Genomic DNA, 72,089 nt, shown 5'->3' with positions numbered 1-72,089 from the left:
AGAGAGGCACAAGAGACCATTTTGAAATGTCTTGTCTAAATACATAAATTGAAATAATATGTCTTCCTTAATTGTAATATATGATTTTAAAGGTGATTTGCTTTTAAAAGTAATGGGTTATTAAATGTAATGGGTCATCTTTACCCTATTTAATCCTAAGTTTTCTAACAGTATATGAAGTGAAGAATGACACCGATAAAGAGTTGTCTATCCCTAAATTTTCTATGCATACTTTCCAGTCTATTTCAGTCTAGTCTTCTTATCAGTTTACTATGAAAGAATTATGTTAAATTATGTTTATATCGAAAAAACTACTCCCTGTTTTCTTATGCATTTCTTCGTTGATTACGTAGCGATAAGCATTGGTAATTTATCGAAAAATTTTATTTTAATAGCGTTGGATTACTAGTTGGCATGGGGTTTTAGAAAAATCCAAATATGATGTTTAATGGCAATATAATGATTGGTAATTCAAACTCTTTGACATTAGGTCAAGTTGGAAGTATCTTTCGACCAATCAATACAATTTCTTGATATTGAGTCTGATTTGCTGTGCTTTTTCATCTAATGTGATGTAAATGTTAAATGACAATAAAGAGACAAATCGCAGATTGATGCTTTAAATTCAGTCTCAAAAGATATTTTCACTTGCCTATATATATATATATATATATATATATATATATATATATATATATATATATATATATATATATATATATATACATATATACATATATATATATATATATATATATATATATATATATATATACATATATACATATATATATATATATATATATATATATATATATATATATATATATATATATATATATATATATAAGAATTAATTTCACGACATAATAAGTGCAGTATTTTATATAAAATAGCTCTAAGATGGCTTTTTTGATTGTACATTTGATCATTTTAGCTTAACACTACAAATAATTTTAAAAATAAGCACATCACACGATTTGAATTTTTGTTTTTTTCAGTAGATTGTATTCAAAGGAGTATCCACAGCTTTCTATTTCCACTGAAATTATTTGTAGATTTGTTCAAATTAAATTGAATTGACCTCTTGTCTTTTAAGAAAATATTATAAAAATACATTTATTAAATTATACCTGGCTTCCTGAAATCATAATTTGATTATTGATAATATTATATGATAATTTTTATTAACTAATAGAATTCAGAAGAATTTTGTTTAATAAACCTATGCCCTGCTCAAAGAACCATCACGAAAATCAATGAATTAATCACCCTACTTTCCAGGTTTCGCCTCTTTTGATTTCTAGCAGCTCATCGGCAGCTATAAAAGCATATTTCGCAATTATTCTCAGGGTAAGTCGAGAATACTGAAACTAAAGATATTTAATAATAAAATGGCTTTTGAGATACACTTTAAATCATACTGTTTTTCTTATCGAGATACTATCTATATCTAAAATAACTACTAGAAAACATTGATTCATACATACTGCCAAGAAAAATATTGTAACAAAAATAGAATTAAGTATATATTTTGAAACATGGAACAAAGAGCATGAATATAGCATGTAATGGAAGTAGCAAATTGAATTTTAATTATAATATTTGTTTTTGAAGAACCTTATAAAAATAGAGATGATTAAACCTATATTTGCAGACTACAAGGATACGTCAAATATTACTATTTAGAACAAGATAAGTTCAAGAAACTTTAAATTAAGTAACAACATACAATTTAGACAAATTATACATACCCGTCAATTAGTTGTTTAATGAATATAAATTGATACGTATATTTTTAAGAAAAAAAAAACTAAGGCTGTATTAGGCCAATTGAACGTCGCTAATGACAAATAAATTGGACATAATTCGATATTTACCGCGCATGATTGCCACTTAAAGAAACGCTACTTTGTAATTTCAACGAAAAAAAAACACACATTTTCTGCTTATTTATATTTTATTATCGACTGCAGTAGAAATTCGCTATAATTGTTATGTGAATATTTTTAAACGTTCAGTAATATTAATATTACCACAAATACGTCTACATTTTTTATAAAAAATGAGGCATGTATTATGAAATATTATTATTAATCTGTAATAATTAGATAACGTTTGTTCCCATATTAATGTTTTTTATAAACGCCATTATTATGCTTAAATTCAACACTAAAATCAATGGTAATTATTCTTGAACCGATTACTAAAAAGGAGAAGATTTTATGTTCGACTGTATGTATATATTTTCAATGTATGTTCGCCGATTTCTCTATCAATTATGGACCGATTTTCAAAATTCTTTTTTTATTCGGAAGGGTGCACTTCCGAGGGGGCCCCATTGGAACTAAGTCAGAATCTGAATCTGAAAGGTGGCAAATCGAGGGAAAACCTCAAATTTCAAAGGCACGTATAAAGTTTTCACATATTTTGTTATCTAAAATAATCAGATATTTGAGTATAATGTTATTGCTGAACTGATGTGGCGAAAAATCGAAAGTACTTCAGTGTAAAAACCATACAGTTTGCTTTTTAAGCACTAATCATAGGGTATGACAAGTGGTAGAAATACTATAGGTAACTGATTGTTAGGTGTAACGGTAAAAATCTTAAGTTCACATGTGGAGATCGCGGGTTCGATTCCCAAGTGGTGTACCAACTCTTTGTTTCTATTTGGTGGGAAAACTTGTTAAATCGCCTAGACTAGATCGCCTGAAGCGTTCCGTATTTTCAATAATTGTCTCTTTATTCGTATATTTCCTCATGCGGGCTGCACTTTTACTTGGGCTATCCATTGTAATACTAAACAGAATAACTGCGTAATTTATTCAGTAAATATGTAATACTAAAAAGAGAAAAATAAAATATTTTTAACAAAAAAATCGAATCGACTTCAAAAAATAAATAAGGAACTCATTAGAAATGTTAAAATAATCGAACTATTTTTTTTTAACATACAAAAAAATATTTTACAATATGATGTACTTAATAATCGTTGTTATAACTAAATTAAAATAAACGAAAAACACGTATTTTATATTATATTCTACTATATACACATAATTTAGCTAAACACCTACTTATCTATATATCTGTTTCTAATATTATTTTAACTACAACCAACCGAAACCTACTGAACTACCAACTTTGAAGTCGGTGCCGAGCCCAAACAATAAAAATATAATAATGTAATTTTGTGACATATACACAAAATTACGAACAAAACAAATCTAATTTGTTGCTAAGTATAAAAATATATCTAAATATTTTCGGGGTAATAAATACAGAAGAATATTCTCTCTTGTAGGTACGAAAGTCTATTCAAACAGCAAACGTTTGTTACTGTTGCATTCTCTCAAGTATAAATTGTAGAAAAAAGGGTTCGATTACAGAGCTATAAAGCTCATCCAGTTTCTCAAGTCCGCACAAAAGTATGTGAACACACTCCAACTGAAAGTGTTTCTCCACTTCTGTTTGTCCTTTGAGCAAAACCATTCATCGAGATATTTTATAACTTCCTCGAAATCCTGGAGAAGTGTTCCTCTGTAGGCACGTGTTCTATTGGTGCAAAAAGTTGATAGACGGGCAGGGAATAATTAGGAGAGTACGGAAGATGCGATAATATCTCCCTTCCAAGTGCTTTCACTCTTCCTTCGCTTTCTTCGCGGGGTTTTCTTTATGGGAGCGTGGGTTATCCTCCTGTCACATGAAAATCATTTTACACGGGCATATACTGGATCTTTTTCAAACAATACATGATTCAAATAGATCATTCATGGTCGGTATCTATTATTATTAAGTGTACACCTCCATACACTGGTCCCATCAAACACAGAGCATTGTCTTGCAGCCCAGACTATTTGGCCTTGGAGTCGATCAGCCGGCTTCGTCAGGTAACCGTCACTATTCAAAGCAGAAATGACTTTCGCCCATACCTTTTAAGCATCATTTCACAGGCGATTTTTCTATTTTCCATTTGTCATTCAATTGATGTGGCACCTATCTACCCATCTTTTAGATTTTCCCCATTGCTCGGAATGGATCCGTAGTCGTTTGTTGTGCAACATTTAAGGCTTCTACCAATAGTTTTGAGATTGGGTCTTCATCCATTAACTCTTGCAGTTTCAGATCTTCAAACTTTTTCGGTCTACTAGAACATTATTTACCCTGCACATCAAAATCACCACTTTTGAATTATCGAAACCACGACCCACATATTCTTAGGACAATCACAAATTTTAAACAATCACAAACATAAATTTACGACCATTCCCCAGCAGGATTCGAACCCGCGGCTATCGCAACAGTAGGAGGACTGTCCTCTCGCCTTTACCACTGCGCCACCAAGCCGGCTGAATTTTATTTAATACAATTATTTCAGAAATTAAATTGTTTTCTATTTTGATTTTATTAGTCAATTAAACGGGACGTCAGGGAAGTCACGTGTCAAACTTTATCAAAGAGCCAATCGAATGTCTACACTGGAAACTTAAACTTTTTTCTATACAGATGCCTATAATGAAGGTTGAAATTGACCAATCAAATTACTTGAATGGTCTATTTAACCCCATTTAGATGTTGTCTCTCTATTTTTCTATGAATATAATATGTATAGCTTTGAAGCTTGATGTCAGTAGAATAATATGACATAAGTGTCAAATTATGACATTGCATACTTAAACCTAGAGAAAAAACGGGTAATGACTTTCCGGTATACCTGGTATGAACCATCCTTTATTTGAAAGATGATAAAAACTATTTGCCAAAACAAGCTACGAATCTTTTTCAATATTTAATACTTCAGAATATTTATGTGAAAGTAACATATTCAGCCATTGAAGAAATGTTAATCAATAAACAATTTAATAATACACATACCCAAGAAAGGGTGTTGCACGTACAAAAAATTATACAGTTAAAGTACCTCGATTCATATTCGCCATGCTATACAAAAGAACATAATTAGCTTTGACTATATATAGTAACTACCATAAACATCGACGAATATCGAAAACTACATTAAGTGCCTTCACAATCGATCATTATTCATTAATTTTTTCTCGGACAAACATCCCAGCCCATAACATGTGACCATTGGAGAGAAGGAAACGCGCTTCGAACAAAAAAAAACCGAATCTAATTATTTTTATTAAATCATCGGTCGAGTAAAAGTCGATCTCGTCGCTTGATAATGAGACTATTAGTCATAACTATAAATATAATTTGTAGCCAGCTCGATCGATCGGAGTTTATTTCTATTTTAAAGCATGTCGTTATAGATAATTGGAGTGAAAGAATAGCTGAGGTATAAAAACAACGACCGACTGCAATTCAATGTTATGGATTTCTGTTTTCTCTGATTGATGACGTGCTCTCTCTAATGCACGTTGTTTTCTGTCGGTGTTGGAGATTAAAAAATCATATTAAATTTGCATATAATACATACAATAAAATTTAACTAAATAAGAGAAATACATTGACTTGATATTCAAATCCCCAAGCTAAATATTCCGTATAATCTATATATTAATCGGATTAGTGAAAAAGTTTGCCTTTTTGAAGAAAACTGGGGCACCTGGAGGCGTGAAATTAGGTGAAAGCTTATATCGAGGAATAATTTGTAGGCCTAATATTTTTGTGTAATAAGGGCATGAAATAAAGATTATATTAAATAAAACAATAATAAAAAAATGCCGGCTTGGTTGGCGCAGTTGTAAAGGCGATAGGACGGTCCACCTACTGTTGCGATAGTCGCGCGTTCGAATCCTGCTGTAGCATGGTCGTAGATTTATGTTTGTGATTGTCCTAGGCAAGACTGCAAATTCGACAAAAAATGATCCCAGTCACGCCAGTAACCAGGCTGAGGTTGGTTACTCGCCAGTCTGTAGGCTTAATGTCGAGGACCGTGATTCGGATCCCAAGTTAAACTGTAGGTCCAGTCCAGATATTCAACTAGTTGGTAAAAAGAAAGTTTAAAAACATAGAAAAAAAACTAAACGTGTTAATAAATAGAAGCAGAGATCAAAATAAATGATATAACAAGTCTTACTCAATAAATAGCAAAGTAAATAATGAAAATAAGCGTGTGAGATCTTGATATCGAGGTGCTCGGCTGATAATTCTGCACACATAATAAAAACGTACCTGAACAACCACTTTTTAATGACAAGGGCGATTTAAAATATAATTGAAAGTTTTACTTAGATGGATAATTCTATTTTCAGGTAATTTTGAAAATAATGATACTGACAGTTAAAATAATACGAGCTATAATAGTATCAATAAATAAATGTATCGACAAATACTGGTAATGCTGGTATTGTTAATCTCTATAAAGAAAGTTGACAATGGTAGGCATTTATCATTTTAAGATAAATCCACCATATTAGTCAATAAATAATGGACAATCATTATAAAACAAACAATAATGACAACTGATAGAGTTAGTAGAAGTCGCTAGGGTAAAGCTAAAATGTTCAATATATAAATAAGCAAATATGTAAATGTTTGAATTAATAAATAAGCAACCCTGTTGCTATTGTGCACTCACTTCTTCCAACTCCGGCTATGATGAACGTGCAATGCCTACAAGGGAAAAACCCGAAGGCAAACACGCTAGATATGCTGTCTCCAAGAGCCGACAATAACCAGGTTCGGTGGCGTTTATATATGATTCAGAAAGTCAATAAACCACACATAATGGATGTCGATAGTTAACAAAAAACATAAAATGGATAATAAATATAATAGCGAGAATTGATAGCAATGATAAACTGTACTTGGATGAAGTATGACATGTGCACATGATACAAAGGGAACGTAATGCACGACGTACCAGCTTATACTCGTAATAACACCAAAAATAATGGACGTGTAATGAAATCGAGAAAGCAGAAGCATGAGACGCTGCCATTAGCGTTAGTAGTACTCGCTAGGGTAAAGCTAAATATTTAAATAAGTAAATATGTAAATTAATAAATAAACAACTCTATTTCTATTGTGCACTGAGTTCTCTTAACTCCGGCTATGATGAACGTGTAATGCGTACACGAGAAAAAGTCAAAGGCAAATACGTTAGATACGCTGTCTCCAAGAGCAAGATTTATGATTTTCTTGAATGGTACTTGTCTCTGTCTGTGTTTTAGGGGAAAAAATATCGAGAAAATATAAACAAATAAAATTCGCTTTTTCCGATGCCCAAATCAAACAACCAGGTATAGCTGTCAGATCGGTGATACGCCAGCTTGGTTGGCGTAGTGGTAAAGGCGACAGGACGGCTCTCCTGCTGTTGCGACAGTCGCGGGTTGGATTTGATTAATTGCCATTGATGCAAGGACAAGAGTGCAAGATTCGACGATCCCAATCACGCCAGTAATCAGACTGGGCAATACCGGATGTCTTCTAGGATGATTTCTAAGTTGGTCACTCGACTGTCGGTGGGCTTAATGCTGAGGACCGTGATTCGGCGTTCACGTTAAACAGTAGGTCCAGTCCAGGTAAACCCTCGTTGGTAAAAAAGAGACCTTAAAATATAACAAAAAAAAAGATCGGTGAAACACAACATGTAAACAAACTAATGGGCCAGTCGCGGGCTCTAAGAGTTTGGCTCGCTGACAAAATGTGCCAGGATCGAACCTCGCTGGGGCTAGACTAGACTAAGTTAATAAAATTAGAAAGTTTATCTTTTACAATTAGAAACGATATTAAAACGGAAAATGACTAGTTAAAATATTAAATGACGTTATTTAGTTTTAGGCACTGTTTTGTAAATTTGGTGTTACGGTTATTCTTGCATTGTTGGAATTATTAGAGTTCTGGCAAGTTTGAACAAAAAAAAAACAATTTAGAATAGTAGGGTCACGTAAACTTATACTTTACATTTCTTACAGAGGAAACATATTAATGTGCACATTTTATCGTAAGGTATACGAGCTGTGAAAGAAATGCCCGACATATAGGAACATTTCATCCCAACATAGGTTAACAAAATTTGGGAATAACAAGAATCGTCTATTTTCCTAGCTTACACTTTATTTAGCTTTTGCTTTAATCTGATGTCTTGCGAAGAAAAGGAGAAAAAGAAGAATTGTTCTTGATTAAAGCTTACTATTATTAATTAATATTGGTCTGGAGTCATAGTGTATCATTATACTAGAGGTAATTCTAAAGATTGTTGAGATATTTCTGTAAAATTTAGTGGTATTAACTTCTGATTTAAGTCAGGTTTTAACTATTAGTAAATAAATTTCTTAACAAAGCGTTAACCGAATAATGAAGGTAATACAAATACGTTGATTTGTGTATCAAGAGTTAAAATGAATATTGCATAGAATATTAACAGTTTATGTAGAAATAAGTTAGCTATTAGGTGGTGAGTTGTTAGTTCCCACGTGGGATATAAGACAAAGTAAAAAGCAACGAGATCGAAGAGTGAAATAAATAAACAAAAAGCAATGAAATTTTATTTTAAAATATAGGTAAAGAAATTATTTTAACGTGTATATATAACTATATATTTGAATTTAGAAATAGGGATAATATATAAGGTCTATGATGATAAAATATACTATAAACTAAATAAACTGTAAAATATGCAGGAGTTAAAATGAAACTTCATAGTTTGCATAGAACACTTCGGACATATAGATGCAATTGTCATTCATTAATAGTACATTTCTAAACATTTTAAGCATTGAAATGTATATTAAGGTGTTTAATGATTAATGCATTAAGATATATGACTATAGGACATTTTATTGTTTGACCGTTGTATAAATTATTTTGATTATTTACTTTATAGATCCGAGTTTTGGAAAATCAATGGTTAAATTAATGATTATAGGTACATTCGTTTAATACATTTCTAAATTTAAAAAAATAAATTACCTACTTAGTTATTATTTTAATATACATGCTAAAGCCAAATGTCTAATACAAAATTGATTTATTCATATATTCTCTGTTTCAATATATAAACATGTATTACTTCATATATTACTCCATATTTTTGTTTATGCTATAAAGGTAAAGAAAAATCCTGTATACTTATTTTTTGATGCTCTGATGTTGTTGTAGGTTTGAAAATAATGATACCTTACTTATAATAATACTATGTTATATTTTTCAGTGGCGTAGTAATTTACACTTATTAATAATTTACTGATTCTTGAAAGTTAATGGAAATTAGATGTGCTATTTAGAAATGCTATTTAAAAAATGTTAGTGAGTGTTACTTCTTAAAATAATTTGCATATATTTTAATATGTTTTAATACAGAGACATTTATTATTTTAAATAATGTTATATATCAAATACATTTTCAATCTTATATTGAAAATACTGTTAAAACAAATTTATAAACATATTATTTTTAAACTAGATCTTTTACTCTTTTATGGCAGAAACATGATTAATTCAATATATTGTGGTCGAGTTTTGGCCAGAGTTCGATAACTACTAACTATGTATAAAAACTACTAGAAGATGCTTGCTAAGTAATGATATATTTTGTTGTAATCATCTACATTTACATTTTGCTCTATCACGAGAAACAAACATTTCCGTCCCAGTTTCCAACTCGGGAACCTCATCCATAGACACCATTAAAGTTAGCCCGAAACAGGATGGCGAAAACATAAAGCATCACGTTAATTTCCTCGAACAGCGCTCCCACTTAAACTTGTTTTAATTAATTTAATTTTTCTTGGACACAATCTAGCATAAATTGTGAGCAAACAGCTTATTTAACAGGCGCGGACCCTCTCCCTGGGGCTCCTCAAATTGCCTTAGTTAAGGCCGCTGCCTGGAAATATAACGTTCCCTTTAATTAATAACAAATAGTATATCTCGAAACACGTTAATTTCCATATAAATGAGCCAACTTTCATTCAGAACGTCTAATGGAAGTTTAGATCGTCCCCTCCGTGGACATCCTGCTATCAAATTTTCATGCTGCTCTTTATATGATATTATGATGTTTTTACGGTTTATGTGGCGCATGATTCATGTAATAAACTATTTCTTAGGATGAGTATCCTGTTTTCTTGTATCATTATTTATGACCACTTTATAAAAACAATCATCGACATTCTTTGTTTCAAATTAACAATTTTTTTTTGATAACATCTTTATTATATATGCTTAGTACAATCTTAATTATAAACTAATTTATTACTGCGTTTCATTTATACTTGGATTAATTCACATGCGAGACTAGTTCGAGATAAATACATCAATATGTATCCCACAATTATAAAATTATAATAACTTAAGCTATAGTTTCCACTAAAGGCATATACTTTATATAAGTTTATATGGTTTAGTTCACTTCAATCTTCTAATATCCTGCGTATTGTCCACTAGTTATATTGCTTCCACGTTAGTATAATTTAGTAATCTTCTTAAGAACAAATCTTACATAACTTCGCAAATCCATTTGATTTCCAGGTTAACGTGCAGTTCGTTGGTTACGTAGCGATAGGCATTGGTAAATTAATCGAATTTTGACATTATTGATTTTATTTTGACAGCGTGACTTGTTTTTGACTTGTATTCTTAGTGTAACTCCATATTTGCACCCCATAGGTCCAAATTGGCTTTATGATTGCCTTATAAATCGATCTGTTTGATTTTAGATCAAGTTGAGACTATCTTCGGACTAACCAGTATAGTTGTTTTATTTTGGTTCTAATGTGTTTTGCTTTTTGTCTAACATGATGTTTCCAATTTAATCTACCGTCAAGATGGATTCCAAGGTATTTAGCTGATTCTGCTTGAGGAATCGGGCATGCATTGAGTGATATAATTAAGTTTTTATTATTTCGCTTTAATGCAAAATTAACGTGGTCATATTTTGAGCTATTAAGTTGAATTTTCCAATATTTCGTCCATTTGTAGATTTTGATGACTGCCACTTATACTTTTTCTACTGCCCTATTCAGAGATATGTCGTATGCCATAATAATTGTGTCGTCAGCAAAGGTCCCAAGTGGTGTTTCTTTTGTTGCTGGGATATCAGCAATGTAGAGCAGATGCAGGAGAGGTTTTAAGACGCTACCTTGTGGAACTCCAGCCGAAATAGTTTTAAATGTCGAGAATCCCATTTGGTGCGAGACTTTCCGAAAAGATATGACTCCAACAATTTGTTCATCTTACAGATTAATCCCTAATGCTAAACCAGATCAAAAGCTTATGAGACATCCAGGAATATCACAGGGCAGTATTTCTTTTCCTGGAACCTTGCATTTTCAGGAATCTTTGGTTTTGAAGAATGAAAGTTCCTAGCGTTGGTACATAAATTTTAAATGTAAAAATATCAAGAATTTTTTAACTATTTTTAATGTTCTACTATTTGCATGCATATATTGCTAGTTTCAATGTATACAGGTTCATTCATTTTTCATTTTCTAATTTTTCATTTAAATGCGAATCTGAAGATTCATTATAAAAAAACTAAAAAATGGCCTACTAAATCGCAAAACATCTAACTGCAAATAAGGGTCATTCATTTATTATGCAAGATGAATTAAGAGTCGACCATATTTTATAAGGGTGCGGGAATGGGTTGATAGTTGGATAGTTCTTACATAAGTTCAGAAAATGAGGAAAATTAAGATTATATTTTAAAATAAACCCAAAATTGATTATTAGCTAAATCCACAATAGGCATCTGGGACAATTATTGCCATCAGAACCGTATCTTTGAAACTTAATCTTCTGACCTTAAACTCCTCTTCTGACTATACACGTTTCTTCAACAGTTTTCCTCAAAATCTCACTTTCGGCTTATTTATTATTTAAAGCGCATAAAACAGAAATGAAAATAATGAGAAAAGAAGTTATGATAAAGTATTGGACAATAAACTGTTCATTTTGATCATGGAAAATAATGGAGAGTTGGAATGAAAAAGAGGCGAAAAAATATAATGTCTAAAAAAAGACCCTAAAGATGCAGGCTTTCTGATGAAGAAAATTATTTGAACATAGTGACTGTCAAAAAGTACATTGTTTGTAATGAGCTCATACCTCAGTATTCGTGGTGTTCTAGATGGGCTTATGAGCCTCTTTCGGTTGTCGAGTATGAAGAAACTGTTAATAATAATTATTAATAAAAAATAACATAATTTAGGAATATAGTAAGATTTTAAATATGTAATATTTTATCACATACATTATATATAATAATTAAGAGTAGTCATTTTGTATTGAACAGAATTTCAAAAATATTAAATATTATTTTAATACTTCCCCAAAATAAATTACTTATAAATATAATTAATTACCTTAAAATTAAGCTCAGCCCTTAATATAGCATAGTGGATATGAATAGCATATTATATTACATTTAAAACCACAATATAACTAATGGATATACCAATAAAGGCCGTTATCCATTTCGCTTGTCATTTGTCATTTGTCAGTGTATCATCTCCAATTTGAGGGTAGCTGTTTTCGTTTATTTTCCAGGAAAATAACGACACATCAAAGAAAAGCGAATGAGGTAAAAGGGCCTCGGGTCATTCCCGGTTCCCTGCTCCCCCTTCCGAAACTAATCCTGCCGAATCTATCATCATTAAAATGAATAAGACGCGGACAATGATAAGAGCAGGGAAGAGAAGCGATTTAGGAGGAGTGGATGTACTGTAGGCTGTAATGTGTTAATGGAAACCTGTGTTTTACGGAGGACTACTTGAACGTTAGATGATTGTGTGTGTTTAATTCTTGAACTGTGATGATTTGTATTTAGAATTGTTTTGGATTTAAACATGAGCTGGAGCAGGGTAAGATAATAAAGCACGAACATTTTAAATGATTTTTTTTATAGTTTGTTCAATAGATTCGTTTTAATATTTTCGATATTATTACGTTAGGTATTTAGTTGTACAGCCAAAGAGTGAACAAAATTAGCAAATATTTTAAATTCTGATTTTAGAATCCAGGAGAAATATTTTATTTTCGTTACGCTCAACCAAAGATGCATCTGCTGTATTACAGGCAATCAATACATTTGAAGCTTTTGAAGTATTCTAATATTCCTCAAGCAATTGGAAATGGTTTCCTGTGTCACTTCCAACAATGCATCTGGACAATTTCTGTGGCTATCCAGAACTACTTTTTAAAAACCTTAGCAAAAAAAATAATAATTCCCGCGAATGCGATTTACTCCGTGAAAATACAGAAATACTCAACATACTGAAAACATTTTCTGTTCACACTTCGACTAAATGCCAGTCAGTGAGGCTTCAACATGAAGTCAGTTACAAATGTACCTGATGCGATTTAATACACAGTAGCACCATTTGTTGAAAATTTCATTAATTTTATCATCACATAATTTACTTTAAAAAAATTTAATTAACAAAGGAAAAACCTAGATTACTTTTCATGGCTTAATATTTGACATCAATATATAGTCTATCCGAAAACGTCGCAATGTTGCTGTTTTAACTCTGAGTTTTAGCTCAGTTTCACTTTGGTATACATAAAATTCCAATATAAATAAAATAATTAAACAAAAGTACTCTTATCAAATATAATTTATTTTATCATTATAGTAAATATAATGCATGTATTATCTAAGGACTTAAAATTACAATTAAGTACGCAGTCATAATAGATTGTAGGTTAGGCTTGTGTTTGGTTATATTTACGTTTTAACTCTTTTCCATATGACCTATGAGCTAGAGTTCTAGGTACCCCTGGAGGCCTAATAAAACTAATTAACAATTGCATGTGCAAGTAATATATTTTACTTTCATTAGACAACATATTTACCTTTTACACTTAGTTCAAGTAAAAACATTTTAATACCACTGCATTTCCCCTCCGTTTGTTGTATTATTACCTGTATATATTTTTCTTGATAAAACTAGGTTTAATCACTGCAATATCCTTAATGCATTGGATGACTAGTTGATTTGAATTCTTAGTGCATTCCCATATTTGCATCCCATAAGTCCAAATTGGCTTTATGATTATCTGATAAAACAATTTCGTTGATTTTAGATCAACTGAAAGTGTCTTCCTATTAACCAGTATAGTTATTTTATTTTGGTTCTAATGTATTTTGCTTTTGTCTAACATGATGTTTCCAATTTAATCTACCATCAAGACGGATGCCGAGGTATTTAGCTGATTTTGCTTGAGGAATCAAGCATCCGTTGAGTGATATAATTAAGTTTTTATTATTTCGCGTCAATGCAAAATTAACATGAACAGGTTTGGAGATATTAAATTGAATTTGATATCACTGCATTTCCCGTTTATTTGTTCTGTTAATACATATATATATCTTTCTCGATAAAACTAGAATTAATCGCTGCATTCTCTTTAATGCATTTGCCATATCTGAAAAACGGTTACTATTCTTTCTCTTCTGACACATTTTAATCAAACGCTCATGGATATTCTGAACAATTACACACATATTTGTGCACATATATATTTTACATTCTACAATAATATTTGCGACTGTTATCCTATATTAATTATATACTCACTTTTACTTGTTACCACTCTCATCACCCTGTCTTAGAAATTTGCAGTTATTGAATCATATCGTATTTAGAAAGTTTCGTTCAAGTAAATAACTAAGTTGTTAATTTCCAATGCATCTAACATGTATTCACAATTCCATCATTAATTTTTTTATTATTTGTTCAATGTGTCTGAAGGTGTTATCAACCATTCCTGTTTCCAGCATGAAGTATGATATATCTGCAATGAATTATTAATAAATGTTATGATTGATAAAAACTAATCAATTGTTATGCGAAAGTGTCATAACACTATTTTTATTAACATCATGCCATGAGTTATACCACTGTGTATATCGGTCCTATTTTGAAATGTCCTTGTCTCATCTAAGTACATAGATTTTAAAAGTAATATCCGGAAATTCCATTAGGCCTCTTCGATACTTTTCAGACTAACAGTTTCCTTCGAAATAATTGTATTAAATTATGTTTGTATTGAAAAACTACTTACTGTTTTTATATATTTCATATATTTCTAATAGAGCTGACATAAAGCTGATCTTTTAAGATTATATTTTTCGTTTTTTGGGATATATCATTATTATTTAATATTTAACACTAACAATGCTTACCTCCCTAACGAATTTTACTGGCAAGAAGGGCTTCCATTATCTCGTTCCTGTTCAAAGTAACCGACTGGAGACGCAATCTATTCTGTGTGGCTTCGGAATTTTCAATCAGAGTAATAATAAGCAGCGAATTGAAATTTATCAAAACAAACAAAGTATTAAAATAACGTTTTCCGGTGTATAACCTCTTTTCTCTATTGTTTTAAAGAATTTTGCAAACGTTTGACAACCGGACGACTTTGGAAGGCTAATTCGGTTACACGTTCGTACTTATCAGACAGCATTATGTCTCCTTTTAAGTAAAAGAAAATGAAAAGGAAAATATTGTCTGATTCTAAAACGAATTTATAAATTGCGACAGTCAGTACCTTAAACATTTTTATGACGTATATACGAAATAACTTTGGTTAGACTATACTTATTGGAATACCTGATATAATGTAGCGTTATGTAAATAGATTTATTGTAACACAGTTCACAGTTCTTGTACTTTAAAATGATAAAATGAACTTTAAAACATTTGGGAGCTCTCCTAATGCGCATACATTCTTTTGCCATTAAACATAATGCATTTTCCATTTATTAAAACTGGTTCTCGCTTACGCCAATTACACCGAAAAGGAAAACAAGGAAAACGCATTGAAAAATTAAAAAAAGTAATTATCTTATAGACAATGTAACCACGTGTCAAAGAATTATATGCAAATTACGGCTACATTTGCATGGTATTATGGTAAAGCTGCTTTTCGTTTTTTTATTTCTCTATCAATTACATATTCATATAATTAGCCAACCGCACACAATGTAGTTTTATAATCGGTAATTATATATTTATTTTAAATATTTACATTGTATAATGTTAAATGCGAATTGTTTTACAACATACATAACATTTTCGTTTTTTTTTAAATTGTCGTTTGAAATTTTATTGTTCAATATTATTGGTCTTTGTTACAGCATCACTTAGGTATATAATTATAAAGAAATACTGGTGTGTGATGTTGGTATGCGAAGATGATTTTTATATTTCGGGATTTCGGGATTCTGTTAAGGTAATGTTACTATCCCATAATTAATGGTTCTATAAGATGAAACATTAAAAACATCTATAATCTCCGCTAAACAAATATTGGCTGCTTGCATGTATTTTGATCAGCTATATATAATAGTTAAAAGGGTATTATCAATATTACCTATTAGATAACTTGACCTAACAGTTAAATTAGACTATTTTTCATTTTTTATTATTGAGTTATTCAATGTTTTCAAAAATGTTGTTGCTTAATTTCAAAAAAATCTGTTTCCGAAACCCACCAAACACTTTTAGAAACTTACCAACCATATAAATTGACTGTATTGTCTCGAACTGTTTTAACATGACGCTTTCATTGCTCGCCTGTTAAAAAAGATCAGTTATAAAAAGTATCGTAAGGCTATACGTATTTTTGCAACAAGAAGCAGCAATAGCGAGTACCAGGCACAAAGTCATCCTCCGGCATTGCAATGTCGGTCATACGTTGCGGGAGTCGTGAAAGATAGACTGTTAGAGCTAGAATGGAGAGTTCTGCCAGACCCAGCGTAACAGGTGAATTGAAAAGTCCCAGACCTGACACATAGATGGCTAGAATTAAATCCATATGCCTTTTAGTTAGCCCTAACACTCAAAAGATACGTGTATAAATTTGACAGCTGTTAGATCATTAGTTTGTGAATTATAGCATTTTGAGTAAAGCAACTTTTGTTATTAGGGAAAAAAATGGATAAAGCCTTTGAAGGGAAAAAATACAGTTGAAGCAAAAACTTGGCTTCATGCCGAGTTTCCTAACAGTGCCCCAGGAAAATCAACCATCAAGAATTGGTGTGCTAAGTGTAGACGTGGTGAAATAAGCACCGAAGACGGTGAACGCAGTGGGCGCCCAAAAGAGGTTGTTACCAATGAAAACATTTTAAAAATCCACAAAATGATTTTGAATGACTGTAATTTGAAATTGATGACTATTTGGGTATGAGAAAGCTCTGTGCAAAGTGGGTGCCGCGCGAACTCACTTTTGACCAAAAACAACGACGAGTTGATGATTCGGAGCAGTGTTTGAAAATTATCAAGCATAATAAACCCGGTTTTTTGCATGGATGTGTCCCAAATCTCGAAAAAGGAAAGACCATCAACAGCGACTATTACATAGCGTTATCGAACCTTTTGAAGGACGAAATCGTCGAAAAACGGCCGCATATTAAGGAAAATATAGTGCTGCTTCACCAAAACAATGCACCATGTTAAAAATCCATGAAATGGGTTTTGAATTGCTTCGTCATCCATCATATTCCAGGACTCCAGACGTGGCCCCCAGTGGCTATTTCCTGTTCTCGGATCTCATAAGAATGCTCACTGGGAAGAAATTTTCGTCGAATGAAGGGGTGATTGACGAAACTGAGGCCTATTTTGTAGCAAGGGACAAATCGTACTACAAAAATGGCATCAGAAAGTTGGAGGGTCACTATAATCAGTGTATCAGTGTAGGGGAAGGGAATTATGTTGATTAAAAAAAATCTAATTTTGCTAAAAATTGTGTTTTACTATGGTAGGCCGGAGACTTTTCAATTGACCTGTTACTTACTAGACGCAACATCTTCTTATTTGATATGGCGCACGATCTTGAAATACTGAATAAGTACTAAAAGTTATCGAGGATTGCGTCGTTGTCAAACCAACATGGTTATTCCGAAAAAGTAATTACCATATTGCTTAAAAAATAGGAAATAGTTGTAGAATATGGTTAAATAGATTATTATTACTATATACTCTATAAATTATTCTTTATAAATTACTTTTGAAAATAGCAATTTTTATTGATTATTCTATATCATTTTCCAAGTGTATCTTTGGTTTTATATCACTTTTAACAATAAAATAAAACGTCATCAGGGATTATTAGTTAAGGATGATTTTACTCCTGGCCGCATATATATATATATATATATATATATATATATATATATATATATATATATATATATATATATATATATATATATATATATATATATATATATAAATATATATATATATATATATACGATCTGTGTGTAATTGTTCATAATATACATTGGTTGGAATCTATGAGGAGATACTAAGTCTTTTGTAGATTATATGGCAAATGCATTAGGGTGATTTCTGTATTAAATTAGAAGATTTGGAGGAAATCGTTAGAATTTGCAAGAAAAACGTACAGGGGTAGTAACATAAGCAGAAATATATTCATATCAATATGACTCGACAAATAAATTTGAACACAGCAACGAACGAAACAAGAACCAAAACATTAAAAGGTAAATGCCCTCCGTTGAAAATAATATACATTATTTGGATATAAAATTGTTAATCAAATAGATTGAGCCTCCATTACATAAAACGCGTCTACAACTCTACCACATAAGTGGCGTGGAAAATAGTTTAGTATAAATATAAATAATCCCAACCTACAAAATATTGTGGCTGTATAATTAACTGTAGTTTAAGCTCTTGGGTAATATATACATTAGATGTACTGTAATGTTTTATTAACAGGATAGATGGATATATATATATATATATATATATATATATATATATATATATATATATATATATAAACCACGTGTCCACCCTCCAATCTCACATATAATTAAATAATGTACCAATGGTTAACCAAGTTTTTTATGTAACGTTAGTGAACATTGACATTCAGTAAATAAATATTTTTTGTTAAATTAAAAAAAAATATCTGAAAATGTTTGACCGTTTTTCTTGTTCTTCTTTAAAAAGAAGAATTATCAATTCAACAGGAAATGCCGCCACGACAGCTTCTTCATTAAAACTTAATTTACATCAGTCACTTTATGACCACAATCGTAAAATATTGTAACATATTAAGACCGTTTAAACTGGTGGAACTTTTTCATGTATTCTTACATTTATTTCAGGTTATTATGATGATATATGTCGATTATAAGTTAATGTAAGTATTTAAATGAATGATGCATGAAATATTGTTTATTATAAAAAGTATTTTTAATAATAATAGATAATTAATTTATTTATAAGCTAACTCGACTGGCTGATTGGAGATTCCCAAAAAACGAATTCATTGAGACCGTGTTTGGGACAGAAAACAAACAAGATTCTATTGAAAACTGCTATTTTATCAAATGTGAAGATGTTACTTCAACAATCTTAGTCACACAACTTAGATTTCCTTGAACAGTTTTGGTATGGCTAACCCTCTAAGTCAGAAACTGAATTAAATTATCTATTTAATTTTACGCAGTTAATACATCGATATTGGATAAATTACTACTTAGCTAAAATTATAGTATCAACAATCACCAAAATATTTTATTTATAAAATATAAGGAGAAAATATTGAAATCTGATATGATAATTTGAAAACGAATAAAAGCGAATTATGTGAGTGTTTAGTGTGTTTGTATTTATCTTGAAACTACTAGGTCGTCGTAAGATTCTCATTTTTAAGACGTCAGAGTTACCACAGAATTGATGTTTGTGTCAGTTTCAGCTGATCAAAATAATGCAGAAGATACAATACTGGACCCGGTACATTACCTCCTGCCTATATATAGCTTGTAGTTAATTGTGTTCATATAGTTGTTTAAAATTTTCGTTCACCATCATCTAAGAAATGCTATTGATGAAGCTTTTTCTTATTTAGTAACTATATGATGCGACGACGTTCATTCGTATAATCTACATCTATCTTGAGAAAATGATTGTACGTCTTGAACAATAGTAAGATTAAAAAATAAAATAAAAATGTATGAATTGATAATCTGTATCTTGTAGTAGTAACGTCGCTTCTAATGAGTGATAAATTTGCCCATGCAACTACAAATGTTTAAGGTACTGTCAGTTATTTCTGATACAAATTGGAAGAAAACTTTTATGGTATAATACCTTGAATGTTGCCATTAAACTCTACTATACAATATACGATGCGTCGAACCAGGTTATTTGAAAACAAGCGGAATGCAGTTATGATATACTAATACGACTATTATCATATTCTGTCTCTCGTTGGTTAACATTATGATTACTGGAGTCCTTAATAATAAAAGGAAATAATGTTTTCGTACACTAATTTTGTAAGTAAATAATAATATATAATAATAAAAAATGTGAAATACATTGCAAGGTATGTATATATATATATATATATATATATATATATATATATATATATATATATATATATATATATATATATATATATATATATATATATATATATATATATGTATAATTTTAATAATTTTATTATTTTTTATCCCTCTCGATAATTTAGATTTGAGATTTTATTTTGTGTTTACTTATAAGAGCTCTAACTTTATTTTAAATATTTCTAAAAATAATTCTAAAAATATGTATTTTCGATATAATTAAGAAAAATTAAATTTTTGCTTTCGTAAAACTATCTAATATTTACATGTATATTCAATGTAATCAAAGATAAGATAAATTATTAATATAATAATTTTCATTATTAAATAATTCAATCAGTTCTGTTTCTGTGTTTTTTGTATTGTTCAGTGAACAATGCCAACAAAACACAAAGGGGCCAATTAGAGCCGTGATACAAATAAATCTAGAAGCATGTGAAATAGAAGAGCCCAAAGAATCGAAGAACAAGTTCAGGAAGAAAATACTGGAGCGCGTGTGAGAATGGCGTAATTGCGTCAAGAACAAAACAAAGACGGACTAAGAAAAAATATTGTTCACGTTGTAGCATTAAGAGATTAATATTATGAAATGAATTAATTATATAAATAATTATTACTTAAAATAAATTATAATGAATTAAAAAAATTAATGTTTGGTGTTTTGTTATTTTTATATTCCCTCATCGTTCACAGCGCTCTACGCCTTTTTCACTGATATACCACATCCTTACACACTTCCAATAAGTTAGTTTTTTTTCTACACCAGAGAGTCTCTAGAAATTATTTACATGGCAAAAACAACGTTTGCCGGGTCAGCTAGTATATGTATATATATTTAGATTATTGATGGAGTAGAATTGGCATTTTAAAATTATTTTATACCAAGAAGAGAAATATCAAATTATAAAGAATCAGTCGATTTAAATTAAAAAGTTGTTTACGTCCTTTCATTATGTTTAGCAGAATTTTCTCTAATTTAAATAAAATTATCAAGTTGTTTCGGTAGATAATCTCATTACCGGAGGAAAAAAAACAAAAACAAAATAAACGAAGCAATTATTATGAGGCACACAAATCGAAGGTGACGACACCGAATTTCAATTAATACCCAGTATACATATAATTAGCCAGTTACAAAGGCAACAAATTAAAACGAGAAAGCTGATTTTACGGCACGATGATTCGCGAACGTCGCTTAGCGTTCAGACGGCATTATTATCGTACCACACTACAATATCATATAGTGCGGTTTCAGTGCGATCCGAACGCGGTGACATGCATCATTTATCAAGCAAAACATTAGCTTGATTTGGCGTTGCGAATCGGTCAAATTAAACAAAATCGAGTGCGGATTCGTCGGAACACTGACATCTTTTTAGGTCAGTTGTCGTGAAACTGTTGACGAAGTTTCAATGACAAACATTTTTCACACGCAGCAAACCCGAAATATCAGACAAACCAACAGATTAAAAAATACAATCAGAGTTTCTTTGAAAAATATGTAAGTGAACTAAACCCTGAAGCAGACATATAGTCTATCCAAAGCTGCTGTGAGCATACGTCATCAATATGTTTAATGTACTGCCTACCGCAATTTGTAAATTCGTTTCAGAATCGGACAATTTTTTCCTTCGCATTTTATTCTAGTTAAAAAGACAATGCTGTGTGATTCGTTCAAACACGTAAACTACGAAAGTCTTTCAGTTGACAAACGTATGCAAAATTCTTCAAAGTCGTTGCTTACTATTACTCTGTTTAAAAATCCCGATGCCAGACGGAACAGATCGCCTCTTTAATCAGTTACTTCGAACAGGAACTAAATAATGGAGGTTCCCTATTGCCATAAAATTCGTTAGATCACGATCACTGAAATATCTCAAAAAATTAAAAACATCATCTTGGATACATCGAAAAGGAGCCGTCCTCATACGAAGCGGGTGACGAATCAAGATCAGCTTGATGTTAGCACTATCAGAGAACAAATATATGACATGTATGAAAACAGTGAGTAGTTTTTTCAATATAAACATAATTTAATAGAATTATTTCAAAGGAAAGTGTGAGCCTGAAAAGTATCGAAAATGTGTAATGGAACTTCCAGACATTGTTTTAAAAGGTTACAATTTTTAAAAGTATATATTAAAATTTAAAAAATACAATTATATACTCAACGGTCACTCATAGCAAGATGAAATAAAAGTGTTAAGACAACTAAAGTTGATGGAAAAAGTTAAACGTTATACGGAATAACAATTCATTAGGTTTAGTCATAAAATGTATTAATAATTCATTGCAGATATAATGTGCTTCATGCTGGATACAGGAAAGGTTAATAGCACCTTCGGTTTGGTTGACTTCGATCAAACATATTGAAGAAGAAACTGAGAAATGGTGGAATCTTGAACAAGCGTTCGGTAGATTAGAAATGAACAGCTTGGTTATTCACTTGAGTGAAATTTTCAGAATATGGGATTATGATTCAATGCTGAACATATTTATAAGACAAGGTGATGAGAGTGGAAACAACTAAAGAAACGAATATGAGTATATATGAGTATTTGGTTAAAATGTGTAATTAAAGAAAAAATAATAACTGTTTTTCAGATATGAAAAAGATATTAGGGAGAATTCACTGATTAATTTTATCAAGAAAGGTGTATACATGTAGTAGCAGAAGAAATAAATCATACAGTGAAATCAAAGTGACTTGACAATTTAACACACCATTGAAGTAAACAGGAACTAAATGTAGAAAGGTAAATATGACCTTTAATGAAAGTAAAATACATTACCTGGATTTGTTAATTAGGTAAATTGGGTTTCCAGGGGATACCCCTACATAAAAAACGCGCCTTGAACTCTATCTTATAGGTGGGGTGTAATTTAATAACTTAATAACATTTTTGTTTCATTATTTTGTTTAATTTAGAATATAATTTTGTTATTTATCAAAGTCAAATTGAACTAAAACTCAGAGTTGATTCAGCAACATTGCAAAGTTCTGACGTCATAAAATTAGATGACGTATATTCATACCAACTTTAGGTAGACTATAGACTATTCGCTATGGAAAGCAACTAGGAGATTTAGAGACCAATCATTATAATACGGCCTATTAACAATGATTGAAATGAATGGGTTCGACGCATCGATGAAAAAGTAGCGAAAAGCTTCATAATAGATTGAAATCGAATAATATAGAATCGACAATAAATATAAATCCTGTTTATCAGCCCGATGTAGCTATAAATCTGATTTCTCCTAAGGAAATTCCCACAAAAATTAACAACACTCTCAATCTTAAAATGCTCCTGGAAATTGATGATATTTTACCTGGGCCACTGAAAGGGCTGCGTCGATAAGCAATAGTCATGTTGACATATATATTCAATACCTGTTTGAGATTAAACCATGTTCCGGCATGTTTTAAGGTTGCTCGAATAATTATACTTAAAAAACGTGACAAACTGGCCGAACAAAACGAAACGTCTATAATTCCAAATCAGTCACGCAGCAAAAGATCCAGATCAAAACTTAGGCGCTTCTGTTTCAACGACGGAGCGAGTTCTAGTGGTCCTGTCAAATCGAACACACTATCTTCGCACTCAATGGTTTGTATAGGCTGCTATTTCTGTTTCTCTGCAGATTCTTACAATTGCATATTCATTGATTCTTGATATGCAGGAATCAAAAGTTCAATTTTGTGCCAAATCAGGGCTATACGGAGGATGATCCATCGATTCAACCTCTTGGCCAGTCAAACAGTTGGTTGGTTCAGCCGATGTGTGGGACATTTAAGAATTATATGCTTTCCAACCTCTTGGAAATATGCTCATGTAATTAAAATATATATTTCCAATAGCCTAGAGACCAATTACTTTGCTAAGTTACCTAAATAATACCAGCATATTCTCCAGAAAACTTGAAATGAACAGTCTAATTAGCAGTTTGGTTTTAGATCCAAATGTTGTGCCCCGAGCAGCTAGACTAGCGACTGGACACCAAAAGTGGACATTTTATAAATTCATTCCAGCTGAACGAACATTGAAAATGTATATATTATTATTTGTAAATTACTTTTTAGAGTGGCCAAATTTTAAGTTAATTTATTTTAAATATTGAAATGTTTGTGCTTGATGGTATCAAACAAATGTTTTCGCTATAAAACTTGTAAATTACCAATTGCTTTCTCAATATTACTCAAACCAGATATATATTTCTGATAAATCTTTCATTTGCAATGTTATCGTCCTATAAATCTGCTACCTGTGATCTCTAAACTTTTCGAAAAGCTATACATTAAGAGACTCAAAATAATCGCAGAGGAGAAAAATATTATTCCCGACCATCAATTTGGTTTCCGTAATAAACACCGAACAACAGAACAAATATATTGATTGGTCAGCCAATTTAACGAAAACTTAAATGATAAAAAATACTGCTCCGCTGCATTTCGATATTTCTCAGGCCTTCGACAAGGTGTGGCATACTGGACTGCATGTTGCATTGAAAAAACTTTTGTCCCGCACGCACTTTCAACTGCTGAAATCATACCTCACCGACAGACATTTTATTGTTAATATGAAGGGTGACATAGACAGGGTGACGAATACACTGACCAACACCCAATATATACGGTTGTTCCGCAGGGCAGTGTTCTTGGTCTACTATTATATTTATTGTATACAGCTGACCTACCGACCTCAAAAAACATTACTGTTGCAACATATGCTGACGATACAGCGGTTTTGTCATCACACAAGGATCCAAGATAAACCACAAGAAACATCCAACTTCAACTTAACAAAGTCGAATTGTGGTTGAAAATGTGGCGTATCAAAGCAAATGAGACAAAATCTACTCATATTCCCCTTTTGTAGAAGAGCATATCCCTCAGTAAAATTGAATAATCATGAACTTCCGCAAGCAGATAACGTTAAATATCTGGGAATGAATTTTGATCGACGTTTGACATGGAAGAATCATATAATGACAAACGTAAACAGCTTTGGATTAAACTAAACCAAATGTATTAGCTGATAGGGTGTAAATCCAAATTATCATTAGATAACAAGGTTTTGCTGTATAAGTCTATACTTAGGCCCATTTGGATCTATGTTATTAAACTGTGGGGCTAGTAGTACCCCTACAAATCGAACATAGATATCCTTCAGAGGTTCCAGAATAAAGTGTTGAGAGTCATCGTCGATGCTCCATATTACGTGTCCAACAAACTGATTCAGCGCGATGTCCCCTTAGAACCCATAGCGAGTGTTATTCGAAGTGTTAGTGCGAACTACTATGAAAGACTATTAGTGCATCCCAATACACTCACTCGCCAAGCAGTTAAATGTGCGCGATAACAGTGAAGTGCGTAGGCTTAAATGCAAACTACCATACGAACTCATTAATAGACACATAGAGTGAGATTTAATTATCTCTAGCGTAAGCTAAAATAGTCTTTATAATAAATTAGGATAGACTTTAAAATAAGTTAGAATAGTATCTAGAATAAAATTGAGATTATAAGTTGTACAGCAGATCACTTTCTGAAGTGACCTTCTACATGTCCGGATGGTTATGTTATATAACGGAAATTATATTGCCCACGGGCAGATTATTGACGTTCTAAGAGAGTAATATAAAAAATTGCAATCTTTCGTAGCTATTACCTTTAAAACAGTAAAACAAAAGCCATTCTTCCTGAAACAGAAGTGGTGCTCGCGCGAGCTATGTAGCATTAATCAACGCCTCGTGATTTATACTTTCAACTTCGTAAAGTCTGCTTTTTTAATGCCTCGCTCTTAGAACAAGAGTTTCAGCTTTTAAGTTTGTTATTGATGCGCATGCTAAGGTCTCCAGAAAATTAGCTACGCTATAACTTATGACGATAATATTATCATTCGGGGGGCAATTTGTAATGGTTTATTTCTGTTCAACTGTTACATTTGCACTTTACTAACTTATGTTTCGTAAATCCGAATGGAAATAATTACGGTAATTTACGGCATTTTGTTTGTTTCTGCGTTGTAGTTGGAAGAAGTTTCGTCGAATAAATTATAGTTTTGTGTAGGGCATTGTAATAGTTTGTGAAATATAATTGAGCTTCTCTCGTTTATGGAACCGTTAGAGCAGTTTATTTTAAACAAATTTAAGTAAATTTCGTACTCATGAATTTTATTGGTGGTGAAATGTACAGAATTTGAAGCAATAACTTTTGCTTTACTCGAGCGCTATTCTAACTTAACAGAAGTAATTGTTGGTTTTTGATAGCGTTGGGAACTATGGACTGAAAACAGTCAAAACAATCGATAGTCAAAGAACTAGCGACTGAAAATAGTAATTAGAAATGTAAATGCACCGTTCGACTGTTGTTTTTTTAATTCGTGATGTTAGACGAAGATGTACGAACCCCTTCCTGTATAAATGGTGAGAGATAATTTCTTGGACCAGTTAATTTTATATTTGTTTATATTTTCCAACGGTATTTATATTTTCCAACGATCTAAATTTAAAAAAGAAAAGGAAAAAAGTAATTGCTGAAAACTATTAACATGCAGTTAATAATTTCATTTTAAACGAAGAATTCCTTTTATATTTGACTGTTCTGTGGATCTGAAAAAAGAATGGAGTAATACCCCACGAATGTTTTATCGTATAATGCTAATTGCTATTTTGAAATAATATACTATAACAAATATAGTCAATACAATAGAATTTCAATTAAACATAAAAACAAAAGATGTACAGTAACCATACATACTAAATAAAAATTAATCATATACCTAATAACAGGAAAAAATTAATTCATGACACAATTAAAAATGATCCCACAATAACTACTAGAGCTTTTTTAAATAAAGTATATAGTTTATTTATTATTGAACGGAAATATTTTTACAGTCAAATGTATTTTACTATTTATCATTCACTTTATAAACTTTTTACTCTTTTACATAAACAATCTTGAAAAATATCGTTCCACAATGCTGCTATATTAATATACAATATATTGTTATTTACAAGCAAACTACCAAAAAAATCTTAATACTATTTGTATTACATATAAATCTATATAAGCCTAAGTTCCGCATATTTTTGTCAAGGTCACGGCTAGGAGGACAGAGTCATAATTAAAAAATCAGTCGAATGAAACTAGTAGAACCAAAAATAGTAACTAAAAGTACACGACTGAAATAGTCGATAGTAAATAGTAACAAAATCAGTTAGGCCGAAAATAGCGACTGAAAACAGTCGACTGAAACAGTCACTGGTAAAAAATAGTGAAATCAGTCGAACCTAAATTAGTGACTGAAACAGTCGATAGTAAAAAGTAGTCAATTATTAAACAGTCGATAGTCGATTTCAGTCGATAGTTGCCAGTACTAATTTTTGATATATAGTAAACCTTCAATTATATATGCTTCAGTCATCATAAACTATAGGAAAACGAACATGATGTAGTATATAAGTGGCTAGTTAGCGCAGACGCACTTAAATAATATGAATAACAACAGTCATAGTAATGGTCTACTGTTTATTATCGACTGTTTCTGTCGCTACTTTGGATCCGACTGATTTTATTACTATTTACTATCGACTGTTTCAATCGTATACATTTAGTTACTATTTTCGGTTCTACTAGTTTCACTCAATTGTTTTTTAACATTCTGACCGTCATCCTATCCCCGACCTTGACACAAACATGCCGAATTTAGGCTTATATAGATTTATATATAATATGTATAGTTTTTTTTTGGTAGTTTGCTTGTAAATAACAACATATTGTATATTAATATAGTAACATTTTGGAACGATATTTTTCAAGATTGTTGATGTAATAGGGTAAAAAGATTAAAATTGTGAGTGATGGATAGTAAAATACTGTTGACTGTTTTTATAGCAATAATAGGTAATTTTATTTTATTGGCATTTTGATCTTCGTTCAAGTCTTTTGATTGTCAAAACGTCTTTCCTAAAATCTTGAAAACAAAATTTAGATTCGAAAGGTTCTAGACATTAAATCGATTCAAAAAGTTTTGAAGGAGTTTTTACAGTAGCAGTTTAATTTTGTATAAAAATATTAACCGCAAAGAGATGATAAATTATATTTAATATTTATACTAATTATTTCTAATAAATAAATGTTCTGACAAGAAAGCTCTTGTTTAATATTCAACAATTAGTTTTTGTTGGCTATTAAAAAATACAAGAAAATAGTGGTGGTCACGACACTTTTTAGTTAAGATTTATTTTATCAGCACGTAAGGCAGATAAATCTGTTTTACAATCCATTTGTATTATTTTATATATTTTCAGTAGAATGATGCATTCAGCTAAACGTTCTATGGTTTGAGAATATTTTGAAAGAGAATCCTCAATTTCTGCTATCTGCAATCTTCAGAGAATCATTATTTGGTATTACATATAATACTGAGCTTTACTAATAATGCTAATACAAATAATGCTAATGTTTCTACCACATGTCACTAGGCTCAAGAACGCTATGTTATGATTTGGTGTATATGTCATTTTAGTCTACTGACATCACGCTTAAAGGCCATACATGTTATATTTTGCGATAGTAACACCGTCATAGATTTATATCTCTTCGAAAATGTTAAATTTTCGTGCTCAAAAACGTTAAATGTGGTCAAGAAACAATCAGTGACCGATTACGATAAATGGGGAAAATCCAAGAAATGTGGTACCTACATCAATACGAGCGGTAGCGGTTTCTGCATCGAATTGTGACGGGTGATAGAAAGTGAATTTATTTTGAAAACCAGACATTCCCTGCCCAACTATCAACTTTTTGCAGCAATGGAAGACGCGCAACATATATAGAATCAAATGACCAATACGTTGAGTAAATATATTTTTCCATTTTTGTAATAACTTTGTAGATTTTTCCAATAACAAAAAACGGCTAGGATTAACGCTAATACAATCAAAATTTTTACATTGATGGTGTAAGGAATTTTATCTACCTACAAGTCGGGAAATTAGGAAGATACTGCTAGATCACCCGCAAGATATGAGAAATTAAGCAATTGTTGTTTGGTTTTGGTATGCCGAAGAACTTTGTCTTGATAATTTTGGATCATAGTGATATTGGAGTTCTCTGTATAATCCCATATTTTCACACAGTAAGTTCATAGTGGCTTCAAAAATGTTTTAGTCAATAACATTTGTTGTAAATAGTCATCCAGATTGTAGTCCAAGCAACCACTACATTATTTTCAGCCATATAAACATTCTGCTCATTTCTTCATTCTGTATTCAATTAGGTCTGGCATCTAATGTGATATCTAAATATTTTGTTGGTTCGCATATCCACATTCTGTTGGCCATTTCTTGGTTCACATTTATTTGTAATCTATATTCACCTATCTAAATATTGTTATACATTTTAAATATTGTCACTCCTTCACATTTAGGGTTACCCTTAGGGATAGGGCATACAATATAAGTTTATAAATAAAAAAATGTAAATTTTATTTTTCAGCATTTCTTTTTTTGTTATAAAAATATTATGAAACCTTACATCAAATTTAAAAAAAAAGTTAACAATAAGAATAAAAGAAATTCGAAACAATTTATAACGTAGTTTTATGCAATACCGAAATCACATTTGTAACATTATTTTATCATACTTTTTCTGACTAATTTGAACGACTAAATGAATATACTTAAGAATAACTCTAAATATTATGTAAAATGTATCTTATATTACTAACAACCTACGTTATTACTATTTGTCTTCTATCTCAACGGCTAATTACACGAAATCCTTGCCATATACGCTCTTATAGAGACCAACCCCTACCGAATTATTAAGCATTTAGATCGGATTTGTTCTCCATGCTACGCGTTCACCCCACGTTCACTTGCGCTAATATTTTGCCATCTGCGCTCTGTAATCTTGAAGTGCTTAGATGAAGTTTGCGTCCTAATTCGCCGCCACCCCTAGGTCTTACCTCTCGCAAGGGCCGAAACACCCGAAAAAGTGCCCCTTCCTCCTCGTCCTACCCGCGACGTTGCGAAATCACAGTCACGGTTCACCCCGATAATTTACCCCATCAGCGTTTCCTAATCAAACAATAACAAAACCTTTGAATGCTATTTAGTTTGAAATTACAAACTTCGATATACATACAAAGCACGTACGGAAATACGCATATATATATATATATATATATATATATATATATATATATATGTAATAGAAGAGGAGAGAGAGAAAGAGATGAATTAGAAATTTGAGGGAAGTTTTACTTTTTATTTACAGTCGAAGAAAAAGGCGATAGAATTGGATACGTTAGGATACGTTACTCCACATCTCCGTTCTTGGCGTATAACATTTTGGGTCCACTAAGTTTTAAAATAGAGAATAATCCGAGAAAATATATAAAAGCAGATAAATAGGTTCAGAAGGTAAATAAAAATATCATTATCTTTTATAAATAAAAATACACATATTTAATAAATAACTGATTTAATATTGAAACTATATATAAGGAGGGATAAAACATTGATTTTTTCTTGTAATAATACATTTTATTTAAAAATTATTGAATAACATGAAATAATAAAAATAATTTAAGAACAAAAACGTAAACAAAAAAGAAACTCTAAAAACATGCGAAAAAGCTACCACTATATATGAAAGCAGTAAAATTTTCCTAACAATCTCCAAATATTATCGCTATTACTATTCTTAATCCACAAACCCCATTAATGAATTGACTACCTCGAGCTTTTGATTAACATATTTAACATTTCCTAGCCTAAAACGATTGGATGATCGTAACTGAAAAACATCTCAGTCGATACATCATTATTTTTACGAAACAATAATTTATTTACTTATACTCTTAAATAATAATGCATTGTATCTTCCTTATCATTAGATCATTAGGGTATTGTTGATAGTTTTATAATTTGTTTATTTGATCCAGGTCTACTTTTGTTAGCAAATTTGATTATTTCATAATATTACTCTACACTGTTCTTACATCTAAGCAAAATACTGTCTAGCTTCTTCTTTTCTGATTCTCTGAATTTCACATTCCTCGACTTTTACTCTCAACAAATTCTAGCTACATCTTGGCTATAAAATAAAATATACATCATTGCTAAAATATATTGTGTTTAAAATAAGTGTCTAATTATTACCAGTTACTACAGATTTTGCTACTATTCTTGATGAACAAACCTCATTAATGACTTGACTGCTTCCAACCCAACAAGAATAATTTTCGGTTCTGTTCATGTTATCATTAAATTTTGGAATATGTTGATATCTATTCCAGGTCATTGAAAATAATGTGTTACATATTTGGCTAAAATCCCACTATAAATAAAATTGATGCTGTTTGGATTTTATAACTTTTTTAAAAATTTAACCTTACATTCTACACTTACCCTTGCTCGTCCATATTTTAAAACCAATGTATAATCAAGAATAACACAACCGTTTAATTATTATTACTATAGAATTACTAATGTAACACAACATCTAAATACTCTACATTATTTTGTTGTTTTGACCTGATCAACATTACCGATTGACCAGAAATTAATGGATGGCCATTAGAAAAGGATGACAATATAGTTTATTCTTTTTTATGATTCTTTCAATGCTGGAGAGTGCGCATGCGCAAAATTCGGAGATTTTGTGGAGTAATGTATCCTTTGAACTACCTGAGCGAAAGATTATGCTGTGTAAACCTTATGGCACCCATGCGTTATGTGGCGATTTTGATTTCGGTAGACAAAAATCGTTCTGAACAGCCCGACAAATTTGAAGACGAGGTTTTGAATGCGTGATGATCCGTATAAAACAAAATAAAATATGAGGTATTGGGAGTAACCGATCAAACCAAAGCAAACAAAAAAGCCTGGATATTTTGTACCATACAATTGACAGTTTGTGTATTCAGTTTCGTGTTCATACAAATTGAAGTCAAGAGATATTGAAAGTTTTGAATTGAATTGTTGAATTGAAAAGATTGAATATTTTTTTCGAAACGAAAAAATTATGAGGATCAACGTGGTAATACATCAATGGCAGCACTTCTTATGAATATACCAAAAAAATGGGTCAATTCGTGGACAGCCCCCCATGATACACATTTTCTTCAAAAAAATCTATAAAGTTGGAAAAAGTAAAGGCTATCGATGGACAATTCTTTAATTAAAATATATTGTACCCATTTTTCACATTAATGCTTAAAATAAAATTAAAAAGCCTTGAAATTATTGAAAGATTTAACTTACTACATTCCAATCTTAATCAAACCGTAGACTAACATTTAGTTAAAGTTAGTTAAATTAAATATTAGCCTCATCAGAATAGACTAACTTATATTTTAATCCTTTGTTATTTCTCTCATAAATTGTACTCGTTAATTTTATTAACTTAAATAAGTATTCGAACAGCTGCACTTTTCTAGCAAGCTTATCCGATACGTATATACCACACTAATTCGATATGAGAAAAATCTAGTGATTGTGATGGACAATTTATTATTGGCAAAATATCTTTGTTTCATTTTTAATCCTGGAATCTCTGACATAATGTTAAAAAATGTTTATGGTTATTGTCATGTTCACTCCAAAAGGTATTCTATTCAGTTTTCCATCAATTTTAGACATATAGCGGTGCCGATATTATTATCAAAGCTTCTCCAATTGTAAGTAAAGTAATTTTAACTCTATTGATAGAAATTCATCTATAGAACCCTTTTTTTTTCGTCCAGTTTTTATGTTTTACTTACTACTCCAATCACTTGCTCTTATGTTATGAGTACTATTTAGTCTTGGTTTTGTCGCTACACAGAGTAAACCAATGACTTTTTCTCCATATTATGGAAAATTTGAAGCCCAGTTTCGTTGTGTTAACTTTACAACAGAATTATCTTCGTGTTTTGTTTTAGACTCGGGAAGCCCAAATCTCTTCCGGTCGTGATTACGTGTGTATGGTTACTGTCATGTTCACTCCAAAAGATATTCTATTCAGTTTTCCATCAATTTTAACATATAGCGGTGCCGATATTATTATCGAAGCTTCTCCAATTCTAACTAAAGTAATTTTAACTCCATTGATAGAAATCTATCTATAGAACCCTTTTTTTCGTTCAGTTTTTTGTTTTAGGCTATTCCAATCACTTGCTCTTATGTTATGAGTTCTATTTAGTCTCGGTTTTGTCGCTACACAGAGTAAACCAATGACTTTTTCTCCATATTATGGAAAATTTGAGGCCCAGTTTCGTTCTGTTAATTTTTACAGCAGAATTATCGTCGTGTTTTGTTTTAGATTCGTGAAGCTCAAATCTCTTCCGGTCTTGATTACCTTACTAAAGGTATTTTAACCGTAACGTTATTTTCGTGCAAGAATACAATGTACACCTTTACGTGAAAGTGTGATATGTTCTGCCATTAAATACATAAATATCCTCCCTAGCACAAAGTACAGTTAGCACATTCCAATACAAAAAACGCGAACAAAGTATATTGTACTTTAAACTATTAGTTTTTGAAAGTATTAACACATATTTAGAAAACTAGGCTATATTAAATATAAAAACATTGACCCAAGTCGTCAATTTTAAGAAAACAACCATTGGTGGTGTAGTTAGTAAACTTTGTGATTATAGAGCACGAGTGCTGATCTTTCTTATGAATTATGATAAGAGACAAGGAATTTTTTAAATTATTGCTTGAATATTTATTCCATTTTTTAGGTCAACTAAAAACGTGCCTTCAAACTGTTGTGTTGATTAAGAAAATGCAACTAAAAAACTAATTTCTAGTAATAAAGTGGCTTTAATTTAACAACTTTTGGTTTTACACATTTAGTTTATAATTATTGAAATGATACAGCATCAGAACCCAAGTCTTTGTCAGTGATGAAGCCAATGTTCAGTGTTCGAATGAATTATTTAAAAGTTATAGTGTTATAAAAGGTAAAATATTAAATTCGTATCGATTTTATACCTTTGACTTACTGCTTAACATACTTAAGTTGGACTTATTATATAATTTTAGTGATTTTGACTATTTGAAGGTTTACTTCTATCTAAAAGGTATATTCTTGACGGCATCATTTAATTACGGTAGAAATCCTTATTTTTTATAAAAATAAAATATTCTTATATGAAAAATTAAACAAATATACGTTTACCGCATTCCGTTCTACATTAATGAATAGATGAGGTTCTAAAGAACTTATTCAGTATATAATAAATAGCTTTGTTATAGTTAGTGACTATTTTTAGTTATATAATTTAAAACTGTGTTGGTGAGAAATGACACAATAAAAAGAGAGAACTATATGTCGGTAGATACTGCGATATATTGATACAATAGGAAACGAATAAGCAGATTATTTAACCACAAAAACACCAACATGATGGAAATAAACCAAATATAATCAACATCCTCCACAATATATATCTACTAAGATTAAACAGTGTCATTATTTATTAAACACACTACAAGAACATACTTACTACTTCTAACTTCATATACGTAAATAAACAAATTGGTTTGTTTGAAATATTTGGAAAATAACATGTAAAAATATCGCTGCGAACAGGATTCGAACCTGTGCGGGCATAGCCCATTTGATTTCGAGTCAAACTCCTTAACCACTCGGACATCGCAGCTGATAATATGACTTTTCCCTTTATGATATAATTATATAAAATAACAATGGGGCCAGTTTCGTCAAGAAGTAATATAAGTAGTGCTGAATTACGATTGCTAGACTATCTACAAGTAAACTATTATCAGACTTTAAAAAAGGATTAAAAACATACGTTAAGTAGATACTACATACAACTTGTGACATTAAATGGGGCTTTAAATACGCTGAAAATAGTTGTTAAGTCCAACCGTTTTGGCATATCTATATATATATATATATATATATATATATATATATATATATATATATATATATATATATATATATATATATATATATATACGTCATTAAGATGTTTAACGTATTGCCTGTCGCAATTTGTAAATTTGTTTCAGAATCAGAAAATAATTTTCTTCTCATTTTATTCTAGTCAAAAAGAGGCATAATGCTGTCTGATAAGTTCGAACGTGAAACCGAATTAGACTGTCAAAGTCGTCCGGTTGTCAAACGTATGCAAAATTATTTCAAATATTATAATTACGGGATTTTTATTGAAAATATTTTTAGCGTGTTGCAGCTGCACTGAATATTAGTACCGACATGGTTTCTAAAAGATCTCAAAAAATAAGAAACAATATAATCTTAAATTCACCAAAAGAAAAAGTCGTTATGTGAGACGGGTGATGAATCAAGATCAGTTGATGTTAGCTGTATCAGAGATCAAATGTGCGAACTTTATAAAAAGAGAAAGCAGTTTTTCAATCGAAACGGAAGTTAATACAATCCTTTCAGAGAAAATTGTTAGTTTTGAAAGTACCATAAAACGCTGAAAGATAAGCTAGGAAGTCCAAGGATTACTACCATGGAGAAATAAACCATAATTTGTTTTTACAGTGGTTTGAAAATCAGCTTTCAAAGAACTTGGAGGAACCAGCAGTCACTGTTATGGACAATTCACCATACCATAGTACACCGGTGGAGAAGATCCCAACAGGTGCATCAACTAAGACTGAAATTAAGGAATGGCTTAAAGTACATAAAATAAGTTTTGAAGAAACCGAAGAAAGTTAAAGAATGAACTATTTCAAATTGTTACTAGTTAAACATAAATAAAACGTTTCATTGCATTTTTTGCAATTTATTTTTTTATAAATAATCTCGTAAAAAGAAATATAGTAGGCTGAACAATATGGTCACATAGTATTACCACTTCCTCCCCATAAGTGTCTATTCAATCCAATCGAGTTAATATGGGGGGTAGCAAAGACTTATTATAATAGACATACTGGTCGAAATTGGTATTCTAACAAAAACTGTTTGGATATGCGGAAGGAAGCATTGTCGACCATAACACCTTCGATTTGGATGAACTCCATAAGACATACAGAGAAAGTAATTGATGAATGATGGAATTGTTAACATTTTTTAGACAGATTGGAAATTAATAGTTTAATGATTTACTTGGACAATGACTCGGAAAGCGAAAGCGACTGAAGAAAAGTTTCACAATACGTGATAAAGCTGTGCAATGCTGGAAATTCCTGAGACAAAGTGATGAGAGTGGAAACAACTAAAGTTATGTACATAATTAATAAAATTTAACTGTATAAAATGGTACTGTAAGGCGTGAAAGATTTGTGTGCACATATATGATTGTAATTGTTCAGAACTAAACATGAGGATTAGGTTTTAGAATGTATGAGCAGAGAATGAATACTAACTGTTTTGTAGATATGGGAAATTCATTAGGCAGAATTCAGTGATTAATTTTATCAAGAATGGTGTACACAGGTAGTAGCAGAACAATTAAAAAATACAAAACACACCATTGAAGGAAACAAGAACTAAACGTAAAAAGGTAAATAAGCTCTCGAATGACAGTAAAATACATTACTTTGATACAAAATTGTTGATTAGGTGGATGAGGCCTCCAGGGGGATACGACTATATAGAAAAAGCGCGCCTAGAACTCTACCTCATGGGTGGTGTGGAAAAGAGTTCAATGTAAATATAATAAAAGAACTGTAACCTATAAACTATTATAAATGCGTTCTCAATTGTAGTTTTAAGTCCTTCGATAATATATATATATATATATATATATATATATATATATATATATATATATATATATATATACATTAGATGTACTATAATATTAAAATAAACTAAATATGTTTAATAACATTTTTGTACAATTATTTTGTTATTGTTACAATTAGAATTTTGTGGTATGTCATAGTCAAACTATCAAAATATCGTAACTCTAGATGAATTATATACAAGGTAACTTTGAATATATATATATATATATATATATATACATTTATAGCTTCTCGGTGCGTTTTCAAAACAAAAGGCAAAATTATCGCTAAACCGATTAATATATAGATGATATTAGTAATGTTTAATTATATAGACGATAATGTTCCCTCTAATGATAATCTAAATTATATCCAAAAGCCTATTACATTGTTAAGAACATTATATATTACATATTGCCTATCAAGTTGCATTAAAATAGTTTTTGCTATAACGCTATCGAATTTTTTCAATGTTTAAAATACTCTGACACGTCTGACTTAACTGACCTGCGTAAGGAGACTAAATTAACAGTTCGAATTTAAATGTTGGCTATATCTCTATCAAAAATGAAATATCAAAATTATATATTCTTTTTAGTTCTACTGTAGGCAAATATATAATGCCCCACGAACTTATTGAACTACCTGTTATTTTTGCATTAAGGACTTGTTGTTAAATGTTAATACATTTCAAAAATATAATATATTTCCGTCCATGTTACGTTAATGTGTAAAATACGTAGTTATTAATCATATTTTAGAGTCTATGTATACTACGAAACATATAACACATAAAAGTTTAACGGTTAAATATTCCGATACAATACAATATATCTATTAAAAACACAGTGAATTCATGCGAATATAATTTATTATATGCAAACCGAAAATCCCATGTATTTTAATCTTAACCCCTTAAAAACGGTTTAGATAAAATCATAAAATGCCAATGCTAAAAATTCGGGCTATGCGCTAGCCGTAAATATATCCCGTTTTCTCCCCTTGCCATTTGCATAAAAGAATTACGTCGAATGGCCATTGGAAAAAAAAGGAGCCTTATTTATGTGTCAGTTGGTCAGTTAGACCGTTTTAATTGCTTTTATGAGTCCACGCCGTTGCCCCCTTTTAACAAACAGGATTGGACTCGGTCTTAATATTAAATAAGCTCTGTATTTTAAAATATCTAACGGTTCAAATATAAATGTCAAGTTAGTTAGTAACATATCAACCGGCCGTTGTAGATTTAGTTTTTATTCACGTATTATATAGTACGACCATAATTTATAAATTTAATCATGTTTCTCTGTAAAGACTAAAGAGAATAACTTAAAAATGATATGTTAGTATTACTAAAACTTATATTGACAATATTTTCAATAAAAGATCAGAAATACATTTGATATATAACACTAATTACATTAACAAATCTCTGTATATTAAAATGCATGCAAACTATCTCAAGAACTTACACTCACTAACATATATTGAAATGGCATTTAATTAAACCTAATTTCAAAAATTTTGAAGTATTAATAAGTTTAAATTACTAATTACTGAACGTTTGTAACAAGAGTATCATGAGTATTATTTTCAGAAATTTAACAACTTAGAGCATAAAATCTAATGTATAATAAATAATATTTTTATGCACATTTTTCATCTAAAATATATATTGAAGAACTATAAATTTAATAAAAACCATGCTTATGTGATAAAAAAAGAATTTCTTTACCTACATTTTCAAATAAAATTACATCGTTCTTTGCATTTCCTATCAGTAAATTTATTTTGATCGCCTTTTGATCGAAATCGGACCATAATTTATAAATTTAATCATGTTCCTCTCTAAGGACTAAAGAAAATAACTTAAAAATGATATGTTAGTATTACTAAAACTTATGTTGACAATATTTTCAATAAAAGATCAGAAATACATTTGATATATAACATTAATTACGTTAACAAATATCTGTATATTAAAATGCATGCAAACTATCTCAAGAACTTACACTCACCAACATATTTTGAAATGGCATTTAATTAAACCTAATTTCTAGAAATTTTTAAGTATTAATAAGTTTAAATTACTACATGACTGAACGTTTGTAACAAGAGTATCATGAGTATTATTTTCAGAAGTTCAACAACTTAGAGCATAAAATCTAATGTACAATAAATAATATTTTTATGCACATTTTTCATCTAAAATATATATTGAAGAACTATAAATTTAATAAAAACCATGCATATGTGATAAAAGAATAATTTCTTTACCTACATTTTCATATAAAATTACATCGTTCTTTGCTTTTCCTATCAGTAAATTTATTTTGGTCGCCTTCTGATCGAAATCGGACCATAATTTATAAATTTAATCATGTTTCTCTCTAAGGACTAAAGAGAATAACTTAAAAATGATATGTTAGTATTACTAAAACTTATGTTGACAATATTTTCAATAAAAGATCAGAAATACATTTGATATATAACATTAATTACGTTAACAAATATCTGTATATTGAAATGCATGCAAACTATTTCAAGAACTTACACTCACTAACGTATTTTGAAATGGCATTTAATTAAGCCCAATTTCTACGAATTTTTAAGTATTAATAAGTTTAAATTACTACATGTCTGAACGTTTGTAACAAAAGTATCATGAGTATTATTTTCAGAAATTTAGCAACTTAGAGCATAAAATCTAATGTATAATAAATAATATTATTATGCACATTTTTCAACTAAAATATATATTGAAGAACTATAAGTTTAATAAAAACCATGCATATGTGATAAAAGAATAATTTCTTTACCTACATTTTCGAATAAAATTACATCGTTCTTTGCTTTTCCTATCAGTAAATTTATTTTGGTCGCCTTCTGATCGAAATCGGACCATAATTTATAAATTTAATAATGTTTCTCTCTAAGGACTAAAGAGAATAACTTAAAAATGATATGTTAGTATTACTAAAACTTATGTTGACAATATTTTCAATAAAAGATCAGAAATACATTTGATATATAACATTAATTACGTTAACAAATATCTGTATATTGAAATGCATGCAAACTATTTCAAGAACTTACACTCACTAACGTATTTTGAAATGGCATTTAATTAAGCCCAATTTCTACGAATTTTTAAGTATTAATAAGTTTAAATTACTACATGACTGAACGTTTGTAACAAAAGTATCATGAGTATTATTTTCAGAAATTTAGCAACTTAGAGCATAAAATCTAATGTATAATAAATAATATTATTATGCACATTTTTCAACTAAAATATATATTGAAGAACTATAAATATAATAAAAACCATGCTTATGTGATAAAAGAATAATTTCTTTACCTACATTTTCGAATAAAATTACATCGTTCTTTGCTTTTCCTATCAGTAAATTTATTTTGGTCGCCTTCTGATCGAAATTGGACCATAATTTATAAATTTAATCATGTTTCTCTCTCAGGACTAAAGAGAATAACTTAAAAATGATATGTTAGTATTACTAAAACTTATGTTGACAATATTTTCAATAAAAGATCAGAAATACATTTGATATATAACATTAATTACGTTAACAAATATCTGTATATTGAAATGCATGCAAACTATTTCAAGAACTTACACTCACTAACGTATTTTGAAATGGCATTTAATTAAGCCCAATTTCTACGAATTTTTAAGTATTAATAAGTTTAAGTTACTACATGACTGAACGTTTGTAACAAAAGTATCATGAGTATTATTTTCAGAAATTTAGCAACTTAGAGCATAAAATCTAATGTATAATAAATAATATTATTATGCACATTTTTCAACTAAAATATATATTGAAGAACTATAAATTTAATAAAAACCATGCTTATGTGATAAAAGAATAATTTCTTTACCTACATTTTCAAATAAAATTACATCGTTCTTTGCTTTTCCTATCAGTAAATTTATTTTGATCGCCTTCGGATCGAAATCGGACCATAATTTATAAATTTAATCATGTTTCTCTCTAAGGACTAAAGGGAATAACTTAAAAATGATGTTAGTATTACTAAAATTTATGTTGACAATATTTTCAATAAAAGATCAGAAATACATTTCATATATAACGTTAATTACGTTAACAAATACATATATATTAAAATTCCTGCAAACTATCTCAAGAACTTACACTCACTAACATATTTTCAAATGGCATTTAATTAAACCTAATTTCTAGAAATTCTTAAGTATTAATAAGTTTAAATTACTACATGACTGAACGTTTGTAACAAAGGTATCATGAGTAATATTTTTAGAAGTTCAACAACTTAGAGCATAAAATCTAATGTATAATAAATAATATTTTTATGCAGATTTTTCATCTAAAATATATATTGAAGAACTATAAATTTAATAAAAACCATGCTTATGTGATAAAAGAATAATTTCTTTACCTACATTTTCAAATAAAATTACATCGTTCTTTGCTTTTCCTATCAGTAAATTTATTTATCTCAAACTTTAATTTGTCTTCTATCACTTTCGTTAATCTACTGCTTCCTACTTTCCCTTGTTTTCCACACGAGGGCTAAAAACTCACTAACAAATGAAAATTTAAATATTCATTTTAATTCTCGATGCGCCAACTAATGTATTTATTACTTAATATTTGGTTAGAGCTATGTTACGAAATGCGTCCACTAATGAAAGCTGAAATGAATTAGAAGTTAATATTAGGAAGGAATGAACCTGCTCAATCACTACCAGTTCTTAAGCAAGTGAATTTTTCTTGGACTGGGTTCACCAGATATCAAATTAATTAAAATTCTTAAAATTAAAAGGTTAAAAAATTTTCCTTCGTATAGGTTTTAAGTGTGCCAAATTTCTAGCCTCTCAGTGCCCCCGTGTTCATAAAAGAGCCAAAATTATCCCTAAACCGATTAATATATAGATGATATTAGTGATGTTTACTTATATAGACGATATTGTTCTCTCTAACAATAATCTAAGTTATATCCAAAAGCCTATTACATTTTTAAAAACATTATATATTAGATATTGCTTATCAAGTTGCAGTAAAATAGTTTTTGCTATAACGCTAGCGAATTTTTTCAATATTTAAAGTACTCTGACACGTCTGACTTGAATGACCTGCAGAAAGAGACTAAATTAACAGTTGGAATTTAAATTTTGGCTATATCTCTAACAATAATGAAGTATCAAAATTATATATTCTTTTTAGTTCTACTGTAGATAAATATATAAAGCCCCACGAACTTATTGAACTACCTGTTATTTTTGCATTAAGGATTTAAGTAGTATTGTATGGAATATTACTGTGGAATATAAGACAAACACCCAAATAACCTCCAAATGTTTGTTTTCGGTATGAAAAAAAAAATAATTCAATGCTATCTCTAAATAAAGGAAAAATTATAGTTATTTTCGGTTTCCCCTTCATTTTATACCGTTTATATATCTCATTTGCACAAGACTGTTATTGAATCGATGACAGTATATATTATTTACCCAAAAATAAATTTAAATATGAAAAAAAATTTCGCTGCGAACAGGATTCGAACCTGTGCGGGCAGAGCCCATTTGATTTCGAGTCAAACTCCTTAACCACTCGGACATCGCAGCTGTTGTAATGTTGGTTCATTTGTGGTATAGCTACGTCAGATGGAATAATAGAATTAAATGTAAATAGTAAAAATAATATGCTATTGTTATTGAAATAAAAAATGCAAACAATTGATATTGGTAGTATAAAGATAATATTATTTGAACAGCCGTGTTTAAATAACATTATATATATAAATAAGCATATTTTTAAATGCTTATATAAATATATACATAAATCCATTATGTTAATTTGAGTTATTAGTTTCTAGAGTGAAATTCAAGTAGATCTTAAAGTAAAATGTATACAATCTTTACTTGAAAATAGATGTGGGAACAGTGTTCTATATATCCCGAAGTATTTGACACTTTGTATTATAGAACAATATCACTATAACGGCACACCCTACTAGTAAATAAATATGAAAAACAATTGGATTATCAAGAACAAAGTAATTCAATGTCGAAATCATCATCTCTTTCTATTAGTTCAACGCCTCAATTGCCAGCTATTCCAGTTCCTAAATTTAATGGTAATTTTACGAATTGGTTAGAATTCAAAGATACCTTTGTTTATTTGATACATTCAAATTGTTCTATTGAGAATTTGGAGAAAATTATTTAAATAAGCTGGGTGTTAGTACAGAAACATATAATCATTTAATAATATCTTTAATGTATGATAAATTAGACATTTTTACACAACATATTTGGGAAGAGAAAAAACCTCAAAATCATAAACCATTTGACTTACTTTTAGCTGCTATATAAATTTGAGTTACATTTGTTTGGGAATCGTAGGAAAAAGGCATACACATAAAGCTAGGATTATGCTGTTTTATTGTATTTTTTGTATGTATCATGCCTTTATATTGTTTATAATATATGCTTAAGCTGTCTTATTAAATCCTCGATTTTACCATAATAATAGCACAGCAATAATTTTGATATATATCATACATTTTAATTTTTTGTTTCTAGTATTGCTTTTTGGTATGTTTTCTCCATTCTGACTGTATCTTGATTGAACTGTTTGAGTTATCTGTTCCATAGTTTTCCCAATAACGTTGTAGTAATAATTATATTTTGTCTAAATATATATTTTGTGTTGAACAAGTAGAACATATTAGAACAGATTAAGTAGAACATATTGAACATATTAACAGATACAGACTTTCATCTGTGCTGCCCTGCTTTTAGTATGAGAGAACAAATAGGTAGAAACTTTAATACATCATAAGATCATCAAATAATTGAATTGATAGTACTAAAAAATATGAAATAGGGAAAAAGAGCTATTGACAATTTTAAATATATTTGCCGCGATATATATGTTATGTTTTCAATTAGATTGCAGCCATTTTTATATCCATATTTAATTATTTATTGATCTATTACATTTGATTATTTTTTTTATTTATATGGAATTTTATATTGATAAATAGTTTTGAAAACTTACATTTTGGTATTATTTGAAATTTAGTTGGTCAGTAGAATGTGACGTCAGAGGTTATTCACGTGATGCGTATGAAATCGTCGACAATGAAATTCAGCGAAATGATGTTCTTCGCCTTCCTGCTGAGACCAAGCAAAACAATTCTGAAATTATTTGTATTAAGTTAACATTTTATATATTACTCTATGTATGTTATATTTTGCTAAAGTAATACCGTCATAGTATTATACATCTTTGAAAATGTTAAGTACTGTGCCTGAAAATATGCTTTTATGGTACGCATTACTTTTATCATTTAATCAAAAAAAAATTGCTGAAAATCATCGTTTGCAGGTAGAAACTTACGGTGGGCGTGCTCTAACCTTAAAAACAGGTGAGGCGTGTTTCTGAAATTTCAAAAGTGGTCATTTCTATGTGTAATACAATTGGCAATTGGCAGAAGCGTTAAATTTGATGCAGGAAACAACTATCGAGCAATGGGTAAAATCTAAATGACAGGAAGAAGAATGCCACAAGGAATGAATGGTAGGCAATGCCGTACTCTCCAGACCTTGTCCCATCCCTCTATCAACTTTCCATATCAATAGGACACGCGCTTGAGTGGTAGCACTTCGCTAATTTTGATAATAAGTTAGGAAATGGCTCGATAAATGGTTTTGTTAAAGTACAAACAGGTTTTTTGGGATGGCATTCTCAAATGGCCTGAAAGATTTGCAAGATGTATAGAATCAAATAGTAAATACTTTGAATAAATAAATGTTTCCATTTTCTTGAAAAATATGTAGTTTTTCGAAACCGTTACACCTGCTATAACTAATAAGTGCAACACAATTTTACACAAAAGTATAATTCCTAAGCATCACATTTCTTGTACTTAAAATATATTTTATCACAAAAAGCAAACAGCAGAAGGTCTCTCTTTCACCAGAATCAGTATGTGTTAACATTCATCGAGATAACCGATTATTATTCATTAAACATGCATAAGTAATACCTACATAAAGCATCTTTTCTGCATATAAAGGATTGTTTCTTTCTTAAGGCCCATTAGCAGGCAGCGATCGTATGAGCGCGGCCATTTTTATCGGACGAGAAAAACAATAAACAGGAACGTTGTCGTTGTTCTGCGGCAGTTTTGTTGTTTACAAATACATCGTGACCACATCAGCCGAGGACAGGGGAGTGACGCGCGAAGGAGAACGCACAAAGAGCGGTGTACCTTTCCTTTAATTGCCAACGTTACACACTTATTCGAAGGTTTCTTTGGTTTATTCGATTGAGAGCTGAACCGATTTCCTGTATTCTTTAAGGTTAATTTGAAGTTTAGTGTTACAGAAATGCACAGTTCATTTTATAGGGTGGATCATGTGTTGATTTCTTTTAGAAAACTGTTAGAGAAACTATATTTAAACAGAAAATGTTACTAGTTATTTAATCAAATAAACATCTGCTGAAAGTCATCGTTGCAAGTAGAAACTTACGGTGAGTTGTGATTTCGATGTGAAAGACTGTGACACTACATAGTCAATGTTGATACCCTTATTTAGCCCGTTATTCCTACTATTTTATTTATTATTTACACATTCTGCAAATTACGTTTTCGTTTTATTAAATTACAATACCTTGTCTAGGAATGATAAAGATAAAGGCAAAGTTTTCTCTAAACATTTAATATCAGTATTTAATCCGTACCCGCCTGAAATATCCTCAACAGAAGAAAATAGCATAGTTGACTTTCTTAATACTCCGTTTCAGATGGATCTGCTACATGAGAAATTTACTGTTAAGGAAGTAAAACAAACAATAACAAGCTACCGGTTTTGACCTAATTACTGGAAGAATCTTAAAAGAGCTCTCAGGAAAGTGCATAAAATTAATAACATTCATATTTAATGCCATGCTAAGATTTAATTACTTTCCTAGCACTTGGAATGTGGCTCAAATCATTATGATTCTTAAACCTGGGAAAAGATCAGAAGCCTGTTACCTGTGATCTCTAAACTATTCGAAAAATTATACATTAAGAGATCTAAAATAATCGCAGAAGAAATAATTATTATTCCAGACCATCAATTTACATAGATTAGTCAACCAAATTATTGCTCTGCTGCATTTATCGATATTTCTTAGGCCTTCGACAAGGTGTGGCACACTGGACTGCCTGTTAAATTGAAAAAGATGTCCCATATACACTTTCAACTGCTGAAATCGTTCCTCACAGACATAAATTTGATTGTCAAATAGGGTGACGAGTACACTGACCTAAACCAAATTTACTCGGGTGTTCCGCAGGGCGGTGTTCTTAGCCCATTGTTATATCTATTGTATACAGCTGACCTACCGACCTCAAGGAACACTACTGTTGCAACATATGCTGACGATACAGCGGTTTTATCATCACACGAGAATCTAATATCAGTCAGAAGAAACCTTCAACTTCATCTTAACAAAGTCGAATTGTGGTTGAAAACGTGGCGTATCAAAGCAAATCTACCCATGTAACATTCACCTTGTGTAGAAGAACATGTCCCTCAGTAAAATTGAATAATCATGAAGTTTCGCAAGCAGACAACGTTAAGTATCTGGGAATGCATTTAGATTGACGTTTGATATGGAAAAAACATATAGTTACAAAACGCAAACAGCTTGAGCTTAAACTAAACCAAATTTACTGGTTGTTTTGCGAGGTTTTGCTGTATGTTAATACATAGGCCCATTTAACCTATGGCACTGAACTGTGAGGTACTACTAGCAAATCTAATATAGATATCCTCCAGAGGTACCAGAATAAAGTGTTGCGAGTGATCGTTGATGCCCCATATTTTGTCCAACAAACTGATTCAGCGCGATATCCCGATAGAACCCATAACGAATGTGATTATTGAAGAACATTAACTAAAAATACTATCGCTATAATACTTATCAAGAAAAATAATAAATGCAGTTAATAACTCTAAAAGGTAGCCATTAACAGCACAATCGCAATTTGGGACTTGTGAAAATAGTATTATTGAAATCAAGTGCTTTATATTTTCTAAGACGATGAATGATGATAAAAAAAATTAATTATACATAGTTATATACAAAACTAGCATCACGTTAGGCAAAAAGCAAAACACATTAGAACCAAAATAAAACAACTATACTGGTTAGTCGGAAGATACTCTCAACTTGATCTAAAATCAAAGAGGTTGATCTATAATACAATTATAAAGCCAATTTGGACCTATGGGGTGCAAATATGGGGTTGCACTAAAAATTCAAATCAGTTAGTCATACAGCGCTGTCAAAACAAGATTCTTCGATTGATTACCAATGCCTATCGCTATGTAACCAATGAAGAACTGCACGATGACCTGGAAATCAAATGGATTTGCGAAGTTGTGCAGGATTTCGCCTTGAAACACGAAAGAAGATTACTAAATCATTGTAACGTGGAAGCAATACAACTGCTGGACATCGCACAGGATGTCAGGAGACTGAAACGAACAAAACCATACGAACTTGTGTGAACATTTAGTGTGTATTATTAGTGTAAACTATAGCTATAAGTTAATAATTAATAAATAATTATAATTGTATAATTGAGGAATACATACTGATGTATTTTCTCGCACTCGTCTTGCTGCATAGCAAGCAAGCACATAGGAAAAGTAGTAATAAATTAATTGTAATAATAATAATAATTAAGATTGTACTAAGCGTATCTTATAAAGATGTTATAAAAAAAATATACAAAACTATTAGAGACTCACATACACAATAAACCAAACAAATGATACCCAACTTCAAAAGTTATCAACAGTGCTATTTGCTCCAATGTGGTACAATGTGGTTTCATTTTTAACACAATACAGTCAAAACCTGTTTTCCTTTTATGATGCAACGTTTATTAGGACTAAATATTCTGCAAAAATATTTACGTAATATCAGATCTTACTCCTTTAATTTGTTTAATGTTTAAAGTGTTACTCCTTTTACGGTGAAATGATGCTATATGTGTTTGATTATAAATAGAGAGTTGTTAAATCTTCTCATTCACCATGAAAGCTTAAAATTTAATTGTTAGTTTAAATTTAAATAAAACAACAATTTTACTGGTATGTTACTAGCGAATTCACGATTAGTTCTACTTCATCTGCCACCATATTACTATAGATTAATAGAAACATCACTAATAGTTTCAGATGGTTTTACTTACAACTTTCCAATCCATGTGGTTTCTACTCTGTCGCAAAAAAAGTTTCTGATATAACATGCTATGTATGGTGAGTACGGTGGGTGCGAAAAAACTTACCATTCGAGCTGCAACTGTAATAACCTTCACAAGTCTTGCAACGTATGGTCTAGCGTTATCATCTAAAAAGACGACTTGTTCCTAAATCTGCTTCAGTTCATTTCATAGTACAGTGGAGTTTGCTCATCTCACAATATTCACTTAAAACTTTATGATTTTAGTTATTCCGTCTCTTCCGGACTAACCCATGCCATTTTGCGCTTGAGATTACCAAAGTAGATCCATTTTTCATCACCACTCACACGTCTACAGAAATCGCTTCGTTTTTTGAGCGGCAAGCAGTAAAACCATGATATTAAAACGGTTTTCTTTTCGGGAAAAGAGCACTTTCTGTCAGTCAGCCAATTCGTATGTAACCCATAGCATGTAAACGTCTAGAAATATTACTGATATTTATGTCTGTATCTATATCAACTGATAATCTGTCTGAAAGTTCTACGAAAGTATGAACTCGGCTTTTTCCCAATAATTTATCGGTTCTCTTCTCTCTGTTATTGCTTCAGCACTAGTTTTTTTCGAAACAAACAACAAAAATAAAGTTTGTCGAAAATTCAATTCGAATGTTCCAGAAATACTACGCTATACAATATATAACTATGTAATACTAAATAGAGAGCTATTTTTTTTAGTACAGAATGCTAAATACATGGGAGGTTACCGTGTACCAAAATACATGCAGGAACTGAATACTTTTATTACTGAGACATATAACAAGGAAAGACTAAGGCAGAAAAAACACCAAAAAATTTTCCATGAATGAACTTTGAACCGCATTTCTAATTTTCCAACAGACAGTTCTAGTCGTTCTTCACACACCGCGCAATTTATTACCATTATTTTACAACGCATTTTATCATCGCAAAAAGAGCACAACATCCGTCCAACCATTTTCACCGTTCCACCTTCAATATTTTGATAAAACCGCAACTCTGCTTTCGAATTTAACTTACGACCACCGCAGTAGAAGACGTAACTTTTCGTACAAAAATATGTTAAATATCAGGAAGAACAATTTAAAATGCATGGCGCGGAACTAAATGTAACTTTTCTCGATGATTGGTTAATTTGTTTTTCCCTTTGTTTACAAAATTATATCGTTATTGTTAAAATAATCACTTTATTCAAAATACTTGATACTATATAAATTAATCAAAATATCTCTCATCACTCCTTACCATCTTTCTAGCAACATTCATATGCCGTGTCGAAAGATTACTGTTGGCTTAGCAGCGATGTAATCATTGATCCATTTGTGCACCTCTTCAGCATTTTGAAACAGTGCGCAAGTCAAACCATGCTGCATAGATCTAAACAAGTTCATCACGAAACGCTATGCTTCACAGCTCTTGTAATGTGCCTAGAGTTTTCATGCAAAAGGATGGCAAACTGTTCGAAATAGTCTGAAAAGTTATTTTTAGTGATATAGAGCCAATACAAACCCGTTCTTTTTCTTTTCGATTCTAGCCACTTTTAAATCATTCAGAACAATATCGGGAACTGAGATATATCGAAGCAGCATGACCATAAGTTTTTAAAAGTGTTCGATAAGCTTTAGCGACAAATTTCTTTATATGACAGGTAGTTTTCATGACTAAAGTCTGTCTAAACCGAATAACTCAATAATAATAAATGAAAAATGTAAATTTATTTAGAAAAAAGGTTGTTAACAGATTTATGGGATATATATATATATATATATATATATATATATATATATATATATATATATATATATATATATATATATATATATATATATATATACATATAATTTATGCATGAATTGGCAGTACATTGTATTATAAAATGAAATTAACTATTGATATTTCAAAAGTTCGGCATATAAAGTAAAGACTCATAGTCACATATGTTAATACATTAACCGTAAAACATCTTAATATTTATCAATGCTTTAAAATGTTTACAAAAATTATTGTTAGTAATTCAGAATTTGGCCTATTTGTCTTATATGTTCTATCTATGCAAATATTGTAGTTAGTTTCATCTTAACTGGTGAATATTTTCACTATTTCAATTATGTGTCATATAGTCTTTACCTTTTATCCATATTTCTCACCTAAAGTATATATTGGAAAGAAAATAAATACATCAGGCTTAAAAGAATAATTTCGTTTTCTATATTTTATGTAAAATTACATCGTTCTTTGCTTATTTATTCAACTCTTTGATATCACCCTTGTATATTGTTCTTCTATAAGTTGGCTTTTATGGCTTTTGTTTATCTGCTGCTTTCTACTTTGTCTTTTGTCTCACGCGGGAATTAACAACCCATCACCAAAAAAGGAATTAAAATTCTATGAAGCTATTTAATAATTCTTAATATTCTTTGCAACATTCATTTTAACACTTGGTACACAAATTAACGTATTTTTACCAGCACTATTAGGTTAGTACTTTACTAAGAAATAACTTAACTAAAGAAACCAGAAATGGATCAGAAGTTGATACCACTAAAACATTCAGAAAAATCTTAATGACCTTCAGAATTACCTCTAGTATTATGAATTCAGAAACCTAAGCGAGAACGATCAGTGCTTAAGCAAGCATAGTTTTTCTTAGCTGCCCTCGGTTCGCTGAAAAGCTGATATTAAAATTCTAAGTATACTGTAAATAAACAGGACAGACGATTCTTATTATTCTCAAATTTTGTTGTTAATCTATATTGGGATGAAATTTTCGTTTATGACGGATTTTTCTTTCGTATCTGTATATACCTTCCGATAAAGCAGACATATTAATTTAATATCTCTACAGAAAAAGTAAAATATAATTTTCCGTCATCATACTATTCTTAATCGTTTTTTATCCAAACTTGTCATAACTCTTTAATAGTTCCAACCACCAAAAATAATATAAAATCTTAAAGTAGTGTTATTACTTAAAATTAAATAACTTCTTTCTTCCGATTCAAAATTGCCTACAGGCATTTTGCGGCACAACATTGCCAAATTTTGATTTCAAAAATTACGCGTCGGTAGTTGATTTACCTACAACAGAAATAACAAATAATCTATCGAATAAAAGTTAGAGCTGGCAACGCGTCGATCAGAGTTTAAATTATTTATTTATTTTTTAAAAATATTTTTAAATAACCTTTTTACCGACGATGGTTTATCTGGACTGGACCTACAGTTTAACATGGGCTCCGAACCACGGTCCTCGGCATTAATCCTACCGACTGCCGAGTGACCGACTTAGAAATCATCCCAGAAGATATCCCGCCCTGGTTACTGGCGTGACTGTGATCATTTTTCTTGTCGCATTTTGCACTCTTGTCTAGGACAATCACAAGTATTAAACAATCACAAACACACATTTACAACCAGCTCCAGCAGGATTCGAACCCGCGGCTATCTCAAGAGCAGGAAGACAGTACTGTTGCCTTTACCACTGCGTCAACCAAGCCGGCTTCTAAATTAATTGTTTATATATTTTGGTCTGTTCCTGAATGATTGATTGCGGTATTTCGTTTTATTGGAATTTATTTATTTAAGAGGTCAATTGAAAAGTCCCCGGCCTGACACATAGACGGCGCTACTATAATTAGATCCATATGTTTTTTAGTTAGCTCTAGCCCTCAAAAGATGCGTGTATAAATTTCACAGCTCTCGGATCATTAGTTTGTGAATTATGGCACCTTGAGTGTAGCAACTTTTGTTATTGTGAAAAAAATGTCAATCATCAAGGATTGGTATGCTAAGTTTAGACGTGGTGAAATGAGCACCGTAGACGGTGAACGCAGTGGACGCCCAAATGAGATTGTTACCGACGAAAACATTTAAAAAATCTACAAAATGATTTTGAATGACCGTAAATTGAAACTGAATGAAATAGCAGACACTCTAAAGATATTAACTAAACATGTACATTATATTATTCACGAATATTTGGGCATGAGAAAGCTCTGTGTAAAGTGGATGCCGCGCGAACTCACTTTTGACCAGAAACAATGACTAGTTGATGATTCGGAACAGTGTTTGAAGATGATGAAGCGCAATAAAACCTAGTTTTTGCGTCGATATGTGACAATGAATTAAATGTGGCTCCATCATTTCACTCCGAAGTCCAATCGACAGTCATCTGACTGGAGTACACACGAGTAACCCGCTCCAAAGCGTGGGAAAATGCAATAGTCAGTTTATTTTGAGAAGCGCATGGAATAATTTTCATTGACTACCTTGAAAAAGGAAGGACCATCAACAGCGACTATTACATAGCATTATTGGACTGTTTGAAGAACGAAATCGCCGAAAAACGGCCGCATTTGAAGAAAACGAAAGTGCAGCTTCACCAAGACAATGCACCGTGTCAAAAATCGATGAATTGGGCTTCGAATTGCTTCCTTATCCACCGTATTTTCACCTGCTATTTCCTGTTCTCAGATCTCAAGAGAATGCTCGCTGGGAAGAAATTTTCGTCGAATGAAGAGGTGATAGCCGAAACTGAGGCCTACTTTGAAGCAAAGGACAAATCGTACTACAAAATGGTATCGAAAAGTTGAAGGGTCGCTATAATCAGTGTATCCTCCTTGAAGGGAATTATGTTGGGTAAAAAATAGTTTTACTATGGAAGGCCGGGGACTTTTCAATAGAGCTGTTATAGCGCATATCATACAAAAATTTTAGGGTCAAATATTCTTCCTCGATATAAGCTTTAACCGTGCCAAATTTCACGCCTCCAGGTGTGCCCGTTTTCTTCAGAAAGTGAAGCAAATTTTCAATATAGTTAATATCCTATGATACTATAATAAAAGTCACAATCAATGTATGTCATGAAATATTATAGCTGCAAAGATAATTCAACATTTTGATCGCCCTGAATGATGATTCATCGCGATTGAAGATACGTTTCTTCGTTGTCTAAAATACGTAATACTTGCATCGACTGACTACCCGCGAATAATATATTGCAACAAAGAAAACAATACGCTATAGTACAAGAATAATTATTTAAATACAGTTAATTAAGTAGATCTTGCCTTATCGTTGATGAGTCACGCCACTATTGGGTTAGCATAAACAATAAAAAAACTCCTTATCTATCGAGGCAGAACGCATACTAGTTAACATCCACACGATTTCGCTAATTTTATTTTTATAGCTTTTACTGCACATCCGGCGGTTGCAGATAAGCTTGGTCGTTTCGATTTTTTTCTTGCTGAGTTTCAGCTTGTTTTATGAGGGTATTTTCAGATATAAACGCGGCATTTTGTCTAGTTGTTTTTGCATCGATTAAGATAATTAATTTGATTCGCGGAATTCGTTATTAATTTATGTAAAAGCCTCGTTTCCTTAGATTGTAAATCTTTGGGTCTGCGTTAATACATCGGTTGTGACTCACTCCATGCAGTAATAATACTGTGTAAGAATTTTTTTTTGTTCTATAACATTAAATAAATCGGCTTTTTTTGTCAAACTGAACCTGCTGAACACTTAAATGGATTATTTGTAACGGGGGCCATTTTGAAGTTACGATATTAAAGTACATATTGAAGTACCATAAATAAAAAAGACTGTATGGAAATTTTAAAACATATTTATTTATTTATATTAATAATTTCATTAAAAAATAGTAATATATATTTATAAATAGACAATGAATCAATGTAACTCAGGTTTAAGTGGTCGATAAAAAACTGAGCAATAACAGATCAATTGAAAAATCCCAGGCCTGCATTATATATGGCCCTACTAGAATTAAAGCTTAAAATGTTTTTTGGTTAGCCTTAACCCTGAAAAGATGCTTGTATAAATTTGACGGCCGTCGGATCATTGGTTTGTGAATTATAGCATTTTGAGTGAAATAACTTTTGTTATTGTGAAAAAAATGGATATAAAGGAATTTCGCCTGTTTATAAAATATTGGTTTTCGAAGGGAAAAAATACAGTTGAAGCAAAAACTTGGCTTGATGCCGAATTCCCGGACACTGCCTCAGGAAAATCAACGATCAAGAATTGGTATGCTAAGTTTAGACGTCATTAAATGAGCACCAAAGACGATAATCGCAATGGACGCCCAAAAGAGGTTGTTACCTGAAACTGAATGAAATAGCAGACAATCTAAAGATATCAAGTGAACGTGTACATCATATAATTCATGAATTCTTGGGCATCAGAAATCTCTGTGCAAAATGGGTGCAGCGCGAGCTCACTTTTGACCCAAAACAACGACGAGTTGATGATTCGGAGCAGTTTTTGAAGATAATCAAGCGAAATAAACCCGAGGTTTTGCATCGATATGTGACAATGAATCCGAAGTCTCATCGACAGCCATCCGAATAGACTGCACACGATGAGCCCACTCCAAAGCGTAGGAAATCGCAACAGTCGGCTGGCAAGATTATGGCGTCTGTATTTTGGAATACGCATGGAATAATTTTCATTAATTACCTTGAAAAGGGAAGGACCATCAACCGCGACCACTACATAGCGTTATTAGACCGTTTGAAGGACGAAATCGCCAAAAAACAGCCGTTTTTGAAGAAAAAGGAAGTGCTGCTTTAACAACCCAATGCGCCGTGTCAAAAATCCATGAATTGGGCTTCGAATGGCTTCGAATCCACAGTATTCTCCAGATCTGGCCCCCAGCGACTCTTTCCTGTTCTTAGATCTCAAAAGAGTGCTCGCTGAGAAGACATTTTCGTCGAATGAAGAATTTTGAAGCAAAAGAGAAATCGTAATACAAAATGGTATCGAAAGGTTGGAGGGTCGCTATAATCAGAGTATTCCCCTTGAAGGGAATTATGTTGAATAAAAAAAAACTAATTTTGCCAAAAAATGTGTTTTACTATGGTAGGCCGAGGACTTCTCAATACACCTGTTATATTCTCAATGAAAATAAGTGACTAAATGTTAACTTCTTCTCTTGTAAACAGTAAAATCCTCTTTTATTACAAACCAGCAGTAATCTGATAATATTTTAGCATTCCATCTTCTTGAGAACGCTCTTCTATTCAAGATTAGGGGGGAAATCAAACAGAAAATGCAACAATTGTATGTTTAAAGATATCATGCATTCCATCATTTTAAATTTTTGTAACAAGTGATTCATTTTAAACTCGCCATTTTCTATAGTTTTTGGAAATATATACTGATATATTAATCCCGTACTGGCTTTGCTCGTGTATTACTGTAAGACAGAAGAAAAGCAGTATTAAATTAATTTGTAAATTAATCTTGTACTAAACATATCTAATGTAAGATGTAATTAACTAAAAAAACAAATCTGAAGATTTCTTAAAAATTCATGGATGACTTTCTTTTTTTATATATATATTTTAAAGTCTCCTTTTACCAACTATGGATTTATCTGCACTGGGCCTAAAGTTTAACGTGGGCTCCGAACCACGTTTCTCAGCATTAAGCCTACCGACTGGCGAGTGACCAAATTTAGAAATCATCCGAGAAGACATCCGGTCTTACCCAGCCTGGTTACTGGCGCGCCTGTGATCATTTTCCTTGTCGGATTTTATATTCTTGCCTAGAACACTCACAAATTTTAAACAATCACAAACATAAATTTACGACCATGCCCCAACAGGATTCGAACCCACGGCTATCACAAGAGTAGAAGGACCGTCCCATCGCCTTTACCACTGCGCGACCAAGCCGGCGAATTACTTTCTTTAGAGATAAATAAGATGCTCACCCTTTCGCGGTAAATAATATTTGACATCTGGGGTCGATTATTATATTTCTAACGTTCCCAACAATTTTCTTCCTTTTCATCCATAAAGTTCGTAACATTCAAAATTTTACTTTACAATTTCACTTTAAAAATAATACAAACATATTTTAAATTTATATTTATAGTCTTAGGTTCTGTTCCGTCTTCATATTGTTCCTTTATTAGTAACAGTCAAAAAACCACTACTGTGGCAACCTATGCAGTTGATAAGCCAGCTGATAAGTATCTCCCAAATATCCAATAACAGCATAAAAAGACCACCTTGATAAAATATAACAATGGCTGAAGACATGGCATGTTAAAGTAAGCTAAACAAGATCTACCCATTTAACATTCATTTTTTGCGTAGACGAGCATGTCCACCAGCTAATGTCAATAACTTTCAACTTCTCCAAGCCAGGAGTGATAAATATCTTGGTATGAATCTACAACCAAACGCCTAGTCTGGAAGTAGCAAATACTTACTAAACGACAACAACTTGGATCTTTTATCGGGCACAAATCCAAGTTATCATTAAATAACAAGGTATTGCTACATGAATCAATATTTAAGCCTATTCGACCATATGCAATCCAACTATGGGGTATTGTTAGCAAGTATAATTTAGCACCGTACCACTGTTCCAAAGAAATTCCTTTTGGACTCTGTAACTGCAGAGGTACAACAAACAGGCATAAACAACATGATGGTACTTCTGGTAACGGGATAGTCGTGGATTCGAAGTTCGAACCACGTCAGGGAATATACATTGTATATGGTTATTAGCGTTTTCTACTGTAACTATACGTGAAAGTCTAAAATCAAGCTATAATCCTTCCAGAATAACAGTGAACGCCACCAAAATATATGACTTAATTTTTATTCCAAATTCTATAAGCTATTTCTACTTCGCAATCATATTTGTTGCAAAACCTGTCTACAATATTCAAATTTTTTCTACCGATTTTCTCTATATCTTCTGATTAAATGACCGCATTCCCTCTAATGCATTCATCATATCAACTGCAAATGAGTTGTATATTCCGAACAATTTTACATATATTTATGTGCATATATATTAAGCATAATACGATTTTTTACAATTATCCTATAATAATTATATACTTATGTTTAGCTATTTACTCTTATCATTCTGTCTTAGTAATTGTTACCATTGGGCTATAACCATTCACCAGAAAAGCTTCATTCAGTTACTGTCACGTTCACTATCAGAATCATTATTTAAATCAATTGATAAATTGTTAATTTCTAATCTACCAAATAAACGATTCCATATTAATATTAAAACAAGGTTTTTTCCACAAGACCAAACAGTTATTTATTAGATATCTCCATGACAAACACCATGTCCTTTACAACAATTCTTTGCCACGTGGTAAATCAATTCAATAGGATTAAATATGCAGTTAGGAAGACGTAACAGTCTGTGGCCGTATTGTGCCTCTATCTGATCTACAGAGTATCTGATCTTTCTTTAGTTCTATTTCTAAAAAGTTTAAATTACATAACATAAAACATAAACCCTTTATTTATATTTAGGGGGTGACTGGACTGAAAGAAGAGATATTCCTCCTCATTTCGATACTGTTTGAAGTAACTGATTATAAATGGAGTTTACTTCTGACTCTGACTTTTTAGTGATTTTGGCATTTTAAATCAGAGTAGTCACAAATAATAAGCAGCGATATGAAAATTATGAAAACAAGCAGAGCACTTAAAGAACGTTTGTCAGTTTATAACCTCTAAATATTATCGGTTACATGTTCGGACGAATCTGACAATATATTTGACCAGAATAAAACGAGAATTAAAATACGGCCTGATTTTAAAACAGGTTTACAAGCTGCAATAAGCGGTGCATTAGACATTGTGATAACTACTACTACTACTGGCTATAATCACATAGTATTGTACTAAGTCTGATCACTGGTCAGTCTTATTGCCGAAGACCGTAGTTTGGAATAAAACTATATGCCCAGTTCAGATATATTCTAGTTGACAAAAGCTGCATTAAGATATTTTATCAGCCTAATAAAAATCGTGGCCTAAATTATGTATTACCAAGTATTAAGAAAAAGCCGCAAATCTGGAGCCATCTTTTTAGATGTTTCCAAAGCTTTCGATCAAGTTTTGGACAACGATCTAATCTTCAAAGATTATAGATCAGATCAAAGCAAACCAGCTTGGTCTACCGAATCACCTAATCACCCTGATTGATTCATACCTATTCTCCTGTTCAACCTTTATATGGCTAATTTCCCACTCCACAAACATTCAATTTACAAATACAAAATACAAATTCTGGCGGCTGCAGGTTAACCCGAGCAAAACTTAGACTCCAAATCGATAAAATCACTATACTATGGCTCCACAAGGTATCATACCTCGGTCTCCAGTTCGACCGCAGGTTCCAATGACCAGCCTAAATCCAGCACACAATCTGCAAAGGCCATGGCGTGTACAGTTTAGTTCTCCCACTCCTTTGCAGAAAAAGTAAACTCCCAATCACCCAGAAAGTGACACTGTATAAGATGCTAGTCCATCCAGTCTTCTTCTATGTAGCACAAATATGGTACAGGTATGTCTCTGAGAGAAAAGTTGAACTACTCTAAGTGTTCCAATATAGAAAAGTCAAATATATTCAGTGTAAGGTTCTCCCAAGAACCTTAGAACATGATAACTTGATAAAATCCCCACCCATCTACAAACCCCGGCAGGTAACCAACTGCAACAATCCCTGTCATAACCCAGGTTTTCTGTCGCTCGCAAAACACTTCTCCATCCAGGGCCCGAAGCGACATCAGCAAAAGACCATTTGGTTCTAGCTGATCAATCTGGAATAAGAAGAAAAGGCCTAAATTATGTAACATTAAGGTACATATTTATAAAAATAAGTTGAATGCTATCTTGATTGTTAAAAGCATAATTTCAGCAACATTTTTTTCGAGCTACGAAAGGAAAAAAAACCAATAACAATTTTGTTTGTTCTTTTATCAATTTTTATTAAGTCGCCTGCGTGAAGGAATATAAGGTAGCATACATCAGAAAATGAAATATTTTAGTAATGGCAGCCGAAATTAAAATTGTATCTCAATTCTTTCGCATTTTTCCTACATAAAAACTTCCAAATTCGACGTGATTTCTTTTTAATTTCGAATGAAAAAAAAAACATCATTAAATATAAACGTAAAAGAAAGCCGAAAACTGTTCGAAGAATCGAAATGTCCTTCTATATTTGAAATTATAATTTGTTTTTGTTACTCGATTTTTTCCGTCCATTGTAGGAAAAAAGAACTGTTTTAGATTAACAGTTCGTTGTTTAAGTTCGATTAGAATAATAAATAATGATTTAATTGGAAATGGTTGTGTTATTTTTGAAAACAACAAGGCACTGACGCGATGAGTCCTGTTGAATTCGGTTGTGTAACATTTTGAAATCTCTATTTAGTATAGATAGTACGATAATCCGTTTCAATCTTCACCTTTTAGAATTTCAAACATGTTGTAATTTAACGTATAAAATTCAATTAATAATTTATGTATATATACGGACAGAGGTAGTGAATTAGTGGTAAAGGATTAACCACAGGTGTTAGATGAATCGGTAGAACATTACCAATTTTTAGGAAAGTACTACATGATTTTCAAGAAAATTGAAAAATTTATTTACTCAAGGCATTGACCATTTCATTCTATAAATCTCGCCCATCAATCAGACAATTTATAAATGCCATCCCAAAAAAACTGTTCGTACCGGGGGTAAAACATTAATCGAACCATTTTTAAACTTCTTCGAAATTGGTGAAATGCTGCTCTGCAAGCGCGTGGACCAGTGATGCGAAAAGTTTCTAGTTGGACGGGGCAAGTTCTGGAGAGTACAGCGGATAACAGGTCAATTGAAAAGCCCGGGCCTGACAAATAGATGGCGCTACTAGAATTAAATATATATGTTTTTTAGCCCTAACCCTCAAAAGATGCGTGTATAAATTTGACAGCTGTCGGATCAATAGTTTGCGAATTATAACATATATATATAACATATAACATTATAACAGTTGAAGCTCATACAGTTGAAGCAAAAACTTGATGCCCAGTTTTCGGAAACTGCCCCAGGAAAATCAACCATCAAGGATTGGTATGCTATGTTTAGACGTGGTGAAATGAGCACCGAAGACGGTGAACGCAGTGAACGCCCAAAAGAGGTTGTTACCGACGAAAACATTAAAAAATCCACAAAATAATTTTGAATGATCGTAAATTGAAATTGAATGAAATAGCAGACAGTCCAAAGATATCAACTGAACGTGTACATCATATCATTCACGAACATTTGGGTATGAGAAAGCTCAGTGCAAAGTGGTTGCCACGCGAGCTCACTTTTGATCAAAAACAACGACGAGTTGATCATTCGGAGCAGTGTTTGAAGATGATCAAGCTTAATAAACCCGAGTATTTGCGTCGACATGTGGCAACGGATGAAATATGGCTCCATCATTTCACTCTGAAGTCCAATCGACAGTGGAGTGCACAGGATGAACCTACTCCCAAGCGGGGGAAAACGCAACAGTTGGCTGGCAAGGTTATGACGTCTGTATTTTGAGATGCGCATGGAATAATTTTCACTGACTACCTTGAAAAAGAAGGACCATCAACAGCGACTATTACATAGCGTTATTACACCATTTGAAGGACGAAATCGCCGAAAACGGCTGCATTTCAAGAAAAAGGAAGTGCTGCTTGACCAAGACGATGCACAGTGTCACAAATCAGTAAAAACGATGGCAAAAATCCATGAATTGGGCTTCGAATTGCTTCTTCATCCACCGTATTCTCTAGATCTGGCCCCCAGCGACTGTTTCCTGTTCTCAAATCTCAAAAGACTGTTCGCTGGGAAGAAATTTTCGTCGAATGAAGAGCTGATCGGCGAAAGTGAGTCTTATTTTGAAGGAAATTATGCTGAATAAAAAATATCGCCAAAAAATATGTTTTACTATGGTAGGCAGTGGACTTTTCAATTGACCTGTTATGTCCTATCCCAATGCTTTCAACGTGTCCTTGACCGATTTTGCTTTATGAAACGGCGTTGTCTCCATTCTGGACGTTTTTTCGACCAAACCCAGAGCATTGTCTTGCCACCAAAACGATTTGGCATAGGAGTCGATCGGCCGGCTTCACCGGGTGATTTTTGTATTTAGGGGTTTAAAAATAAATCCACCTTTCATCACCTTAGTCTCCATGCAGAAATAATTTCCAATCATACTTTGGAAACAGCATTTTACAGACGATTTTTTAATTTTCCAATTGCTGTCATTCAATTAATGTGGCGCTCATCTTCCGGTCTTTTGTATTTTCCCCATTTCTCGTAATCGCTCGCAAATCGTTTCTTTGGCCACATTTGATATTTCTATCATTTATTTTTGAGTTTGAGTTGGATTTTTCGGCCTATCAGAACGTTCTTTGTCTTGCACATCCAAATCACGCCACATATGTCTCTGATGTTATATTATGTTCATCGTAAGTTTTTACCAGCAAACGGTAACGATTTTTGACTGAACAAGAAAAGTAATGCATGCCGCAAATGCACATTTTTATTCACAAACCTTGATATTTGCAAAAAATATAAATCCATGATGGTGTTACTTTTGCAGAATATAAAACGTATTGCTGTGAAGCATGATGCTATAACAATAAAATGACATTTATGTCAAATCATAAGATTTGAGCACTTTAATTTAAATGCTTATTTTAAGTATTACTATTGCTGTTGAGCTCAAACGATACGAAAATAATAATATAATTTCGTGACATATGCAGAACATTAAATTACGAACAAAACAAGTCTAATTCTTGCTCGTACCGAATTCAAGATGATCAGTTGGCAGTAGTTAAAATAATATTGTAAATAGATAAATAGATTTAGGTGGGTATTAAGCTAAATTGTGTGTATATAGTAGAATATAAAATACGTGTAGTAGATAGGTTAAATAAGATTTTTGTTTATTTTTATTTAGTTAGGATTATTTTGTATATATTTTATTTCAAAACGTTTTTTTTTTGTGTTAATAATGTAAGTTCAATAATTTTTTACTATTTAGTTCCTTATTTATTTTTTAAAGTCGGTAGAATTTTTTTGTTTAAGAGTAAAAATATCGTTGGGAACTATCGACTGAAAACATTCGAAACAGTCGATAGTAGCAAAAGAGTCGAAATAATCGATTGTCAAAAAAATGCGACTGAAAGTAGTAATTACTATTTTCTGTCAAATGCACGGTTCGACTGTTTTTTTCCATTCGTGATGTCAGACGAAGATGTACGTATTCTTGTCTGTATATAATGTGAGATAAGAAAGGACGGAGATAAATGCTTGGAGCAGTTAATTTTAAATGTCTTTATATTCTCCAATGGTAGTTTAAACAAGACAGAGATGTATATATATTCATTCGCGTTATAACTTTAAAAAAGAAAAGGAAAAAAGTTACTAATTTCTATTATCATGTAATAAATAATATAATTTTAAAGGAAGTAGGATTACTTTTATACTGAATGTTCTGTGGATGTGTAAAAAGGAATAGAATAATAACACCACAAATATTTTATCGTGTTTTAATATATTAATTGCTATTATAACACAGCATAATAAATATAAATAGTACAGTACAACTTAAATAAAACCTAAAAACTAAAGATTTTCAACAACCATAACTACTAAATAAAATGTAAACGTATACCTGATCATTGAAAAATCTAATCCATGATGAACCTAAAAATGATCGTACAATAACTACCAAACCCTTTTTAAATAACAGTTTTATTTATTTTTGAACGGAAATATTTTTTAATTACTGTCAATATTATCATGTACAACTTTTCTCCCGTGAGGCAATTTCTTCGATCGTTAATTATTTGCCCATATTTTGAAAGAACTCGTTCCCAGGGGACAGATGTTGCGGGTATAGAGGAATATTTTACGTGTAACTGATATAATTCAGGCAGTTTCATTTTATGGGTTTGCCAAAAATCCAATGGGTTTTCTAAACGCCCAATAAATGGAATTTCCAAATACTGCTAAATCTGTAAAGTTGCTGCAGTACTTGGAGTAATTACTTCTTTCATTCTAGCCATTTTTTTATCAAAATATCTCCAGATGTACTCCAATACATTCTTGGTCAGTAGTTTTGTCTTGATTTTCGAATTGTGGAACTATATTTATATTTTTTGAAGTTAGAATGGAAGATACCTCTTTGTTGATAACTTTTTGTATCGCCTCAGCATTATTTGCAATATCAAATCCTGCTTTTTTAAATCTAGGATCTAAAAATGTGGATTTCCCGCATATCGTATTCATTTCTAAAATTGCCAGTATTTTTTTGTTGACATCTAATAGACAATTTTGGCATTTTTTCCCCATTCATTTACTAAAATCCTGAATTTGATGGAATGTTGTAGTCATCTTATTGACCGTATAATTAAAGAAATCGTTGGGATATCTTTCACCAGATAACTCGGTGGTCATTATTTCAATGGGCTTTAAAAGTTGAACACGTTCTGTTAAGATAGTCCATTCGTTAACAAATAAAAACTATGGTGCTCTTCTTAATAGCCAACAAAATAAATTGTTGAATATTAAAGTAGAGTTTTCCTATCAGAAAATGTATTGATTACAAATATTTAATATACTTTATTCACCTCTTTTAAAAGCAACCTAAGAACTGCTGGTGTAAAAAATTCTTCAAATCTTTTGGATCTATACAATTTCTGAAACCTTTGGAACCTAATTTTAGTTTTCAAGATTTTAGGAAAAAAGTTTCGACAAACAAGAGGCTTGGACAAAAAATTTGAAAGTTTATCAAAAAAGTATTACCTATTATACCACTCCAAAGTATTACCTATTATGCCAGTCAAAAGTATCTTACTATTTATCATTTACAATTTAATTTTTTTGCCCTCGAAAACTAGCGTTCCAAAATGCTGCTATAATAATTTACAATATGTAGTTATTCGCAAGCAAACTACAATAAAAACATAAAACCACATATATTACATATAGTAAATAGTAATAAAATCAGTCGGACCGAAACTATCGACTGAAAACAGTTACTAGTAAAGACAGTCGAACCAAAAATAGCGACTGAAATAGTCGATAGTAAAAAGTAGTCAATTACTAAACAGTCGATAGTCGATTTCAGTCCATTGTTCCCAACACTAATAAAACTGTAGTTGTTACTTGCTTTGATAAATGTCTAATATCTAGCCGAGTAGTACTTCAATTCTTATGAAAATATCTAACATTAGGCTGATTATTAGATAGCGTGTTGCTTTTTCGATATGGAACTCAGTTAATATCAAATAAATATGAATGATCAATGGCTTTTAATGGATAAAACATTAATTTTTACAAAAAAAAAACACAGCGGAGACTTTTCCCGATATCTTCAATCAGTATTCTAAAATAAACCGAGAAAAAAACTAATCGAATTTCAAATATGGCGAAAATAAATCGACTGGAGGTTGTTAACCTCATCGATATCGTATTTTAGAAACATATTTTATTTTTCCTCGCTCTACTTTTTTCCGTGCCTCATTATTTTATTGTGATTTCCTGCTGTTTATATGAGGTTGTTTCTTTACATACAAAAAATTACCTGGCATTTTTAGGGTTTTACTTCTTGATCCAGGCAGAAAGTTTGTTGTTATTGACAACTGTTTGAGGCTAAAATTTATTTCCATGAAGTAAATATGTTTTTTTTTTAATTTGCGTGCACATTTTTTAACTTACGAACAGAGTAACAACATTATATGTATCTCCTTAATAATATCAATAAATATAAGATTGTTAGAACACTGCTTTTTTTGGCCTAGATTTAATTATATTTTTAGAGTAAATGTGATAGGGGCTCAATGAATGGAGGTATAAACGAAATGAGACAGTAGTTTTTACATTACGTAAGCGTTATGTATTGGTAATATAAAAAATGTAGAAAATACAAAATATATAAAACGTATGGCAGCGGTGTTACCTGGTGACGAGGCTTTGGCAGTCGATGGTGGCACGTCTAAACCAAACGATGGTCGGTTACTTAATGATCGAAATACCCTTCAACAACATCCCAGATAAACGTCTCGGGGTTGCCAGCTATTCGTTATCGTGTTCTAGTTGTCGCTGCTGGCACCCCGTCCGTGTTCAACATCTAGGATTATATTTCTGGGTACTTTCTTGACCGTTAGTCCACGATGTAAAATTCGACATGCCTCAAGGTCGCTATATGTTTATATTAATTAATTTAGCAAAAACCTAGCCTCCCTTTTTGAGGAAATTGATAAACTATGAGTGGCTTGAAATTTGCCACAGTTGTCTGTATTATATGCCATAAAAATAAATAAATCCCAATAAAACGAAATGTGACCAATTCAAGCAATCACGTAAGGTATAAAGATTAATCAATTCTAAAAATATGCAGAAAAAATAAGGAACTAACCACATAGTTTACATTGATGGTCCATGACTGATATTACAATTAGAAGATATTATACATTTTTACAGTAATTTAGTAATGGTTTTAAATGGTTAAGGTTATGTAATAGCATATGTTTCTATGAATTGTTATTTAAATTATTTATTTGATAAAAATAATTGTTTAAAAGCTAATAATCATTTGTAATTTTATTAACTGTAAGGTTTCGATATAAAAGTAACCTTATGTTTTCATTAATTGAAGAAGTTATTTTATAAATATATTTAATACTCCCATGCTTCAAACACTAAATTAAAACACTAGCGAGAGTCAGTGTTGCCAGTCATAATTGTCAAATTCATATTATTTTACTTGGTAGTTTTATAACAATAGTTAATATATTAAATATAATAATAACATAACTAACCTAATAGAGTGTGATCGAATGTCGACCACTGGAATAATATTGTATAGAAAATGTTTAATTGTGGCAAAAATATATATCAATTTATATATCTAATAATAATATAAATAAAATTCGTAATATGATGTAGTCCATTGAGCTTGATGCAGAAAATATTACAATTTTCAAAAATAGTTTTAACAAAAAATTGAACCGATTTCAAAAAATAAATAAGGAACTCACTAAAAATTAAAAAAAAATCTAACATAGATTTTTAATACAAGAAAATTGTTTTAAAATAATATGTATAACAGGTCTATTGAAAAGTCCCCGGCCTGCCATAGTAAAACAACTTTTTTTCGCAATTTTTTTTGTTCAAAATAATTCCCTTCAAGGGAATTACACTGATTATAGCGACCCCCTTTTCGATAGCATTTTTGTAGTACGATTTTTCCTCTGCTTCAAAATAGGCCTCAGTTTCGGCGATCACCGAATCATTCGACGAAAATTTCTTCCCAGATAGCATTCTTTTGAGATCTGAGAGCAGGAAATAGTCGCTGTAGGCTAGATCTGGAATGAGGAAGCAATTCAAAGCCCAATTCTCGTATTTTTTTCATCGTTTTCACCGACTTGTTACACGGTGCATTGTCTTGGTGAAGCAACACTTTCTTTTTCTTCAAGTGCGTCCGTTTTTCGGCGATTTCGTCCTTCAAACGGTCCAATAAAGCTATGTAATAGTCGCTGTTGATGGTCCTTCCTTTTTCAAGGTAGTCAATGAAAATCATTCCATGCGCATCCCAAAATAAAAGACGCCTTGACAGCCGACTGTTGCGTTCTTCCACGTTTTGGAGCGGGTTAATTGTGTGTTGTCCACTCGGATGACTGTTGATTGGACTTCGGAGTGAAACGATAGAGCACCGGCTTTATTACGCTTGATGATCGAACACTGCTCCGAATCATTAACTCGTCGTTGTTTTTTGTCAAAAGTGGGTTAGTGCGCTACCCATTTTGCACAGAGCTTTCCCATTTACAAATATTTCATTCACAAAATTATTTTGTGGATGTTTTCGTCGATAACAAGCTCTTTTGGGCATCCACAGCATTCACCGTCTCCGGTGCTCATTTCACCACGTCTAAACTTAGCGTACCAATCCTTGATGGCTGATTTTTCTAGGACAGTGTCCGGAAGCTCGGCATCAAGCCAAGTTATTGCTTCAACTGTATTTTTTCCCAAAGAGCCATCTTTTATCAATACGCTAATCCTTTCTATCCAGTTTTTCATAATAACAAAAGTTGCTTCACTCTAAATGCTATAATTCAAAAACTAATGATCTGACCGCTCTCAAATTTATACACGCATCTTTTGAGGTTTAGCGCTAACTAAAAAACATATGGATTTAATTCCAGTAGCGCCATATATGTCCGGGGTCTTTTGAATTGACTTGCTACATAATAATACTCGTAACAACTAAATAGTAATAATCAAAAACCTTATTTAACCTATCTGCAACACATATTTTATTTTCTACTAGCGACCAGCCCCGGCTTCGCACGGGTGCAATGCTGATACTAAATTAAATACACTACAGAAAAAATATGAACGTTGTATATAAAAACATAGCGGCCCGCTCCGACTTTGCACGGGCATAAAATATATATGCCTATGTCACTCAATGAAAACATGATTAAAATCGATCCAGTATTTTTGGTTCATTCATTACTGCCCTTGGCCTGCACGAATTAAATTTGGAGTAAAACAATTCCTCTTCCCCTATACTTACTATGAAGATTTCCTGCTATCTTTGGAATATCTAAATTCATACAATTTTTATTACATTACACATTTTTAAACGCAAATTTTAAATTTGTAATATCTCCGAAAATAGTTGTTTAATTTACATGCTGTAAGGAACCATATTGATCTATATTAATTGCACACTGTATTTAAGGTACTTCATTCAATAAGGATTAATGCCGTATTGCTTAAAATAGCTTCGTAAATAAGCCATTTTCTCACGTAAAAAGTAAACAATAAAAATGGTTAATGTGGGTTATCCCTAAAAGATAAACATATACCATCGCGGACTTTTTTGTAGACCTTTTTATGGTGTACAATACTGTAGTACATTAATTTGATCTAACTCGTAGGGTTAGGCAGCGTTTTTGCTAATTGCTAAATAAGCCTAAAAAAAATAGGTTAATTTACGACATCACGTTAGAAACCTCTAAAATTAGCAATGTTGCCTTAGTATATTATGCATGTATTATACATATAAACCTTCCTCTTGAATCACTCTATCTATTGAAAAAAACCGCATTAAAATCCGTTGCGTAGATTTAAAGATTTAAGCGCACATAGGGATATAGGGACAGAAAAGGCGACTTTGTTTTATACTATGTAGTGACTACATACACAAAATTTAGCTTAAAATCTACCTAAACCTATTTATTTATTTATAATATTATTATTACCACAACCATCTGACGCCCTTAAAGTCGGTGCTGAACTGAAGCTGTTACGTTAATTTAGATTTATATTGTTGGTAATTTAATTTTTTGTATATGTCATAAAATTATATTCTAATTTTTGTATTGTTAGGACTCGGCAAGAGTTCTATGATTAACATTAATATATACTAAATAACTCTAATATAAATAAAAACCTACTATGTTAAGCAGAGAAATGTCAGTACCATTAAATTTACTAAGCTGGGTTCCCTTGTTTAAGAGTTATTTATATTGATATTTCGCCTTTTTACCAATATTTATCACTAACTAAATTACATGCAAGCACATAATATATATTTTTTAAATTACATATGAAACACTTACTTTTTCTTTTAACATGTGTCTTAAAAACAATACCACATAATCACTACATAGTATAAAACAAAGTCGCCTTTTCTGTCCCTATATCCCTATGTGCGCTTAAATCTTTAAAACTACGCAACGGATTTTGATGCGGTTCAACGGTTTTTCAATAGATAGAGTGATTCAAGAGGAAGGTTTATATGTATAATACATGCATAATATACTAAGGCAACATTGCTAATTTTAGAGGTTTCTAACGTGATGTCGTAAATTAACCTATTTTTTAGGCTTATTTAGCAATTAGCAAAAACGCTGCCTAACCCTACGAGTTAGATCAAATTAATGTACTACAGTATTGTACACCATAAAAAGGTCTACAAAAAAGTCCGCGATGGTATATGTTTATCTTTTAGGGATAACCCACATTAACCATTTTTATTGTTTACTTTTTACGTGAGAAAATGGCTTATTTACGAAGCTATTTTACGCAATAAGGCATTAATCCTTATCGAATGAAGTACCTTAAATACAGTGTGCAATTAATATAGATCAATATGGTTCCTTACAGCATGTAAATTAAACAAATATTTTCGGAGATATTACAAATTTAAAATTTGCGTTTAAAAATGTGTAATGTAATAAAAATTGTATGAATTTAGATATTCCAAAGATAGCAGGAAATCTTCATAGTAAGTATAGGGGAAGAGGAATTGTTTTACTCCAAATTTAATGCGTGCAGGCCAAGGGCAGTAATGAATGAACCAAAAATACCGGATCGATTTTAATCATGTTTTCATTGAGTGACATAGGCATATATATTTTATGCCCGTGCAAAGTTGGAGCGGGCCGCTATGTTTTTATATACAACGTTCATATTTTTTTTGTAGTGTATTTAATTTAGTATCAGCATTGCACCCGTGCGAAGCCGGGGCGGGTCGCTAGTCTATAATAAATAAAACAGAGCAACGTGTATAATTTAAGAAAAAAATAAAGGTGACTAATACCATTGTTCTACTGTTAGTTTGCGCATTATACACGGTAGTATAAGGGAATATGTCACGTATAATAATTTTTATTGTTCAAAATAAATATTTTTCTTGGAATGAATGTGAAATTAACAAGAAAAAAATTATCAACAACACTTTCAAGGTGATTCTCAAAATTATTAATAAAATTTTTTATATCAGAAAACTTTCATTAAAGTCTCACTTGAACCTTAATTTGCCTCATTTCTTCATATCAAAATAACATCGAGACAAACCTAAATATAATATTTTCCGTTTCAATGAACTTTTAATTAGAGAGCGACGTAAATAATTCTTAATAATTAAAAAGAAACGTGAAAATCGCCGAGGAAACCTTCTTTATTTAGATCGTCAATTAAAATTTTAATATTCTTCAATTACAATCGTTTGGCTTAAAGGTTGCTATTCAAATAACGGGTTCTTTGGAACGGTTTGTTTTAACATTTAGGCTGTTACAAATTGGGAAAATTAATTTGGAACATATACGTTGTTTAGATGTAATGAATTCTCCTTGGTATTTTTAAACGTTGAGAAAATTTAAACGCGTCCTTGTCTATAATTGTAATATAACAACTGATTTTTATTTTTTCACATTGTTAGTAAAGTTAGCAGTTGGATAAACTCATCAATGCATGATATTGATTAACTGGTGGGTATGTTCATCTACGAAGAGTGAAAGTTGAACATGCGTAGATTTTGTTCCATCTGCATCAATACGCTATGTCTTTGGCGCATATTTGTATTTTTTAACCTATTTCGAAAAAAGAAGTTCTATGTTCGGTTGTATATATATTCCATGCCGTTCAGTTCAAAAGCCATTCAGTTTGTTTTTGAAGCACTATCTGTAGATAGCATATATCCTAGAAATATTGCAGACAATTGTTTCCATGGTGTAATTGTTGGAAGATTTAGCTCCCAATCGGTGGTCGCGGGTTCGGTTCCCGGCGCGGACAATAATTTTTTGTTTTTCTAGTTTAGTTAGTTAACATTTGTCAAATCATCTAGGCGAGGTAGCGGATCCCGGGGCGCAAAGCGCTCCTTATTTTCAATCATTGTTTCTCTATTCGTATTTTTCCTCATAAGGGCTACACCTTTACTTGACATAACCATTGTAATACATAATAAAATAACTGCGTAATTTATTAAGTAAATCAATAACATTAAAAAGAAAAAAGAAAATATTTTTAACAAAAATATTGAACCGACTACAAAAAATAAATAACTCACTAAAAATTAAAAAATAAGCAAATATAGTTTTTAGTATAACACAAAATTAACATTTCAAAATAAAATAAGTCTATAATAATCGTTGTCATAACTAAATAAAAATAAACAAAGGCATTTTTTAACCCACTATATTTTTACTACTAGTACTACTACTACGTATTTTATATTCTACCATATACACACAATTTAAGTTAATATCAACCTAAACCCATTTATCAATATATAATAATATTTTAACTACCACTAACCATGTCATTTTTTATTAGCTGCGTTTTACTGCTGGGGCCTTTGCTAGTTTTCCAGTTACGTTTAGTAATGTAAAAATATGTAAAAATATATAAAAATATGTATAATGTAAGATAATATGTAGCCTCGGATGTAGAACTTAATTTTGTTCATTTTATATTAACTCTTTCAGCTCTTTTAATCCTTTATGCATTTTGTCTAATTTTCTGCAGTTCTTACTTGTTGCCAAGTCTCCGGTAGTCTATTTTTTAAGCTACTTCTTCTATCTATCCTTTCTCTAAATAGTGACCATTTAATTATATCGTTAATCCACACAGAGAAGGTGGTTTATCTTTGATGATATTTTTTGATAAAACTGTTATTAGTAGAATGATCAGAAGGTAGATCAAAATATGATTCTGTTCGAGAGACTTATGAGACTTAACACAAAGTTATATAGTAGGGGATTTTTTGGCTCTATCAATATGTTGATTTACCAGTAGAGATATGTTGTAACTCATCTGTCTTTATCGCCTTAACTACTTCTCTACCCTTTGATGCTGTTAATGTTGATCACTACATTACATGTTTGGCATTGTAATATCGTATAGTAATAAATCTATAATCCCAGCGTATTAAAGAAGACTTGGAATTGTTCTAATTGTTGTTATGTTTAGGTGGGTTATAAATTGTAGATATTATTAATAGTCCACGGATTTCCTATATGGATATACTGGGCGCTTATAGATAATTTTTGGTAAATTTTTCTCTTTAGTAATGGTATGTCTTTACCTCCATGTGTTTTATCATGTGTTTTGTTTAATAA

The 72,089-nt window shown here is 31.2% G+C and overlaps 2 non-coding genes across 2 annotated transcripts; both read right to left on the bottom strand.

Moving 5' to 3' along the window:
* Positions 1 to 34,904: 34,904 nt before the first annotated feature.
* Positions 34,905 to 34,986, bottom strand: TRNAS-CGA (transfer RNA serine (anticodon CGA)). The gene has a single exon. It is a non-coding gene; the product is annotated as a tRNA-Ser (tRNA).
* Positions 34,987 to 42,598: 7,612 nt separating this feature from the next.
* TRNAS-CGA (transfer RNA serine (anticodon CGA)) lies at positions 42,599 to 42,680 on the bottom strand. The gene has a single exon. It is a non-coding gene; the product is annotated as a tRNA-Ser (tRNA).
* Positions 42,681 to 72,089: the final 29,409 nt, after the last annotated feature.

The sequence above is a fragment of the Rhynchophorus ferrugineus genome, unplaced genomic scaffold, assembly GCF_030347505.1.
Source record: "Rhynchophorus ferrugineus isolate W39M unplaced genomic scaffold, kcgeb_rfMv2 rfM1, whole genome shotgun sequence".
Lineage (NCBI taxonomy): Eukaryota > Metazoa > Arthropoda > Insecta > Coleoptera > Curculionidae > Rhynchophorus > Rhynchophorus ferrugineus.
The sequence above is the reverse complement of the archived record's forward strand: the minus strand, read 5'-3'. Positions and strand labels throughout refer to the sequence as shown.